Below are 72,089 nucleotides of genomic sequence, written 5' to 3'. Positions count from 1 at the left end.
GAAGAATGTGAGTATTCCCGAGAAAATGTCCTTGTTTCTACTGAGTCAAATAATGAGCCCAAATTCCAGAATTAAGGATCTGCTCAGGCCGAAGAATCAGAGCTGTAGGCTCCATATTGGTCCAGGCACCTGACCTGACCAGGTGTCTCACTGCTAGGGACAAACCAAACGGTTATCAATTGCTACATGCTGGAGCAAGATGAAGATGTATTTCCTCTCCAGCACCTCTTCCCTCCTCCCCCCTCTCCACACACCTCTCTCTCTACTTCCCTCAGTGTGGCAAGCCACAGGAGACTTCCAGGGAATTAAACAGTGTAAATACTTTTCACTTCCTACCACACCTAATTTTTCCTGGATGAAGATGGAATGAGACACTAACATTGGAGACAAGTATTTTAAAATCTAGAAAGGAATTTCAGACACAGACAAGCTGGGAGAAATCCTGACAGTGAAGACGATGAAGGAAATGGAGTTAGAGCACCAGAGCAGTCTGGGGGGTGGGCGCTTTCCTAGGTGAACAGCGACACCCTCCCCGGTCCCTCTGCGGCTGTGGCAGGGCTGGGGCTCTCTCTTCTGTAGCTCAACTGCCTCTTCTTTGTTAGTGCTTATCCTCTTAGCCACTCTGGACCCAGATGGAGTTCTTCTCTCAAGAGAGGTTTTGAGAAAATGTGCTCTTTGCCTGTCCTCTCTGCATACCTCAGTGATAGGTGGAAAAATAAAGACTTGCTTTTCGAGCAGTGATTCTCTGAATACGGACCTTCACTTGGTCCCTGCCAGGCCTCAGACTGATTTCCCCCAAAAGTAGGTCCATTTTTTTGGTTTGTACTAGAGAGTGGGAATGGATGGGTAGATGAATTGAAGTCTTGATCTTCTTTTAATGAGGCAGAAATAAAAGTTTAAGTCATGGTTTTATAGGACTATGTGGTTGGAACTGAAAGAGTTGTAAAAAGTTTCAAAGTTTAGCCTCTTACAGAGTAATTAAGTATAATTAAATATAATTTGTAAACTTGCTGGTTTCCTTTTCACCTTTTATTATTTTTACTTTTACTCTTCAAGAAAGATGAATCAACAGTCATTCTCAGAATGTCGTCTGTATTTTTTCCTATTTTTTTTAAAAGAAGCTTTGTGTGTTCATCTTGCCATCACGTCTAGCCTTACGTGTCTCAGCTTTAGAGGGCACCCCCTGCTCATCTGGCCTTTTCAGTGTAAGGTGAGCAGATGCAACATGCACAATGAGTAATCAGCAAGAGATTAGAACGTGACATTTTGAAGATTTATTTAATTAACATACTGAAACTGTGGAATGTCACCACTCCTATGTCCAGCTGATTTAAACTGTTAGTGGCAGGGCCCTGTCTGGTTGGCTCAATGGTAGGGCGTCGGCCTGGCGTGTAGGAATCCCAGGTTCGATTCCCGGCCAGGGCACACAGGAGAAGCGCCCATCTGCTTCTCCACCCTCCCCCTCTTCTTCCTCTCTCTCTCTCTCTTCCCCTCCCGCAGCCAAGGCTCCATTGGAGTAAAGTTGGCCCAGGCGCTGAGAATGGCTCCATGGCCTCTGCCTCAGGCGCTAGAATGGCTCTGGTTGCAGCACAGCAATGCCCCAGATGGGCAGAGCATCGCCCCGTGGTGGGTGTGCCGGGTGGATCCCAGTCGGGCGCATGCGGGAGTCTGTCTGACTGCCTCCCTGTTTCCAGCTTCGGAAAAATACAAAAACAACAACAACAACAAAAACTATTAATGGCGAGGAAATGGCATCAGGTGTTAACCTCGGTTCTTGAGCTCTGGCTAAGAAAAATTCAGAGCTAAAATCTGAATCTAGGAAGGTTAAATCAACTTTTCAGTTGTAATCAGCAATCAGATTGATTGGGGTTTTTACAGTATTCAAGATTCCACCTGAGGCAAAGATTCACTTATGATCGTAAGAGTCAAATGATTCATAAGATACAATTATGATCAGTTTGTGTCTAGACAGTATAAATTTCCAATGGGGTGAATATGTGCATTCAGTGTTTCTTCTAAATATTTGGAAATAATAATTTATACATAATAATATGGCAATATTAGCCAACTAAAATTTTTTATTAACACCCAACCCGCCATTTTCTAGCATACTTAATAAATGAGAGTATTCTTTTCAAGGTATGCATTTCATTAGGCTTAATTGCCTCTATCAAATAAACATTTTTTTAAACCTTAATATCAGGTAATTATAACTTTTCCCTTATTCTGATTTCATATAGTACTGTTCCTTAATGAGCAATCTATGGGCCACCTGCACCAGAACCATCCAGGAAACCTGTTAAAAATTGCAGGTTCCTGGGCAACGTTCCACATACAATAAACAGTGATTATTAGTCGAGTATCAGAATGTCATTGTTCCTTTTCTATTTAGTAACATGATCCTTAATTAATTGGGGTTAGCAATACACCTATTAGAATACTACATTTCCTGGCCTTCTTTCCCACATGACAATGTTCTGACCAGTCTAATGAAAGCAGAAGTGTTGTGTAGGAATTCCAGGAGAGCCCCTTGAAATGGAAAGAGTGTACTTCTCTTTTCCCAGTTCTCTTGCTGCCAGTCTGGAAACAGACAGAATGGCTGGGGTGCTAGCAGCCATTGCAGATCATAAGGTGACTCTGTGGATAGAAGCCAGGCATGCAGGGTAGTGAAGCAGAAAGAAGGTACCTTGGGTCCCTATGGTGACACCATATCAAATTTGGACTGTCTTCCTCCAGAGGAAATAAGATGCTAATTTCTTCAGGCAACTGTAGTTATTTTAGAATGTTCTTTTCCATGCAGTTGACCTAATCCCACTTGCTGTATCTACTCAGTCAAAATTTCTGTGTGTGTGTGTGTGGGGGGGGGTGTCTTGAAAATCTGCATTTTTAACAACCACCTGAGATAATTCTTGAGCACAATAAAATTTAGGAATCAGTGCCATGGTATAAGGCCCATATATAGTTTTATTTATTGACTTTTACAGAGACAGGAGGGGGCGGGTATGAGAAGTATCAACTCATAGTTGCACCACTTTTCTTGTTCATTGATTGCTTGTTGTATGTGCTTTGACCAGGCAAGTCCAGGGTTTTGAACTGGCGACCTCAGCATCCCAGGTCGACATTTTATCCACTGCGCCACCACAGGCCAGGCTAAGGTCCATTTATAGTTTTACAAGTATTTCTTGGACCAACCAGAGATGTACATTGTATACATGATACCTTTGCTTGTATTGTCCAGGCTTTAAATACCACAATAAACAATAGGATATGATCCATTAAAGTCTACAGAATAATAAATGGGAAGGAAACTCTACTGTTTCACTTCTAATTTTCTGCCTTTAGCTAAAGATGTTTCTGACTGAGGAGAGTCTTAAGAAACACTTGGAAGAAAAATCTGTTTCTTCTGCTTTGAAAATCCTAAGTAAACTACTACCTACCCTATGAGCAGCAAGTGACAGCGTTGTTTGTCTAATGTGGTGGCTGCTCTCTGGAGCCCCTTCCAGAGTTTGTTACCAGAAGAGAATGAGTCCCGTAGTGTTACAGAAGAGTATCAGTCCTTCAGGGCTGCTAGCTTCATGGGGGCTAACATCAGTTCAAAACACAAAGCAATGGCTAACTTATTTAATAAATAAGTCCTAACCCAAGACTTAACAAACTTATTTAATCACCAACAGATTCATACAGTGCCTATTAATAACCTGAGAAATACCTATTGAATACTTGTTGGAAAATCTTAATGATCTGTGTGTGTGTGTGTGTACGCGTGCACGCACGCGGGCGTGCAATATGGACACATAGCATTTTATGAACAAAGTAAATTTCTAAGTTCCTGGGCATTTATGTTCTCCAACATTATGGCAATTAATTATTGATAATTATGTTAATGAAAATGCCAGTACTTTAATGAAATGTTGTTACATTTCTCATTTAGAACTATGGTGCTCAGAAGTCAACAATGATATATGTTGATCCAATATTCTCACTGAGCACATCGGAAATAACTCACCTGCATGCTTCAAGATGCTGATTATCTAACTTTTCTAAAAGGATGTAAAAAGAATGCCCTTTGAGCCTGTTTTTCTAGATTCCCTATAACACAGAATACATCAGTTTACCCAAGTTACCATCTTTTCCTTTGCTCTGCGAGCGCTGGCATACGCTCCTGAGAACTAGTCCAGAAATTCTAGAGTTAGCATCATAAGGCCATGTTTGAAGACAGTGATTGCTAAATTCAGAGTTACAAATAAATGTCAGCAGCATCACTGAAGTTAGAAAAACAAAACAACTTAAACTCTCTAAGCTTTAGTTTCCCTCCCTGTTAAATGGAGATAAAAATAGTACTTTTAAAAAATCAAGTTGCAGTGAAGAATAATTAAAATAAAGCATTTCATGTTTTGAACATAGTGCCTATAAGAAGTAATCAATAAATGTCACCATGACTGGTAATGCTTCCTTTCATTAAATGTTTCAGCTTCATTGTGTGTTCTGACTAGATGATAAAACGTCTGTGAAACTGTACTACATACATTCTGAGGTTTTTAATAAAGAAGAAAAACAATCACTATCCTCAAATTTAGCCATTTTCCAGATCCTGTTTCTAGTATCTCCAAAATGAATACCAGTATGGTAACCTGATACTGCTCATGTTTGACCTATGTTTGCCAGGTCAGTTTGTCGATCACAAGACCAAATCCATAATCAGCCAACTACAGCTACTGTAGTCATTGTAATGAACATGAAGTTCCAAAGACTTTCTTCTTTTAAAATTAAAATTACTGGAGGTGACACTGGTTCATAAAATCATATAGATTTGAAGTATACAATTCTGTGACAGATCATCTATATCTGGCATTGCTTCCTCCACCCAAAGTAAAATCTTCTTCCATCACCATATATTTGACCCTCTTTACTTTTTACTCCCCAACCTTCTGTCCTCTAGTGACCACTGTACTGTTGTCTGTGTCTATTAGCCAAAGACTTTCTTAACCCAGAAGTAACCATAGACAGTCGCTTCTTCTTACAAGCTAGACTTTATCCCCAATCTTGTATCTGGTATTTAAACTAGTTGAGCAAATAAATCTCACACTCAATTCTAGCTAAAAAGACTGAATGCCTGGACTAGTAGCCACGCCACCACTGGCAGGTCCATATCTTCCATTGCTAGAAACCCATCATGCCTACTACCTGGTCTTCTAGGAGGTAATCAATAAATGCAAATAGTAGTATTAGTTGCAGTAGTATTGGTGGTAGAATTGTATTTTCAAGTAATACTTCTTAAAGAAAGTAATAACATTCTTTTATTTATATATTGATAAAAGACTATTTTAAAATTACTAAATATACTAGGAAATCTGTAATAAATTTCAGAGTAAGAGTTTGTTTTTAAATGTTTCATTGTCACCTGACCAGGGGGTTGCACAGTGGATAAAGTATCAATCTGGGACGCTGATGACCCATGTTTGAAACTCTGAGGTTGCTGGCTTGAGTGCGGGCTCATTTGACTGGAGTGTGGGGTTGCTGGCTTGAGCGTGGGATCAGAGACATGACCTATGGTCACTGGCTTGAGCCCAAATGCCATTGGCTTAAAGCCCAATGTCACTGGCTTGAGTCCAAGGTTGCTGGCTTGAGCAAGGGGTCACTCAGTCTGCTGTAGCCTCTTGGGTCAAGGAGCATATGAGAAAGCAATCAATGAACAACTAAGGCACCACGTCTATGAGTTGATGCTTCTCATCATTCTCCCTTCCTGTCTGTCTGTCTCTCTAAAACAATAAGAATGTTGAATTGTCATTTGGAAATTTAGTGAGGCTAGTCTTATATTCATTGGAGCAGCATTTTCCAACAAGTATTGAATAGGTATTTCTTAGGGTATTAATAGGCACAGTATCAACCTTAGGGCATTAATAGGCACAGTATCAACCTGTTAAATAAGTTTGTTAAGTCTTGGGTTAGGACTTATTTATTAAAAAAGACATCTCTGAACTTTCATAAGCTGTTTTGCGCTGAGAATTTCTAAGAAGGGATATGTGGTATTTTTTTTTTATTAAATTTAATGCAGTGACATTGATAAATCAGGGTACATATGTTGAGAGAAAATATCTCTAGATTATTTTGACATTTGATTGTGCTGTTTACCCCTTCCCCAAAGTTAAATTGTCTTCTGTCACCTTCTATCTGGTTTTCTTTGTGCCCCTCCCCTCCCCTAACTCCCTCTCCTTCTTCACCCCCTCCCCCAACCTCCTGCCCCTGTTGCCATCACATTCTTGTTCATGTCTCTGAGTCTCATTTTTATGTCCCTTCTATGTATGGATTCATCTTAGGTTTTTTTTTCTGATTTACTTATTTCACTCCGTATAATGTTGTCAAGGTCCATCCATGTTATTGTAAATGATCCGATGTCATCATTTCTTATGGCTGAGTAGTATTCCATAGTATATATGTACCAAAGCTTTTTAATCCACTTGTCCTCTGACGGACACTTGGGCTGTTTCCAGATCTTCGCTATTGTGAACAATGCTGCCACAAACATGCGGGTGCATTTCTCCTTTTCGAGCCGTTCTATGGTGTCCTTGAGGTATATTCCTAATAGTGGGATAGCTGGGTCAAAAGGCAGTTCGATTTTCAGATTTTTGAGGAATCTCCATACTGTTTTCCACAGTGGCTGCACCAGTCTGCATTCCCACCAGCAGTGCAGGAGGGTTCCCTTTTCTCCACATCCTCGCCAGCACTTATTCTGTGTTGTTTTGTTGATAAGCGCCATTCTGACTGGTGTGAGGTGATATCTCATTGTGGTTTTAATTTGCATTTCTCTAATGATTAGTGATGTTGAGCATTTTTTCATATGCCTATTGGCCATCTGTATGTCCTCTTTGGAGAAGTGTCTATTCATCTCTTTTGCCCATTTTTGGATTGGGTTGTTTGTCTTCCTGGTGTTGAGTTTTACAAGTTCTTTATAAATTTTGGTTATTAACCCCTTATCAAATGTATTGTCAAATATGTTCTCCCATTGTGTAGTTTGTCTTTTTATTCTGTTCTTGTTGTCTTTAGCTGTGCAAAAGCTTTTTAGTTTGATATAGTCCCATTTGTTTATCCTTTTATTTCACTTCCCTGTGGAGATAAATCAGCAAATATATTGCTCCGAGAGATGTCGGAGAGCTTACTGCCTATGTTTTCTTCTAAGATACTTATGGTTTCACGGCCTACATTTAAGTCTTTTATCCATTTTGAGTTTATTTTTGTGAGTGGTGTAAGCTGGTGATCTAGTTTCATTTTTTTGCAGGTAGCTGTCCAATTTTCCCAACACCATTTGTTAAAGAGGCTGTCTTTACTCCATTGTATTTCCTTACCTCCTTTGTCAAATATCAGTTGTCCATAGAACTGTGGGTTTATTTCTGGGTTCTCTGTTCTGTTCCATTGATCTATATGCCTGTTCTTATGCCAGTATCAGGCTGTTTTGAGTACAACGGCCTTGTAGTATAATTTGATATCAGGAAGTGTGATACCTCCCACTTTATTCTTCTTTTTAAGATTGCTGAGGCTATTCGTGTCCTCTTTTGGTTCCATATAAATTTTTGGAATATGTGTTCTATATCTTTGAAGTATGTCATTGGTATTTTAATTGGTATTGCATTGAATTTATAGATTGCTTTGGGTAATATAGACATTTTAATGATGTTTATTCTTCCTAACCATGAGCACAGTATATGCTTCCACTTGTTTGTATCTTCCTTGATTTCTTTTATCAATGCTTTGTAATTTTCCGAGTACAAGTTTTTAGTCTCCTTGGTTAAGTTTACTCCTAGGTACTTTATTTTTTTGGTTGTAATTGTGAAGGAGATTGTTTCCTTAATTTCTCTTTCTGACTGTTCATTGTTGGTGTATAAAAATGCTTCTGATTTCTGAGTATTGATTTTATATCCTGCCACTTTGATGAATTTATTTATCAGGTCCAGTAGTTTTTTGACTGAGACTTTAGGGTTTTCTATATACAATATTATATCATCTGCAAATAATGATAGTTTTACTTCTTCTTTTCCAACTTGAATGCCTTTTATTTCTTCTTCTTGTCTGATTGATGTGGCTAGGACTTCCAGGACTATGTTAAATAAGAGTGGTGAAAGGGGGCACCCCTGCCTTGTTCCTGATCTTAAGGGTATTGCTTTTAATTTTTGCCCATTGAGTATGATGTTGGCTGTGGGTTTCTCATAGATGGCTTTTATCATGTTGAGGTATGTTCCCTGTATTCCCACTTTGCTGAGAGTTTTGATCATGAATGGGTGCTGGATTTTATCAAATGCTTTTTCTGCATCTATTGAAATTATCATATGGTTTTTCTCCTTCTTTTTGTTTATGTGATGAATCACATTGATTGATTTACGAATATTGTACCAGCCTTGCCTCCCCAGAATAAATCCCACTTGATCATGGTGTATGATTTTTTCCATATATTGTTGGATCCGGTTTGCTAATATTTGTTGAGGATTTTAGCATCTATATTCATCAGAGATATTGGGCCTATAATTTTCTTTCTTTGTGTTGTCTTTGCCTGGTTTTGGAATCAGAATTATGCTTGCCTCATAAAAGGAGCTTGGAAGTCTTCCTTCCTCTTGAATTTTTTGAAATAGTTTTGAGAAGGATAGGAGTTAGTTCTTCTTTGAATATTTGGTAGAATTCCGTTGTGAAGCCATCGGGCCCCGGACTTTTCTTTGTTGGGGTTTTTTGATAACTGTTTCGATCTCATTTGGTGTAATCGGTCTGTTTAGGTTTTCTGATTCTCCAGATTGATTTTTGGAGAGATTGTATGTTCAAGGAATTTGTCCTTTCATCTAGGTTGTCTAGTTTTTTGGCATACAGTTCTTCATAGTATTTTCTTACAATATTTTGTATTTCTGTTGTGTCAGTTGTTATTTCTCCTCTCTCATTTCTAATTTTACTTATTTGAGTACTCTCTCTCTCTTTTTCTTGGTGAGTCTACTTAAAGGTTCATCAATCTTGTTTACCTTTTCAAAGAACCAGCTCCTAGTTTCATTGATCCTCTGTATTGTTTCTTTAGCCTCTATGTCATTTATTTCTGCTCTGATCTTTATTATTTCCTCCTTCTACTACATTTGGGCTTTACTTGCTGTTCTTTTGCTAATTCTTTCGATGCAGGGTTAAGTTGTTTATTTGAGCTTTTCTAGCTTCTGAAAGTGTGCCTGTAGTGCTATGAACTTCCCTCTCAGCACTGCTTTCGCTGTGTCCCCATAAATTTTGAGTTGTTTGTATGCTCATTGTCATTCGTTCTAGGAATTTTTTATTCTTCTTTGATCTCATTCTTAATCCATCATTATTTAACACCCTGCATATTAGTTTCCATGTGTTTGAGAATTTTTGAGCTTTTCTGCTGTGATTCATTTCTAGTTTCATGCCGTTGTATTGAGAAAGTGCTTGATATGATTTCAGTCTTCTTAAATTTGTTGAGAGCACTTTTGTGCCCTAACATGTGGTCTATCCTAGAGATGTACCATGAGCGCTTGAAAAAGAATGTATATTCTGCTGCTTTAGGGTGAAGGATCTGAAGATATCTATTAAATCGAGTTGATCTAGTGTTTTCCAATAAGTCTGCTGTTCTTTGTTAATTTTCTTTCTTGAGGATCTATCTAGTGATGTTAGTGGGGTATTGAAATCCCCTACTATTATAGTATTGCTGTTGATCTCCGCCCTTTAAAATCCATCAAAGTCCTGTTTTATATTAGTTGGGTGCTCCTGTATTAGGTGCATAGATATTTATAATAGTTATATCGTCCTGTTGGATTACTCCCTTTATCATTATGTAGTGGCCTTCTTTATCTCTTACTATATTCCTTTGTTTTAAAGTTCCAATTCGTCTGAGTAGAAGTATTGCTACCCCAGCTTTTTTTTTCATTTCCGTTGCATGAAATGGTTTTTTTTTTTTTTTTTTTTTTTTTTTTTTTTTTTTTTTTTTTTTTTTTTTTTTTTTTTTTTTTTTTTTTTTTTTTTTTTTTTTTTTTTTTTTTTTTTTTTTTTTTTTTTTTTTTTTTTTTTTTTTTTTTTTTTTTTTTTTTTTTTTTTTTTTTTTTTTTTTTTTTTTTTTTTTTTTTTTTTTTTTTTTTTTTTTTTTTTTTTTTTTTTTTTTTTTTTTTTTTTTTTTTTTTTTTTTTTTTTTTTTTTTTTTTTTTTTTTTTTTTTTTTTTTTTTTTTTTTTTTTTTTTTTTTTTTTTTTTTTTTTTTTTTTTTTTTTTTTTTTTTTTTTTTTTTTTTTTTTTTTTTTTTTTTTTTTTTTTTTTTTTTTTTTTTTTTTTTTTTTTTTTTTTTTTTTTTTTTTTTTTTTTTTTTTTTTTTTTTTTTTTTTTTTTTTTTTTTTTTTTTTTTTTTTTTTTTTTTTTTTTTTTTTTTTTTTTTTTTTTTTTTTTTTTTTTTTTTTTTTTTTTTTTTTTTTTTTTTTTTTTTTTTTTTTTTTTTTTTTTTTTTTTTTTTTTTTTTTTTTTTTTTTTTTTTTTTTTTTTTTTTTTTTTTTTTTTTTTTTTTTTTTTTTTTTTTTTTTTTTTTTTTTTTTTTTTTTTTTTTTTTTTTTTTTTTTTTTTTTTTTTTTTTTTTTTTTTTTTTTTTTTTTTTTTTTTTTTTTTTTTTTTTTTTTTTTTTTTTTTTTTTTTTTTTTTTTTTTTTTTTTTTTTTTTTTTTTTTTTTTTTTTTTTTTTTTTTTTTTTTTTTTTTTTTTTTTTTTTTTTTTTTTTTTTTTTTTTTTTTTTTTTTTTTTTTTTTTTTTTTTTTTTTTTTTTTTTTTTTTTTTTTTTTTTTTTTTTTTTTTTTTTTTTTTTTTTTTTTTTTTTTTTTTTTTTTTTTTTTTTTTTTTTTTTTTTTTTTTTTTTTTTTTTTTTTTTTTTTTTTTTTTTTTTTTTTTTTTTTTTTTTTTTTTTTTTTTTTTTTTTTTTTTTTTTTTTTTTTTTTTTTTTTTTTTTTTTTTTTTTTTTTTTTTTTTTTTTTTTTTTTTTTTTTTTTTTTTTTTTTTTTTTTTTTTTTTTTTTTTTTTTTTTTTTTTTTTTTTTTTTTTTTTTTTTTTTTTTTTTTTTTTTTTTTTTTTTTTTTTTTTTTTTTTTTTTTTTTTTTTTTTTTTTTTTTTTTTTTTTTTTTTTTTTTTTTTTTTTTTTTTTTTTTTTTTTTTTTTTTTTTTTTTTTTTTTTTTTTTTTTTTTTTTTTTTTTTTTTTTTTTTTTTTTTTTTTTTTTTTTTTTTTTTTTTTTTTTTTTTTTTTTTTTTTTTTTTTTTTTTTTTTTTTTTTTTTTTTTTTTTTTTTTTTTTTTTTTTTTTTTTTTTTTTTTTTTTTTTTTTTTTTTTTTTTTTTTTTTTTTTTTTTTTTTTTTTTTTTTTTTTTTTTTTTTTTTTTTTTTTTTTTTTTTTTTTTTTTTTTTTTTTTTTTTTTTTTTTTTTTTCCATCCTTTACCTTCATCTATGTGTGTCTTTTGTTCTAAGGTGTGTCTCTTGTAGACAACATATGTATGGGTCCTGTTTCTTATCCCACGCAGCTACCCTATGTCTTTTGATTGGATCATTTAATCCATTTACGATTTAAGGTTATTATTGATATGTAGTTGTTTATTGCCATTTTCTTCTTTAAAGGTGTATTCCTTTTTTGCTATATTCTTTTCCAACTTTGATCTGTTTACAACAGGCCCCTTAACATTTCTTGCAGCGTTGGTTTGGTTGTAATGAATTCCTTGAGTTGTTTTTGTCTGGGAAGCTTTTTATTTCTCCTTTGATTTTAAACGATAGCCTTGCTGGATAAAGTAGTCTTGGTTGTAGGTTCTTGTTCTGCATTACTTGAATATTTCTGCCATTCCCTTCTGGCCTCAAGTTGTTTCTGTTGAGAAGTCGATGTCATCCTTATGGGGGCTCCTTTGTAGGTGATAACTTTTTTTTCCTCTTGCAGCTTTTAATATTTTCTCTTTATCGCTTAGCTTTGGTATTTTAATTATGATGTGTCTTGGTGTAGGTTTCTTTAGGTTTCTCTTTAATGGAGTTCTCTGTGCTTCTTGGACTTGTGAGAGTTTCTCTTGCATTAATTTAGGGAAGTTTTCAGTTATGATATGATTGAACAAAGTCTCTATCCCTTGTTCTTTTTCTTTTTCTTCAGGAACCCCTATGATGCGGATGTTATTTCTCTTCATGTTGTCACAGAGCTCTCTAAGTGTTTCCTCTGACTTTTTGAGTCTTTTTTCTCTTTTCTTCTCTGCTTTCATGGCTTCATTCCAGTTGTCCTCCAACTCGCTGATTCGATCCTCAGCTGTATCCATCCTGTTTTTAATTCCTTCCATTGTGGTCTTCATTTCTGATATTGTATTTGTCATCTCTGACTGATTCTTTTTTAATATTTCAATATCCTTTTTTATACTTGCTATTTCTTTATTTTAAACTGCCCCTCCATTGTTGTTCTAAGATCCCTAAGCATCCTTACAATCATTATTTTGAACTCTGCATCTGGAAGTTTGATTATTTCCATATCACTCAGCTCATCTCTCAAAGGTGTCTCTTGTGGTTTCATTTGGGTTGCACTCCTTTGTCTTCTCATAATGGTGTTTTATTTATAGAGTTCGTTGAGTCTAGGCTTGGTGTTGTCTGCCTCCAGTTTTCAGTTGTGTTATTTCTAGGTCTTCTTGGGTTGGTATCGGCTATTATTTGTAATCCAGTTTCAGATTTGGGCAGCTTTGAAGTCTTGATTTGTTTGTTTTCTTAACAGGTGATAGTCTTGTTAACTGATCTCAGCAGGGGGCTTCCTTGAAATTGTAACCAGGAATGCTGTGGGTGTAACCTGAGATGCTGAAGGTCTCTTCCACCAACTAATCTCACTGGGAGCAGGGTTTTTTCTCAGCTTCAGTAGGGGGAGGTGTATCTCAGATCTCCATGGAGACCTGAGTTACTGCCCCTCCTCCCCACTTCTTGTTTTCAGCTGTGTCTTGTTGCGCTGATTGGAGCTGGACAGATGTCCGGAGATCTCTGATCCAGAAGCACTTCAGCTCTGTTTTGTGAAAGGTTCAGTCCCTCCCCCAGCTATGGCCGCCTCCAGCACGAATGAGTCAGCTTTTTTATTTCATTTCTTGCATACCTTAGCCCCTCACAGTCTGTCCCTCTCCTTGTCCTTTCCACTTGGGAGATAAGCTGGTTTTTTCAACCCACCTTGCTCCCTGGTCGCCAGGTAAGTGGCTGTGAGCAGTAGTTTCTGCTCTTTTTCCTCTGTGAAATCCTCTCTGGGCTCTCAGCCTCACCCCCCCCCCCCCGCCGTTCCTATAAGCAGAGGAGATTCAGGCACTCCTTACCAGGATTATTGTGGCTTCCTCTTTGCTCCTTGGTTTTTGAGAGCTGTTCTTGCAGTTCAGTGTTGGTTTTTCATGCTGATTTTTCCTAAATTGATTTGTATTCCAGTTTGGTGTTGAGAGCTGGGCATTTGTGCGTCCGCCTACTCCGCTGCCATCTTCAAAAGCCCCAAAATATTTCTTTTTAAAAGATTATCTGGGATGTCTTCTGAATCAATTGTGTCCTGTTCCCATTAACCTGCGCCGGTCACTCTCCGTCCCTCGGCCTCACTGAGCATCAACTTCCTCGCGGAAAAATGAGGCGGATGGCGACCAGTTCTAATCCTTCCACCGGTGGTTCTAATCGTCCCCGATATGTGGTATTTTTTAAATTAATTTGATTACATGACTATTTATTTCAAGGAGCATTTTTTTCTGGTTCAAACACTGTACTAAACACAGTTTGAGAACTCAAGAATAATACTTTTGTAATATAGGTATCTCTACTTTATAAACCAGAAGACATATAGGGAGTAGCTTAGAGAGGAAAGGGATGAATACCAGGTGGATGCTATACTCGACACTTTACATTTAATATCCACGGTAGTCATTGATGCTGTTCAGCAAAAATACAAGTGCCATGCTTTGGTTACCTAGAATTATACCTCCTAAACCCCTTTGTTGGTGGCACCATGTGAACAGTCCCAGCTAATAAATGCGATGAGAAGGGACATGTGTTAGTTTAGAATCTGGCATGCATTTGTCATGTGAGATGGTCCAGAGCTCTCCTTAGTGATGTCCTATTATGCTGAATTCCTTCGTAAAGAGTTGAGGAATGGGAGTAGAGCCATGACTACTGTAGCCCAAGGGAGAAATAAACGTTTGTTAGATTAAGCTGAGATTTGTGGGATTGTTTATTATTGCAGTATAACCTAGCCTACCCTGACTGCTACAGTATCTTATTAAATCTGGACCAACATACAAGGCAGGAGATATTGTTATAAATGCAATTAATGTGAAAATGAAGACTCTAGATGGCTAAATAATTTGCATCCAAACTTACACTGCAAGCATTTGAACTGTCTTGTTCCAAAGCCCACTGTAGTTCCATCTAGTCCCTCCAAAAGAAAAAGAATGTTTTGATACAACTCATTAAACCTCCTTGGCATATTTCCCATGCCGTTAAACTACTCTGGGGTTAACAAAAGGATAGAGTCTTCTACTGTGCCAGCTAAGTACATATATAGAGACGAAAGAGAAGCCTGGATGTGAAAGTTTCTTTGGGTCTGCAGGAATTTAAGCTTCACCATAATTTCCAATCAAGGAATAAATAAACAGAGCAGCATAAATTGGTCAAAAGCTAATTTTGGAGTCAAATTTCTATCAGTTTCTAAAGACTTTAGCTATAATTTCTCCAAACTCTGACATTATGAAGGTCTTTGCACTCAAATTTTAAAATGGGTACAGTACACTAAGTTTTCTATAAAAGTAGGGAGATGGCCTGACCAGGTGGTGGTGCAGTGGATAGAGCATTGGACCGGGACACAGAGGACCCAGATTAGAAACTCTGAGGTCACTGGCTTGAGTGTGGGCTCATCCGGCTTGAGCATGGGCTCACCAGCTTGAGCACTGGGTCACCGGCTTGAGCGTGGAATCAGACATGACCCCACGGTCTGGCTTGAGCCTAAAGGTCGCTGGCTTGAAGCCCAAGGTCGCTGGTTTGAGTCCAAGGTCACTGGCTTAAGCAAGGTGTCACTCACTTTGCTACAGCCCCCTCCACTCCAGTCAAGGCACATGTGAAAAAGCAATCAATGAATAACTAAGGAGCTGCAATGAAGAATTGATGCTTCTCATCTCTCTTCCTTCCTGTCTGACTGTCCCTATTTGTCCCTCTCTGTCTCTGTCTCTGTCTCTGTCTCTCTCTCTCTCTCTCTCTCACACACACACACACACACACACACACAAAAGGTAGTAGGGAGATGGACTTAATGTCTTTTTATTTCTACATATTAGTACTTCAGGAAATCACATAGGAATTAGTTTCCTTTCATTATATCACTTAAAAATTCAAACATGATGGCCCTGGCCAGTTGGCTCAGTGGTAGAGTGCCAGTCCAGAGTGTGGAAGTTCCAGGTTCGATTTCTGGTCAGGGCACACAGAAGTGACCATCTGCTTCTCCACCCTTCCCCTCTTCTCTCTCTCTCCTTTCCCACAGCCAAGGCTCAAACACTTTGAGCAAGTTGACCCCGGGTGCTGAGGATGGTTCCATGGCCTTGCCTCAGGTGCTAAAATAGCTCAGTTGCCGATCAAGGGCTCAGCAGGCCCCAGATGGGCAGAGCATTGCCTGGTAGGGGTTTGCCGGGTGGATCCTCATTGGGGCACCAGCTGGAGTCTGTCTCTACCTCCCCAATATCTCACTTAATAAAAAAAAAAAAAAGAAATCAAACTTGAGAGTAAAATAAGCTACCTCTAAAATTTTAATCTTTTATTCATTCATTCATTTAATTAATAATTACTAAAGGCATTGTGCTAGACACTGGAAATAAAGCAAGAAATTAAAAGAAATCTCTGCTTTCATGAATCCTATATTTTGTAATTGTTTCCACAGTTTACATTTAAATACATTAGTAACAGAACAAGATATTTTTTCTTTTTAGTCACAAGGGTTTAGTAATTCAGTGGTGCTAAGACACAGGTTGAGATGTAAACGTATCTCATTTTTAAAGAATGAGACTTGGAATAAAACGTAAAAGCTGGCAAAACATAAACAGTCAGTGATTTAAGGGTTGTCCTGCAAATTGTACAGACACATGAATCTTATATTTATCTTCCTATTCGTTTGGATCACCTTCTCCTCCCATAAACTTGCAAATAAACGTATAACAAACCCTAATTTTGGATTTATCCCAAAAAATAACTCTAGTTGGTATAAGTATTTTAGATCTTTTTTTTCTAGGAGCCTTGAGAAATAAACTTAAAGGCCATTCCTTTAATTTTTACATAGAGAGAATACAGTATTACAGCATTTGAAAAATACATCTACAGTGTGTCCGTAAAGTCATGGTGCACTTTTGACTGGTCACAGGAAAGCAACAAAAGGTGATAGAAATGTGAAATCTGCACCAAATAAAAGGAAAACCCTCCCAGTTTCTGTAGGATGATGTGGCAGCATGCGCGCATGCGCAGATGATGACATAACACCGTGTATACAGCGGAGCAGCCCACGGTCATGCCAGTAGAGATGTGGACGGTACAGAGGAAAGTTCAGTGTGTTCTGTGGCTCACTAAATTAGAATCTGTGACCAAAGTGCAACATGAATATCGGCGCATTTATAACGCAGCACTACCACATAGGAATAACATTACTCGGTGGATTAAGCAGTTGAAGGAAACTGGCAGTTTGGTGGAGAAACCTCATTCTGGTAGGCCATCAGTCAGTGATGAGTCTGTAGAGGCTATACGGGATAGCTACCTAAGGAACCCTAAAAAAATCTGTGAGTGAGCCCACATCGAACTGCACTGAATAGGTATGAAACTGGGAGAGTTTTCCTTTTATTTGGTGCAGATTTCACATTTCTATCGTCTTTTGTTGCTTTCCTGTGGCCGGTCAAAAGTGCACCATGACTTTACGGACACACTGTATTTATAGACCATGGATAATAAAAGATTTAGAGGAATCTAACCCAAAGGACATACAATGTTAAGCACTGGAATGATCTTTAAATAACACTGTCTTTTCTAAAGCAGGATTTTATGGCCTTATTCTAATGCCTATTGAGAAGCCTTTGTTTATTTTTATGGTTTTCTTTATATTTGCCAAGAAGTGGGGAGGGAAATATAAAACAATCCTTCAGGTTAATTTACTTGCAAGAACATCTTTTGCAACTCATGAGATAACATCGCCACCTAGTGATGTTTTATAGATCCTACAGCCTATCCTAAAAACGGTTCCGTTTAACTTGCCAGACTGACATATTTAACACAATCTCAATTAGTTTAACTTTAAACATGTATTTAGAATTAATTACTAGGAATTGAGAGGCACCAACATAAATATCTTTTTATGGGAAAATAAACAAGCAGCCACAAATAGTAATCAATATAATAAAACAATGACCAGCCTTGTAGTTCTTGAGGTAGAGAAATGACATGCTAAAAATAAAAAAAGCTGACCTGACCAGGCGCTGGCGCAGTGGATAGAGCACCAACTTGGGACACAGAGGGCCCAAGTTCAAAACCCTCAGGCTGCAGGCTTGAGTGCAGGCTAGTGCAGGCTCACCAGTTTGAGCGTCAGGTCTCTGGCTTGAGTGTGGAATCATAGACATGGCCCCATGATCACTGGCTTGAAGCCCAAGGTCATTGGCATGAATCCATCACTTGAGCAAGGCGTCACTGCTTGGCTAGAGGCCCCATCCAAGGCAAATAGGATAAAGCAATCAATAAATAACTAAGGTACTGTAACGAAGAATGGACATTTCTCATTTCTCTCCCTTTCTGTCTCTCTTTGGCTGAAAAAAATAAAAATAAAAAAGCTAAGTACAATAGATACAGTCTATCAGTCTAGGTTTCTTCCAGTTGCTTTATTTTGATGCATGCAGCCTCTAGAAACAGTGGTGGGATTCACTGACTGAGGGACAGAGAGTGTAGGAGAGAATATTTGTTGTTGAGCTCCTGTGGTTTGGGTTTGATACGGCTTATTCCTGGACACATTTTGATACAGTATAGAATAGTGGTTATGCCTACTAGTTTCTAAGTCAACTTGGGGCTACTTATTTGCTGTATAACCTTGGCTACTTAAATTCTGTGTCTCAGTTTCCTCATTGGTAACGTGGGGCTATATGGGGCTAGTATCTTTGCCAAAGCTACCGTGAAAATTAAATGAATAGGTGAAAATCCCTTAGACTTGTTTCTGGCACATAACAAGTGCTCATTATTGGTTAACATTATTTATCATTTAATCCCCACAATCCCTATTTTAAACTGGGGCTCAGAGAAGTTATTTGCCCAATGTGTAACAATCACAAAATGGTAATAGCAGGATTTGAAGCCCAATCCGCTTGATTCTAGTTTGCTAATTCTTCACTGTTGGAGTATGTTAAAAATAAGAAGACACTCATTAGTGCCTTGAACATTTGGAGACAACAAATTGAAATAACGAGTTATTGAGGAATAAAGCACCTTGAAGTTGGGAATTAGGAGACCTGTCATACTATGTATTATTCTGGGCGCCAAACTCTTCATTTATTAAAGGAGAAGCTACATGAACTATGTTCTTTCCAGTTGTAATAGTCTGTAAGTCTATGAATCTACATAGTTGGTTCCTAAAGCCATTTTTTTTTTGTTCGCTACTTAATACTTAGCTTTTTTTAAAATTTACTTTTTTAAAAATTTTGTTTATTCATTTTTATTAGAGAGAGGGGAGAGAGAGAGAGAGGGAGAGATAGAGAACAGAGGGAGGAGCAGGAAGCATTAACTCCCATATGTGCCTTGACCAGGCAAGCCCAGGGTTTTGAACCAGCGACCTCAGCATTCCAGGTCGACGCTTTATCCACTGCGCCACCACAGGTCAGGCCAATACTTAGCTTTTTGAAAAATGTTTATTTTATTGATTTTAGAGAGAGGAAGGGAGAGAGTGGGAAAGACATTTCCTGTACGTGTCCTGAAGGAGAATGATGCTCCATCAACCCAGCTATTTGCTCAGGGCCTGAGCTCTGTCTTTAAAGAAAACAATATCCATGGTATGTGTGCAGAATGCCACACAACCATATCAGAAGAGTTGGTTTTACACAGCACAGAATCTAGTCTTTCAGCTCTGCCACAGCCAAATCTCTCTTCAAACTGATCAGAGGTAGAGTCAGCCTTTTTAATATTAAAGTACCGCCCTTTATAGTCCAGTACTATTTACAAATCAGCCTTTTAGCCTTATTACTTCAAAGTCCCTATTTTAAAAGGTCCATAGTTACAACATTTGGCTGTTCGGGGTGGAATTAGCAGTTTAATACTTGAAAGCATGCCTGACCTGTGGTGGCGCAGCGGGTAAAGCGTCAACCTGGAAACGCTGAGGTTGCCGGTTCAAAGCCCTGGGCTTGCCTGGTCAAGGCACATATGGGAGTTGATGCTTCCAGCTCCTCCCCCCTTCTCTCTCTCTGTCTCTCTCTCCTCTCTAAAAATAAATTTAAAAAAAATTTAAAAAAATAAAATAAAAATAACATTAAAAAAAAATACTTGAAAGCATAAACCGAGAAAAAGAATCTTTACCACGCACCTATAATTCCTTCAGTAAGAAAAGTAAGTTCAAATCACAGTCTTCATTTTTAAATGTCTTGTCAAAACACGTAGGATCTGCTTTTGGTATTCCTCCATGCCCACCCCGTCTGCCAAAATTTGCTTTCCTCCCTCCAATTGGCTAAGGTGCCTGTCACTCCGAGCACTTTTACTCTCCTCCCGATAGCTTTCTCTGGATTTCAACCACGATGATCCCACCTACTAGCCCTCGCTCCTCCCTGAGGCTGGTCATTGATTGGTCCAGGCACTGCTCCGCGTGGGGCTGTTTATGCCACCGCGCGCGGCGCCCGCTGGGAGCCCAGTTTAGGCGCGAGGACGGCGCGAGCTGCTTCGTGTTGCTCCCCTGTCCCCCGGCGACCCCCCGCCCCCTGCTCCCACCCACACGTCCCCGAAACGGTGGCGGCGGTTTGTGGTCGTTGGTCCCAGGGATTTAGGACCAACATTTGAAGACCCGAAGGGGTGAGGAGGGGATGGGGGCAGCGGGGTCACTGCCAAACCGCTGGTAACTGCCGGGGACCCTGCTTCACGGCCGCAAAAAGCCTTGTCCTGGTCGCTCACGCCAAAGTCGCAGAGAGGACCCACTCCCGGCCCGAGGCGGTGTCTGCGGAGCTGGCCCTCCTTATCCTCCCGCCCCCTCGAGCAGCGGGAGGGCTGGTGCCATAGTGGGCGCGGCTTCCCGGCCCCGGAGAGCATCTGTGTGCCCGACGGCTCCTGCCACTACCCCTCGGGGTGCGCTGTGCTGGCCCCCTGGGCATCTGTGGGCCCGACGGCCCCTGCCACCACCCCTCGGGGCGCGGCTTCCCGGCCCGGAGGGCATCTGTGTACCCGACGGCTCCTGCCACTACCCCTCGGGGTGCGCTGTGCTGGCCCCCTGGGCATCTGTGGGCCCGACGGCCCCTGCCACCACCCCTCGGGGCACGGCTTCCCGGCCGGAGGGCATCTGCGGGCCCGACGGCTCCTGCCACCAGCCCTCGGGGCGCGCTGTGCGGCCGTAGGGGCATCTGCGGGTCCGCCGGCTCCTGCCACCACCCCTCCGGGCGCGTGGCCCCGGCCGTCCGGCCCCCAGCTCGCAGTCTCCTCGCCTCCTCGGGCTGCTGGCAGCTCTTTCCGCCCCACGTCGCCCTGCCCTCTCTCCTCCTATTTCCGCTCTTCCCCGCCGCCTTCCGGCCGCTTCCCACCTTCTGCCCTCCATGTTCCTCTAACCCTCCTCCCCCGCAGACCACCCGAGGTCAGGCCGCTCTCGTACCTCCCCACCCGTCGGCCGTTGTTGAGCCCACACGTCCCTTCCGGAGGCTCTGGGGGGGACAGACGGCGGAGCGTCCTGGCTGCAGGGTGAGATTTGGCAATCACATCCTGGTTTTCTTCCAGTAATAACTGCGGAGGAGCCTCGAACTTTCTTCGGCTTTGGACCCCTTTCCTGTTTCTTCGCTGGCGCTCTCCCATCTGTTGGGTTCTGAACCTTAGAGGCTGCGGGCGGGTGTACGGGACAGGTAACGGTCTGTCTTGAAGGCAGTACCGCCGGTAGTACCGTCGGTTTGCTGATAGCTTGACTTAACTAATTTGTGGAAGAGTTTCTCTGGGGTACTGACAGGACCACTGAACTGCGGTCAGGAGACTTCGGCTTTAATCCCGGCACTGATACTACTTCTGAGGTCCTTATGAAGCCTCTTGGCTTAAATTGGGCACCCAGTTGTAGATGTTGAAGCCTCTTCAAGCTCACACATTCTTGATAAATACTCTATAGCCGTTATATATACTATGTGGTGATTATAATACTGCTAATATGGAGGATCAGCAGGGACTTTTAAAATTGGGCTCACAAATTGGCCCGGCTTGTGTTTCAATATGGCGTTAGAACCAGGAAGCAGGACATGTTGCGGTGTAATACTATATAAATGACAGATCTGCTTGTCGGCAGAATTTTGCCTATTTCAGTAGTGGGAAGATATTTTCATTTTAAGAAGCACTACAACGTGTAGCTGAGGAGTTGGACAAACTTCCATTTGGAGCCTTTCAATATTAAAGCACCTTATGGCCTCTAATGATAGATTCCTTTCCAGGATTCACATTTAAAAGGTTCTATTTTAAAAATTATTTTTTTATGCAATTATGTGCTGTTACAGACATGAAGATGACTGTTTGTGCTGCGGTTATTAAATATTAGCATTGCCTTTGTTTCTGTTTAAGGCACTTCTTTAATTGTTAATTTTGATTTAAGGCAGAATATTGGACTTCGCCGTTATTGCCAGATTATAATAGGTAAAAACACTTGAAATATAAACGTATACTGCTCATAAAAAACTAGGAGATATTTCAAAATGAATATGAAGCGATAAAATATCCCCTAATTTTTGTGAGCAGTATATGTATTCCTGGATATATTATGAGGTAATCATTATTCATAAGACTATCCTAATTTATGGATTAAAACAGCATCATATTTTCATGGCGTCATTTTTGTTGTTAGGAATCTTAGGCATGTCAGTTTAAGGAGGGTTTGTGAATATAGATCAAATACTTGGTGTAAAATATGCTCAGATTTTCATAGTAATGCTGTGTGTTGTTTCCCATTTACTGCCTGATGGTTGGTGAAGCAAGGAAAAAAGGGAAGAAAATATTATCTCTGTGTTAACATTTTAACAGTTTTCAGATGACAGATTATAGATAACCATGTAAGGAATATTAGTGTACTATTTTGTTGTAGTGTACAAAGAATTTTGGTTCTGTGTGTATATCTTTACCCTAAGTTCAAAGAGCATTACACTTTTGTTTTCAAAGCAATATTTAAAAAATTACTAGAGTTGCCAAAAAAATAGTTCAATCTTAAAAATATTTCTAATTTTAAACCTGCTTTCTACAGTATTACTAGAAGTTGTAAAACACGTGGTACTAAAACTTTTTACACATTATAATTTAACTTACAAGAATAAAAATGCGTTCTCATTCCTAAATAAAAATAATTTTAAATGGAATTTAACTGAGCCCTCTAATTCCTTCTTATTTTGAAATGTTAGACCTTATATCATTATACTTTTGACTAATTCTTTCCATTTTCTAGCCATGTTGCTATAGTCCAATCTGTCACCAAAATAAGTTGCTGCTAAAAAATATCCATATACCTGGTGTCCATGATTTCAGTGTACCGTGTTCAACAACAACTGAACCAACAAATCTGCATTTTAATACCTTGTAATTTAAGGAATGCCCTGAAGACTTTACTTTCTATAAGTGTTCCGATGCCTTAAACTTTGGTTTTTTTACTATTCAGTTTTTTTACTATTCAGTTTTTTTTTCTTTTTTTGGTATTTTTCTGAAGCTGGAAACGGGGAGAGACAGTCAGACAGACTCCCGCATGCGCCCAACCGGGATCCACCCGGCACGCCAACCAGGGGCGACACTCGGCCCCTCCGGGGCGTCGCTCTGCAGCAACCAGAGCCACTCTAGCGCCTGGGGCAGAGGCCAAGGAGCCATCCCCAGCGCCCGGGCCATCTTTGCTCCAATGGAGCCTTGGCTGCGGGAGGGGAAGAGAGAGACAGAGAGCAAGGAGGGGGGTGGTAGAGAAGCAAATGCGCGCTTCTCCTGTGTGCCCTGGCCGGGAATCGAACCCGGGTCCCCCGCACGCCAGGCCAATGCTCTACCGCTGAGCCAACCGGCCAGGGCCCTATTCAGTTTTTTAAAATTATAGTTAAACTAACGAAGTGTTCATTTTCATAACTTCATAAATTTTTATAGTAATTCAGGAGATGAAGTTTCAATTTAAGTAATTTGAGCTAACACAAATTTCTTTAAATCTGTTTTTATTTATTTAAAAATTTTTTTTTTTTTTTACAGAGACAGAGTCAGAGAGAGGGATAGATAGGGACAGACAGACAGGAATGAAGAGAGATGAAAAGCATCAATCATCAGTTTTTCGTTGCAACGCCTTAGTTGTTCATTGATTGCTTTCTCATATGTGCCTTGACTGTGGGGCAACAGCACACTGAGTAACCCCTTGCTCGAGCCAGTGATCTTGGGTCCAAGCTGGTGATCCTTGCTCAAACCAGATGAGCCTGTGCTCAAGCTGGTGACCTCGGGGTCTCGAACCTGGGTCCTCCGCATCCCAGTCCGATGCTCTATCCACTGTGCCACTGCCTGGTTAGGCTAACACAAATTTCTTTAGATAAATGATGAATTTCCGTTGATATTTTGCTAAAACTTTACTTACCTTTTTCATTAATAGTTTCTATTTTGAAAGGCAGTGCAAATTTGAAAATTTATATTTTTAACTTAAGATACTTAAAATTAATGAAGATATAGTTAGCATTCATTTAAAGCTAAAGCCTTAATTTAAATTGCTATTTGAATATCTATCATGTGATTGGCTATGCTCTCTTGGCCTTCTACTTTATAACTTAGTAGATTTTTTTTTCTTTTTTTACTTTTTAAAATGATTTGGAGAAGAATTTTTAAAAGTTTAGGAGAAAGGATTTATCTGTGAAAGCTAGAATTACAGATGGTACAATTTTTAATCTACCCTTCCCACTTTTTGTTGTTGTTGTACAAACCATTTATGTCATTCTTTTGCTCAGGTTCCTCCTTCCCTTACTTGGATTCCTTGGGTCAGCGGGGCAAAGATTAAAGCTTGTAGAACACTTTGGAATGTGAATCGACAGCAGTAAATGTCAGAGGACTAATTGAGCCTGGAAGCTTCAGTTGGTCTATCATTTTTGTCATATGTATAGGATTGGGATTTTGGTAATTCTCAGACTGATTCTAGAATACTTTAGAGTGAATATAAAGATATCCGATGCCACTTTTAGATTTACAATTCTTTGGTTCTAGTTCTTGAATTCTGGCTCTTTTAGACATGTATTTTGGTTAAATTAAGTATTGTGTTAAAGTTGATGATCTTAAATTTTCTTTATTGTGAATTAGAGATGTGTATATATTACTTTTTTTTTGAAAGTTTTAAGATAAGGACGCTTTTTGGGAGATCTCTCAGAGGAAGGGAGAGAGATGAGAAGTATCAAATTGTAGTTGCGGCACCTTAGTTCATTGATTGCTTTCTCATAGGTGCCTTGACCAGGGGTGGGGGACTGAGTCAGTGACCTTGGGCTCAAGCCGGCGACCAATGGTGGGATTCAGCCTGTTCACACTGGTTCAGCAGAACGGATACCTAATTTTTTGTTGAGTTCCACGAACCGGTTGTTAAAATGGCACTTGTAATCTGGTTTCTCTCTAATGGGGGCGCCTGGGCACTGGCCCAGTGTAGAAATCACAAATTTACATTCCTTACTCTTTTTTAATGTTCATTTGTGCAACAGCATATTCTAAGTGCCCATAGTAATGTTTATTTTGTCCATAGGTGAAAAAAATTTGACAAACTTGTGCTTGTAATATTTATTCATTTCATAAAACTCATTATACCTTTGATGCAATACTACATTTTAATTCAGTCACATTTGTTACTTCAGTAAACAAACATTTAATATAAAGAGAAAGAGAAAAAGTGCCAAACAACCAGGGGGTGACAAGCTCTCATTGGAAATATCTTATTTAACAGTTTTACTGTTTTTTTTTGTCAGGTATTATTTAATATTCATTAATATTTTAAAACTCGTATAATCTAGGTTTGTGTACCTCTTATTATCTAAGTATTAAATGCATGAAATAATAAACTACCTTTCAGTTTATCGGTTTTTTTATATAATACTTAAAATGGTCATTAGGGTTATTAAATTATTTGAATCCCACCACTGATTTTAGATATGTTGAGGTCAGGATGCCTGTTGAAGGTCTCATTCTCAATACTTCACTTTTATTACACCAGCGGTTCTCAACCTGTGGGTCGCAACCTCGGCGGGTCGAACGACCAAAACACAGGACCGATGACTTTAGGCGACCCCTGTGTTTTGGTCGTTCGACCCCCGCCACTGGGGTCGTGACCCACAGGTTGAGAACCGCTGCATTACACAGTTTGATAAATGAATCTTTGCTTAGTAAAGAAAAATGGGACACTAAGTGTAAAGAAATGAGGTAGATGTCAGGCAGAAGAAGCTATTTGGGGAGATGAGTTACTTTCCTACCTGGTTTTCTTCAGCATTACTTCATTGGATACAATATAATAGCTTGGAAGGAGATTTAAAGGCTGTAAAAAGATTGTGTGATATATATGATATGAATAGTTGTAGCTATATTCATCATCAGTCAGAAAAATTCAGATTTTTATTTATCTATTATTTAGAGAGACAGGCAGTTGTTTATTGCTTCTCATATGTGCCTTGATGGGAGAGGAGGGGGTTGCAGGGTGGAGGTGGGGGGGGGGCTTAAACCGAGCCAGTGACTTTGGAATTATGCTAATGATCCTGTGCTCAAACCAGCAACCAGCGCGCCAGCGGGCAAGCTCAGATTTTTAAAACTATGAAAGACTTGAGAGGTCACCTAGTCTTAGCTGTATTATTTTATAATTTTTGAGTATATTATTTGCATAAAATAAATTTGAGGGCTTTATTTCTTGGGAGACTTTTAAAGGTAAAATTGTGGCAAAAGATGTGTCAAAATCATTTCCTTGGCAGGAGGGGATGTTTAAGATCAAGCAGACCTGGGTTTGAATTCTGTCGATGCCACTTTCTGGCTCTGATCTTGGATAATTTATCTTTCTTCACCTCAGTTTTTTCAAATGTGGAAATAATAAGTTAGCAAGGTTGAGACTCCCTTTTAGCTGTTGTAGAGACCGGAGATAATGTGTAGAAATTCCCTGGCATTTATAATAGATATTTTAAGTAAACTGAACCTTTCATGATAGTATTCTCAGCCTATTTCTATCTGATGTCACAATTATGTTTTGAAATCAATTACCATAAAGATAAATTGATTATCTGAATTCTAAGTTCCAGTTATTTGTGGATATTTAATCATTTAAAATATTCCACTATATGCATAAAAATTAGTATTTGTGTTCAGGGCCATAGAAGAGTCCTTGAAGTTTTTGTTTTTATTTTTTTAAACAATAGTTAACTTGATTTAATAGTCATAAAGACTATGAAATAGGCAGCTTGATTGTGTTTTACTGAGGAAACTGAGGTACAGAGGGGCTATATAACTTACTAGAACTGTATAGATAGTAAAAAGAAAGGATTAGAATCTAAGCGGTTTGGCTCCAGAGCCACTGTGTTGTTGTAAGTATGAGTGAGTATAACTGTAATGACAGTTTCACTTGCTCTAGAGTAGAGAATCTTTGGTGATGTCCTTTCCACTCCCACTCTGTCCACCTTAGTGATGCTGATAGTCTTCCCTAGATACGTGTCTACCATATCATACTCACCCCTTCACCTTTGAACTATGAATGTTTCTCAGAGCAAAACAAACCCATCAAAATGTGCTGCTGCCTGTGCCAACAATGTGGGTGCATGAAATATTAAGATTTACTGTTCTCTAGTATTCATCAGAGCTAACCTTGATTTAGCTTTATGTAAACAGAAAGCCTTTTATGTACATTGCCTCATTGAATCCTAACAGCAGCCTTGTGGTAACTTGTATTGGTATTCCCACTATTCAAACAAAAAGACCGAAGTATAAAGAAACTGAAAAGTTTCCCAAGATTGCATATTTAGAAAATGGCAGAGCTAAGTCTGAAATTGAGGTGCTGTGGCTGAAAATTTCATATATATTTTTTTAATTTTTAATTTTATTTTATTTATTCATTTTAGAAAGGAGAGAGGGGGTGAGAGAGTGGGGAGAGAAAGAAGGGGAGTGGAGGAGCAGGAAGCATCAACTCCCATATGTGCCTTGACCAGGCAAGCCTAGGGTTTCGAACCGGCGATGCTTTATCCACTATGCCACCACAGGTCAGGCAAATTTCATATTTTTTAAAATGCTGTGCTACAGTGACTTTCCATTTGTAATTAGAAAATTTGTATTGAAAGCCAAGATAGCTTTTTTAGCACATTTCCTTTATTGTGGGTTTTAATTTTTATATTTGTTCATAGTAGCACCAAATGAGAGAGGCATAAAATTAAGAAACTTCAGTATTATTTTTAGGATCACTGTGATTTTTCTGACAAACTAAGAATATGATAATTAAGTTTATTTAAAAAAATTAAAAACATTTTTATATTCAGTAGTCAACATAGATCTCAATTCCTCTTCTATAGTTCCTGCCCATCTATTAATGTCAGTTTCTTAGCCTGCTGCTAGTTGGAAATCACAATAGCTCCTATTTCTCCTGAGAGGGCAAGTGGTGGTTGTGATTCCTCTTCTCTCTACTAGCTTCTTCCAGTAGATAGGAACAGGGGTTGAACTGGAGCTCTGTTTACTTATTCCAAGCATTTGTTCAATTTCTGATAACTGGGGAACCCTTGAGGATTGCTTACAACATGAGCAGTATTGGCATAGACTACATTTATGCGACAAATAAAAGGCACAGAACAATGCAGTTAGACTATATGGCAAAATAATTTAAACCTTGGGCTGTATAGATTGACAATGATCATATATTCATCGACAATAGTATTTTTATTTTGTTACTATCCTGCTTTCTTTTTTCTTTTCCAACTCTCTTTCACTTCTGTTTCTCCACTCTGGTTTTTGCCCTTTTGTTATCTGTACTGCTTTCACCTCCCTTTTTTATTTATTGATTTTAGAGAGAGAAATGGGGGGGGGAGACAGGCATCAATTTTGTTGTTCCCCTTATTAATGCATTCATTGTTTGATTCTTGTATGTGCCCTGCCTGAGTATTGAACGTGCGACCTTGGTGTATTGGGATGACGTACCAACTGAGCTACTCAGCCAGGGTCTTGCCTTCATTTCTTGTAGCTTAGGCCTTATAAAGCTACTGCTTAATTGACATTAAAAGAACTTTCCAGCTTCCATTCTAGAGAACTTTGGGGGGCAGGACTACAGTGATCACCAAATGTAGTAGCTACAGCTATCCTTGATTTCTTGCAACCCAAAGAAATACTTCATAGGTTCCTGATGCTCCATTTCATAATCACTGTTTTTATACTTCATTTTAGGAACGGCAACCATGAATGAAGAAAATATAGATGGAACAAATGGGTGCAGTAAAGTCCGAACGGGTACTCAGAATGAAGCAGCATTACTTGCTTTGATGGAAAAGACTGGTTACAACATGGTTCAAGAAAATGGGCAAAGGAAATTTGGTGGTCCTCCTCCAGGTGTGGATTTGTTTATGTTAAAAAACATTGAATTTTGCCTAACCAGGTGGTGGTACAGTGAGTAGAGCATCAGACTGGGCCACAGAGGACCCAGGTTTGAAACCTTGAGGTCGTTGGCTTGAGCACGGATTCATTTGGCTTGAGCATGGGCTTACCAGCTTGTGTGCGGGGTCACTGGCTTGAGTGTGGGATCATAGACATGACCCCATGGTCACTGGCTTGAGCCCAGAGTCACTCCTTGCTCTGCTGGAGCTCTCACCCCCACCCTTGTCAAAGCTCATATAACAGCGGTTCTCAACTTGTGGGTTGTGACTCTGGCGGGGGTCGAACGACCAAAACACAGGGGTTGCTTAAAGCCATCGGAAATACATATTTTATTTAAAAATGTACTGTATAATAAATATGTATTTTCCGATGGCTTTAGGCGACCCCTGTGTTTTGGTTGTTCGACCCCCGCCGGGGTCGCGACCCACAGGTTGAGAACCACTGTCATATAAGAAAGCAATCAATGAACAGCTAAGATGCCGCAACGAAGAATTGATGCTTCTTATCTCTCTCCTTCCCTGCCTGTCTGTCCCTCTCTCTGTCTCTCTCGCTAAAAAAAGGAAATAACATTAAATCTCCAGTGTAGTCATTTACATAGATTTACTGGTATAAATCTCCACAAGTATTCCAAACAATAGCCCTATTCTTTATAACTGCTTTAAGAACTTAGCAGTCATTTTTAATGTTAGGGTAAAGAGGTAGGTTTTATAATTTTATGCATGTTTTACCCTTTCATTTTTCAGTTCTGCTCTTGGTTTAGGAAGCAGTTGAGAAAGAAGTTAGGTAGTTTAGAAAGAATTCAGAATTGGGTCAGTGGGGCAAAGGGTACTCTAGCTATTTAAGGGGAGGTCATTTGGGGAGGAATTTGAAAGAGCAGTGAGTCTTAGAGGAGTGGTGTCTATATTAGATGAAAACAGGGAAATAGGTATAATGTTTTGTTTTTCTACCAATAGCCAGTGCAGTTTCTTTACTCAAAACCCTCTTTCTGACAGACTTTTTTTTTTTTTTTTTTTTTTTTCATTTTTCTGAAGCTGGAAACAGGGAGAGACAGTCAGACAGACTCCCGCATGCACCCGACCGGGATCCACCCGGCACGCCCACCATGGGGCGACGCTCTGCCCACCAGGGGGCGATGCTCTGCCCATCCTGGGCGTCGCCATGTTGTGACCAGAGCCACTCTAGCGCCTGGGGCAGAGGCCACAGAGCCATCCCCAGCGCCCGGGCCATCTTTGCTCCAATGGAGCCTTAGCTGCAGGAGGGGAAGAGAGAGGCAGAGAGGAAAGCGCGGCGGAGGGGTGGAGAAGCAAATGGGCGCTTCTCCTGTGTGCCCTGGCCGGGAATCGAACCCGGGTCCTCCGCACGCTAGGCCGACGCTCTACCGCTGAGCCAACCAGCCAGGGCTCTGGCAGACTTAAAATGAAATCTTGGCCTCTGGCTACACTGATGGTCACATTACTTACCACTTGACTCCTCCCTCAGTGCGCATTAGCCATCAAGCCTTTGTGCTCTCAGTTGTTCTAATCTAACATATAAAGCACTTGTTTTTTCTTCTTCCTGGTATATCCTCAAGGTTTATTTCCTTATTTCATTCAGGTGTCTGCTTAAACTTCATGTTCTCAGAAATGATTTACCTATCAAAAATATCAACTGTTCTGTGGCTATATTTTCATAGCACTCACCACTCATTGTCTACTTTCTGTATTGAACACAAGCTTCACAAGGGAACAGGCTTCTGTTTTCCCTACTGTATCCCCTAGGGCCTAGACTGGTGCATGACACAGACGGCCCACAGTACGTTTGTGCAATGGATGAGTGATTGCATAGTAAATACAGATCTGTTACTAGAATTTATCAGTATTGACTTTGTCTTTCAGGTTGGGAAGGTCCACCTCCACCTAGGGGCTGTGAAGTTTTTGTAGGAAAAATACCACGTGATATGTATGAAGATGAGTTAGTCCCTGTATTTGAAAGAGCTGGGAAGATATATGAATTTCGACTTATGATGGAATTTAGTGGTGAAAATCGAGGCTATGCTTTTGTGATGTACACTACAAAAGAAGAAGCCCAGTTAGCCATCAGAATTCTTAATAATTATGAGATTCGACCAGGAAAGTTTATTGGTGTGTGTGTAAGCTTGGATAATTGCAGATTATTTATTGGAGCTATTCCCAAGGAAAAGAAGAAAGAAGAAATTTTGGATGAAATGAAGAAAGTTACAGAAGGAGTTGTAGATGTCATTGTTTATCCAAGTGCAACCGATAAGACTAAAAATCGCGGTTTTGCATTTGTTGAGTATGAATCTCACAGAGCTGCAGCAATGGCCCGGAGAAAACTAATTCCAGGTAAGCCTATCCTTTTACAGGTGGTTTTTCCACATTCCCTTTATTATAAATATGGGAAAATGACAGTGCCTCATAGGTCGATACTATGAAAACACCTGATGCCATTAAAGAGGAATAAGGATTAAGTAAGGAATTAAATGATTTTGAAAGACAAGAAGTTGTTTTTATAAAATGAGTCATTAATTATAACTTACTGATTACTGAATGATATACTTAATATTGAGGTAACTGTTGTTTGACAAAAATTCAAAAGACATACTGTAATTCTAATTCTTCTATAAAATTCTGTCTTTGAGTTATATTTGTTTGACTTAATTTCATCATAAGTTTCGGTTAGATTTGCCTCAGTATATTTTCATGTGAGTAGGAAATTATAATGCCTAACAAAATGTGTTGATATGTATTTGAGTTTCTGCTTCTTTGAAGAAACAGTTTTAATATTTGGCTTTTGTTTTAATTGTCTTCAGATTAATTTTTTTTTTTTTTACAGGAACGTTCCAACTATGGGGCCATACCATTCAAGTAGATTGGGCTGACCCAGAGAAAGAGGTTGATGAGGAAACCATGCAGAGAGTTAAAGTTCTCTATGTTAGAAATTTAATGATCTCAACTGCAGAGGAAACAATTAAAGCAGAATTCAATAAATTCAAACCTGGTGCAGTTGAAAGAGTAAAAAAACTTAGAGATTATGCTTTTGTTCACTTTTTCAACCGAGAAGATGCGGTGGCTGCTATGTCTGTTATGAATGGAAAGTGCATTGATGGAGCAAGTATTGAGGTAACACTGGCAAAACCAGTAAATAAAGAAAACACCTGGAGACAGCATCTTAATGGTCAGATCAGCCCCAATTCTGAAAACCTGATTGTGTTTGCTAACAAAGAGGAGAACCATCCAAAAACTCTGGGCAAACCACCAGCTCTTCCAGCTCGCCTCAATGGTCAGCATAGCCCAGCCCCCCCTGAAATCGATAGATGCACTTACCCATTTTTTCCTGGAACAAAGCTTACTCCAATTAGTATGTATTCTTTAAAATCAAATCATTTCAATTCTGCAGTAATGCATTTGGATTATTACTGCAACAAAAATAATTGGGCACCACCAGAATATTATTTATATTCAACAACAAGTCAAGATGGGAAAATACTCTTGGTATATAAAATCGTCATTCCTGCTATTGTAAATGGATCCCAGAGTTACTTCATGCCAGACAAACTCTGTACTACGTTAGAGGATGCAAAGGAACTAGCAGCCCAGTTTACATTACTTCATTTGGGTAAGTTTAAAAATACTGTAGATAATACTGTAGAATTTGAACTATTTAGGTTATTCATAAATTCATTTCTTTTGAATTCAACATTAGTGGTGAGTATTTAACAAATTTTATCTCTGTTTTATGAATTTGCGATAAATTTTGTTGAGACTTTTCTTCTATAGAGACTTCCTATATTTAGCTTTTAAAAACGTTATTTACTTTAGAGTTCATGGTCCTGTTTCATTAGTTTATTGTTTTATAGTGACTCATCCTCATTTGAAATAATAATTTCTATATAAGTTACAGGATTTGTTACTTAAGCCAGTTTATGAGTGTCCCTGAATCTTTGGTGAAGCCTACCCAATATCTTTTTTAGGGAGTAGGGGTAAGAAGTTGTTAAAATCAGAGGCATCCCAGATGAGTCATGTGTAGATTCAGCCGTATGCTCACCAATCTGGAAATTTGTCGTTTATTACTCATGAAAGACAAAAAGCATCATTAAGAGAGGTTTATGACTATTCTCTTTAATTTCATATTTTTAAAAAAGTGAATTTCTCTAAAGCATTTGAAGTATAATTAAGAAAAGCTTTGGGCCACATGCTAACTAAATGTTTGGCATTGTGAAGAAAGAGATGTGATATTACTGGTATTTTCCTACGTACTGTTTTTCACTGTTTTGTTAGATGCCCCCTTCCCACCAGTTTGTCTCATTTTTTAATGTAGCTATGTATATATTTGAGTTGGTCATGACTTTGTGCCCCAAATAATATTTATTAGAACAATGATTTCTTTTCTTTCTGACCTGGGCCGGTTCACCCCTCTTTTAGGCAACCTGGTGGTCCCCCGCTCCCGGGAGGTCACCATATTGATGCCGAACTTAGTGCAGACACCCGATCGGCATAGCGCACTACAGCCCAGAACTCCTGGGCTCAAGCGATCCTCCTGCCTCAGCCTCCCGAGTAGCTGGGACTACAGGCGCGCGCCACCACGCCCGGCGACAATGATTTCTTTTCTTTCTTATAAGCCAGACCGAGAGAGAGTGATAGACAGGGACAGACAGACAGGAAGGGAGAGAGATGAGAAGCATCAACTCATAGTTGCGGCACCTTAGTTGTTCATTGATTGTTTTCTCATATGTACCTTGACCAGGGGTGGGGTGGGGGGATCCAGCAGAGCTAGTGACCCCTTACTGAAGCCAGCAACCTTTAGGCTCAAGACAGCAACTATGGGGTCATGTCTATAATCCCACGCTCAAGCCAGCAACCCTGCACTGGAGCTGGTGAGCTCGCGTTCAAGCCAGTGACCTCGGGGTTTTGAACCTGGGTCCTCTGTGTCCCAGGCCGGTGCTTTATCCCCTGTGCTACCACCTGGTCAGGCAGAACAGTGGTTTCTTGAAAATGAGTAGTAAAGAGGAAAGGTCACCTACTAAAGATTATAATTATTTTTTTAATTATAATTGTCAAACTCTTACCTTAAAATTGATTTGTTATATGGTTGCAGACCATACTGTATCTATTTAAAATTGATATCCTCAAATTTGTTAAGAGAACGCAGTCAAAAAGGAAAAACATTGCCAAAAGGGAAAGTAACTTATAATGTATAGACTTGCTTATCCATTATACTGGCTCCCAAAGTGTTAGGAATATTTTGAGGAGATTTTGATTTGGAGATCTTGTCATAATTTTAGGACTAAAGGTAGGGTACCAATGAAACTTTTCAGCAGTGTCCTCAGTTATTACTTTGAAAATATTTTGGTATTGTAGTCATTTAAGTTAATAAATTATTAGGTTTGGTTTTTGCTAATATATAGAAAAGCCTTCCAATTTTTTAAAAGAAGATAATGAAAGTTAAATATAAAATTAAGGATATAGCAAATAATTCAAATGAAGTTTCTTAGAGAAAATGGATCAAACTTTTCTTTTGGAGTGAAATAGAATTAGTTGTTGAACAGGACTTCCCCAGGACACTGCCCGATCCAGCATGGTAATGTTGGAATCTGCTTTATTCCTATCCTCACTCATTTTCCTTATAGATTTAACTTAAATCTCCACGATTCTTAAAACATAGTCTTCTAAATTATTTTATGTCAGATTTTCTGTTTGCCCATCTGGTTATCCCATAAAGAAGATCAGATGTATGAAACCAGAGGTTTTTCATCAGCTTTGAATTTACGATTAAAATATTTTTTACTTGAGTTCTGGGGCAGCACTTAATTTGTAGCTTTTAATTCCCAAAGCAAACCCCTGTTCAGGTATAGTATCCTGAAGGGATAAAATGAACTTCACTGAATGAAATCCTTAGAGCAGTGGTCCCCAACCTTTTTCGGGCCACGGACCGGTTTAATGTCAGAAAATATTTTCATGGACCGGCCTTTAGGGTTGGACGGATAAATGTATCACATGACCGAGACAAGTGTCAAGAGTGAGTCTTAGACGGATGTAACAGAGGGAATCTGGTCATTTTTTTTTTATTATTCATTTTTAGAGAAAAGAGAGGGAGGGAGAGAGAGAGACAGAGAGAGAGAAGGGGGAGGAGCTGGAAGCATCAACTCCTATATGTGCCTTGACCAGGCAACCTCAGCATTTCCAGGTCGACGCTTTATCCACTGCGCCACCACAGGTCAGGCCAATCTGGTCATTTTTAAAAAATAAAATATCGTTCAGACTTAAATATAAATAAAACGGAAATAATGTAAATTATTTATTCTTTCTCTGCGGACCAGTACCAAATGGCCCACGGACCGCTACGGGTTCGCGGCCCAGGGGTTGGGGACCACTGCTTAGAGGACATAAGCAGTTAGCTTTATAGTCATCTATTTCAGATTTTACCAGCCTTATATTAAAACTGATTATAATAAAAAGTGTTGAACAGTTTATGTTAGTTTCTATTCACCATCAGTTAAAAGAGCCAAAGATCTAAATATAAGCCAAAAATTTCATTTAAACACTAGGATGTTTGAATGCAGTACACAAGGCCTTGCGTATAGACAGTAACAGAAATATTCTTACTATAATTGTCTAGAAATATGAGACGGTTGAGTTAGAGACAGCTGAGGAGAAAGAAAGGGAAAATTCAGGGACATAGAAAAATCAAATGAAGATCAGGGGTGTAGGAATTTTTGATTGAAAACTAAATGTCAGACTTTCAGTGAGCATTTCAGTAATGACAGGTGATATAGACAGCTAGAAGATTATTACATGTTGCCACATGGCAGGGTAAGGATAGAGTTACTATCATTGTCGCAAAACTCTGGCTTGCTTTTTCCTTCTGATAATATTGGAGCCTTTGAGCTTTAAAAAGTTGATGAGTTTTTATGTGGAGTGTCCAGTTTGCAAGGTTTCATTGGATGGTTCAAGGTTGAGATCATGGTGGTAGTGGTGTGTTCTTCGAGGGAAAGGGATGTTGTGTTTGTTATTGATATCCTACTAAATATTTACATATTGTATTTCAAGTCTTGGACTTTTCTGATTTCTTGAGATGTTGTTACTGGTTTGTTCCTGGAGTCCCTCAGATGGAGTTCATTAAGTATTAAATAATCTTTTGGCTCTATTTTCTCTAAAGAATTTGAGTATAATTTTCTAGATAGTGAATTTAACTATTCTAAAATCATCTCTTTGTGTGTAGTAATTTTTAAAAAGTTGTTTTATTACATTTCTATTAATTTCAGTTTCTCGATATTTTGAGCTTTATTATCCAGTTTTACCTTGTTTTTGACTTATATGTAATATAGCCATTTATCTTTTTATTTCAGAACTCTTTAAGAATGTGCTTCTAATGTCCACATATTTTTGGCATTACCATTCCTATTTTTCAAGTTTGAAAAATAAAAGAAAAAAAATTAGACTTTATCTAGTTAAATGATTGTCATTGGTGTTATAAGAAAATAGAAGGTTTTTTAAGGTGTAACAGATATCTTACTGAGCACTAGAAATCAGATTACTTCTGGTGACCATTTAATCTTCTTGCAGAACCCCAGTTATTCTTGGTATTTAGTCCCTTAAAATCAATTTTAAAATATTTGGGGGGTTTTTTTGGTTCCCATTTAAAGTGAGCTCTATTTTAAGCAAAATGCACCTAAATAGAAGAAAAGCTGAAAGCTGGTGGTTAATGCCAAAATTGAACCCTCATTTCTTTTTTTACTTCAATGTTAGAGACTGTTTTCGTAATGACGGAGAATAATCTCCCTAAACCTCAACCAATACAATAAGAAATTATGTGTTACCTGGTTATATTTAGTAACTTGTAATAAGTGGGAAACTCAGTGGGTTTAATGTCTGGAATACAGAGTTGGGGGCATAGGAGATAGTTCAATATCAAATATTTGATGAATGGAGACATCTTGGATCATTCAATATCATCTCTAAGACTTTTCCATCTCATAATTTTCTGTCTTTAATAATATATCAGACTATCACTCTGTATAATCCTGTTTTTCTTAAAACTTTGCCTCTGTTTTAAATCTGGGCCTTCCAATATTCCTACTGCTTTCTCCTGGAGGATTCTTCACCGTCTAAGAGTGGAATAAGCAAAGATAAGGAGATAAAGAAAAACTCTGGAGAATTATAGTTTTGAAGAAGAAAGTTGTGGATACAGTACACAAGGCCTGAGGCTTTGTCTACAGACAGGAACAGAACAATCCTTATTGTAATTGTCTAGAAGTAAGAGTGAAGGTTGAGTTAGAGGCAACTGAGGAGAAGGAGAGAGAATTCAGGGACGTGGAAGAGTCAGGGATCAGGAGTCTGGGAATTTTTGATCAGAAAACAAAAGTCACACTTTCAAAGATCCAGTAAGTACTGGAAGGAGGTCAGTCACCTCAGTGTGTGTTGATAATTTACCTTGTTAAATAATTTATTAAAAACTGTAGGCAAGACATTTCTTTTCTTGTTTCTATGTTTGTAATAGTGATGAAGTAGAAGTTTTTAACTTGTATCAACACCTGAAGCTTTAAGGCAGGTGTGAAGAGCTTCAGTCGCAAACCCAGCTTATGCCATTGATTTAATATCAGCTGAGTGTTCTGTTGTTTGGCCATGACTGATCAAGTCTAATTAAAGAATAAATCTTTTTTGAATGACTCTCCTGTGCTAAGTGTACTTTCCTAAGCAATCTGGAGCTTAAGATAAATCAGACAGTATCTTCTGCTCTTAAGGAGTCACAGCCTACTGAAGAGGAGAGGCACGGAGCTCTCACAGGTCATTTTGGGAGCACTAAAGAAAGGCCCCCCTCCCACCTGATCTGTGTCTAAATCCTGCAAAGAGTTTATGGCCAGAGAGGGCACAACATAAGCAGACTCTTAGAAAAACAGCATGGTGGTGAGTTAATGGCCAACAGTTCTCTGTAATGTTTGCTTTGGTCATTTCAGTCAGATTTTAAGAATTAGAAATGGAAAGGAATTGGACTTGAGTTACCGTATTTCCTCATGTATAAGACGCTCTGATGTATAAGACGCACCTTAATTTTGGGGCCTGAAACTTGAAAAAAAAAGTATTACATAAAGTATTGAACTCAAGTTTTATTCATCATAAAATTCATACAACTCCTCATCACTGTCAAAACTCCCATCCATTAGCTTGTCCTCATCTGTGTCTGATGAACCAGACTGCAACAATGAGCGCAAAAACAAGCATGAAAAAGCAGGAAATGCAAATAAAAAAATCTACAACCACGGAATAAGATGCACCTACCCAGTTTTTAGACCCCAAATTTTTTGAAAAATGGTGTGTTTTATACATGGGAAATATGGTAACTGAAATTTCATCATATGTTCTGCTTTTTAAAATTTTGCAAGTATTTTTTTAGTACAACTCTGTTAATACTGCTTTTCCTTTGAGCAAGTGATTTTTTTTTTCTAAAGAATCTGTTCTCATTTGTATGGACCATTTTAAGTGTGAATATTCATTTTTTTAATATCTTCTGCACTTTCTTTATTTCAGTATTCATTTTGTGCCTGACCAGGTGGTGGCACAATGGGATAGAGCATCAGACTGGGATGCAGAGGACCCAGTTTTGAAACCTCGAAGTCACCGCCTTGAGCACAGGCTCATCGGGCTGGAGCACAGGCTCACCAGCTTGAGCGTGGGGTCGCTGGCTTGAGTGTGGTATAAGACAGTGGTCCCCATCCTTCTTTGGGCCACAGACCGGTTTAATGTCAGAGAATATTTTCACAGACTGGCCTTTAGGGTGGGACAGATAAATGTATCACATGACTGAGACAAGCATCAAGAGTGAGTCTTAGACAGATGTAACGGAGGGAATCTGGTCATTTAAAAAAAATAAAACATTGTTCAGACTTAAATATAAATAAAACAGAAATAATGTAAGTTATTTATTCTTTCTCTGCAGACCGGTACCAAACGGCCCTCGGACCGGTACCGGTCCGTGGCCCGGGGGTTGGGGACCACTGGTATAATAGACATGACCCCATGGTCATCTGGCTTGAGCCCACAGTTGCTGGCTTGAGTAAGGGGTCACTTGCTCTGCTGTAGCTACCTGGTCAAGGCACAAATGAGAAAGCAGTCAATGAACAACTAAGGTGCTGCAACAGAGAATTGATGCTTCTCATCTCCTTCCTATCGGTCCCTATCTGTCCCTCTCTCTGTCTCTCTCGCAAAAAGAAAGTATTCATTTGTGACTGACTTGCATTTCTTCTCATATTTGACTTTGTAGTGACATACATTATTAGAATCTTTAACTTTTTCTGGTCTTTGAGTGGTAAAATAGTAGTAGTATATATATTCTAAGTATGATAACCATTATGTTTTCTATTTTCTTGATATTTAAATTAGGTTTTGATTTCCGTTATCACTTACAATTTAATTAAAAGTGACCAAATAGAAGACAGCAGGATAAAGGTATACTACTATGAGAAGTTTTAATGAGAAAAATAAGGTGCTTTTTTTCTTATGAGCTATCATTATTTCCAGATTGATGGGCAGAAATACAAAAAAATTTTTTGATTTTAATAATTTGCCAATAAATTTCTTTGAAACAAAGAAAAACATTCAACTTTTTTTTTAAATTTAAGAAATACATAAATTTAGGAGATTCTGAAGCTAGATACAATATACAGTAATGGTGATATATTTAATGAAACATTTAATTACAAATAATTAGAAGAAAAATAATCATAGATTTAGAAAGGTATTTTTTCCCATTTTAATTACAGATTTAACTTTTATGATAGTATTTCAAACTGGAATATTAAAGAACAAAATATTCTAAATTTGCTTTAAAATTAACTTAAATAAATAAGAAGTAGTACCAACATGAACACATTTTATACTTTAATTTGTTTTCATATGGTCAAGTGGTGAGACAAAAATTCCATTAACTCAACTATGTGTCTTTGACCCTCCCAAAGGGCCCAGTATTCATGAAAAAATATTTTTATTCCTCTTGAAACTTAAATATTTCTTTCTAAAAGACCATCATGTAGTTTTCCTCATAATTTTTATCTTACTAACACTTGTATTAACAGACCATAGTTATTATGGAGTTAGTACTATGAGAGAAGCAGCTTATTTAATACAGTAGTGAGTAATCAAATAGAAATACCAGAACCTAGTCTGAGCCATCAGCAAACTGTGACCTTGGAATGGCAAATGAATCATTTACTCTTCAAGGGTCTCAGGGTCTTGACCGCTAAATTATAAGAGCCTCATTTGGTGATCTCTAAGGACTCTCTTATCCCCAAAATTCATGGTTTTGTTTAAGTTATGGTTAGGAATATTGAAGGACAAAAAATTAACACAAAATTTTTCTATCTACCAAGATACATACTTGAGTTCAAAGAGTTTAAAATTAAGAGGTGCTTTTGCATGAATTAACTCTATCAGTTTAATATCCCTTACTTTATATAATTCAAAGCTTATATCTGACTATTTCACAGCAGAACAACTGGATTTTAAAAAAATGAAGGATTCAGTCAGTCACCTGTTTTATTTGTATGAACAAGTAATTACTTTTTGGTTATTTCCTAATCTGAATTTACTAATTCAAATCAAACTTAAGACTTTATAATACAATTTAATTACTTAAATTTTTTGAAATTAATTTTATTTTTGTAGCAGAATCTAGATTGTATTAAAACATATTATCTAACCAGTATTTTCCATAGTTATATTAACTGTGAAAGCGATCATGTGATTTCATTTACTTTCATCCATTTGTATAATATACGATCATACTTGATCCTCTGTCCTATAACTTCTTAGTATTTCTGGTGATTACTTTCCTAAAATACTTGTTCTGATACAGTAGTTTTAACAGAAGCTATGGCTTTATTATAAAGTTAACATCTGATTTTATCATTTAATATTTAGAGAATAATGGTTTGAAAATTTCCCTTCTTGAAAAAATGCCACAATAAACTTTGTCCTTTATGTTCCATTCTTAGATGTCAATAGCAATTCATAATTTTGCTACATGGTGTCATCTAAATATTTCTTAACCTGGCTTTAACAGGAATTTCAGTGTTAGACTGATTTTCCTTTCCTCTGTGGCTTACTTATTTTGGGGGGTTTAGAATCAGTATAGTCTATGTTAGAAGCTGCTTTTATGCCTTTATTTGTGTTTCCTATTTAATATTTAGTAGACAGTGATTGCTACAGCAGTATAATTTCATGAATGAACTAGCAAATAGAGACAGAAGGTGTTTTAGAAAATTGGTTTTACTGTAATGAATTTATTCAAGTGATCATCTGTACTTTTAACCACTTTAAATTATTCAGAGTCAGTTGCTTCTGGGCTTTTGGTTAAGATTAAATATACAATCTACTCTTTATTAGTTAATTTTGTATATACCATCTATCCTAGAGTAATAATTCTCTAAGACCTGGTAGTACATTACCTCCAAGAATGATGAACTTTCCTTTGGGGATTTGAAACAGAAGAACACAAAATAAAAAACTTAGTCTTCCTAACTAATTAGAGGCTTTAAATCACCAGAATATTATTAACTACTTGTTTTTCCTAGCTCCTTAAATTTGTAGTATTTGGCTAAAAATATATTAGTTACTTGTGTTCCATTATTTCTCATGGCAAGTGACATTTTAGCTATAAAATGGTCTGCATATAGATTTGTATACACGCAGTAGTTCATATTTTATGAAACTATTTGCCTACCTATATACATTCCTGTATTGCTTTGATTCAGTAAATAGAATCTGTATACCACACTTATAATGATTTCTAATATAATTTGAATCTATAACTTTGGTTGAAAACGATATAGGAATGCATTTATTAGAAACATCTGTTTTAAGTGTCTTACCTGATAATTTGGTGAATGTACTCTGAAATACGTCTTTTGTTACATGTTTAAACAGTATAGCTTGATTTTTATGCACACATTAATTCAAGGGATTGACACTTGAATAAAAAAAAAATCTAAGCCAGGATGTATAAATCAGCTTTTTTAATAGATATTTATGTTGACCTTCACTTTTTATTTTGCAGATTTTGATTTTATTTCTATTATTTTTCTAAGGGTGTTATTATTAGAGATATTTTACTTTTTTTTACTCTTTTTTTGTAATTCTGTATGCATTGTTACAAGACTGCAAGCTTATTAACTTAATTTTTTCTTGTTACCTTTGTTTCAGCACTATATATTTCTAGTCTGCTTGTTTACTAGTCATGTTATGAGTAAACAAATAATTTTTCAGTATGTGTCATATGTGTGTAGCTCTTTTTATTTCTTCTACTGCTATATTAATTTTTGGTCCAAATATTGGATTTATGAAATAATTGTATTATTTTGGGCACAGAATTATAAAGTTCCAGAAGAGCTGTTATGAATCTTTGGAAAACAGATTTAAAATTATATTCTGCACTAGAAAGCTATAATTTTTTTTATCAAAAAACAAAAGATAAATAATTCAAGCAGGGAAATGCTTATTTCTGTGAGTTTCACCTGTGTATATTAGGTCTGCATTTGTTTCATTGAGTGATTGAGTCCCTTGAAGGAAACCTTGGAATGAACTATAGTTACAGAAATAGTGATGACAGAGCATTGGAAAGTTATTTCTCTTAAGAAGAAAGACATCTTAGATGGAAAGAGGAGCTTCTAAGCAAATATAGGACTAGTTACCCTATGAAAGCATTCTCTTAGCTTCTGAGGGGGTTTACACGTATATACCATGATTATTTTTGCTTCTTCACTTCTTACAATTTAGTTAGTAGTAGATAAGATTTTTAAGTTCTTGTATTGAAATGAATCAGTATATATGTGACTTCTGTTCTTTGTAATTATCTACTTTTCTTTTTTTTTTTTTTTTTGGTATTTCTCTGAAGCTGGAAACGGGGAGAGACAATCAGACTCCCACATGCGCCCAACCGGGATCCACCCCGCACGCCCGCCAGGGCGCGAGGCTCTGCCCCTCCGGGGCGTCGCTCTGTCGCGACCAGAGCCACTCTAGCGCCCTGGGCGGAGGCCAAGGAGCCATCCCCAGCGCCCGGGCCATCTCTGCTCCAATGGAGCCTCGCTGCGGGAGGGGAAGAGAGAGACAGAGAGGAAGGAGAGGGGGAGGGGTGGAGAAGCAGACAGGCGCCTCTCCTGTGTGCCCTGGCCGGGAATCGAACCCGGGACTCCTGCACCCCAGGCCAACGCTCTACCACTGAGCCAACCAGCCAGGGCCTGTAGCAATTCTTTATACTATAAAATCCAGGTAAGTAAAAGTAAAAGTACAAATATTTTTAAAAATCAAGAGATTTAAAAAAAAACATTAGTGCAAAAATGAAAAGTATCGGCCCTGGCCGGTTTGCTCAGTGGTAGAGCGTCGGCCTGGGGTGCAGGAGTCCCGGGTTCGATTCCCGGCCAGGGCACACAGGAGAGGCGCCTGTCTGCTTCTCCACCCCTCCCCCTCTCCTTCCTCTCTATCTCTCTCTTCCCCTCCCGCAGCCAAGGCTCCATTGGAGCAGAGATGGCCCGGGCGCTGGGGATGGCTCCTTGGCCTCCGCCCCGGGCGCTAGAGTGGCTCTGGTCGCGACAGAGCGACGCCCCGGAGGGGCAGAGCGTCGCCCCCTGGTGGGCAGAGCGTCTCCCCCTGGTGGGCAGAGCGTTGCCCCCTGGTGGGCAGAGCGTCGCCCCCTGGTGGGCATGCCCGGTGGATCCCGGTCGGGCGCATGTGGGAGTCTGTCTGACTGTCTCTCCCCGTTTCCAGCTTCAGAGAAATACCAAAGAAAAAAAAAAAAAGAATTGCTACATTAGTGAACATGACTTGGGGAGGGAGATCAGCTGGCATTTTCTTCAATCTTTGGAGGCCTCTGAAAGTAGATCGGTCATATTAAGTACTCTTTTAATTAAATTGGTAAATGTGGAATAATTTAATATCTGTAAGATTCTGTTTGAAATTTTAGTTAATGATTTTTCAGTTCTTTCAAGCTGATATTCTATATTAAGAGGTATTTTTTTTACGACAAGAGAGTCAGAAAAATTTCTGTAGTCAACTCCCAAATATTTATATCTAGCTATGAGGTGTGGATAAATTGAAACTAAAAAATACAGGCCCTGGCCAGTTGACCCAATATTAGAGCGTTGGCCTGGTGTGTGGAAGTCCCGGGTTCGATTCCCGGCTAGGGTACAAAGGAGAAGCACCCATCTGCTTCTCCACCCTCCCCCTTTCCTTTCTCTATCTCTCTCTTCCCCTCCCACAGCCAAAGCTCTATTGGAGCAAAGTTGGCCCTGGTGCTGAGGATGGCTTAATGGCCTCTACCTCAGGTGCTAGAATGGCTTCGGTTGCAATGGAGCAATGGCCCAGATGGGCAGAGCATCGTCCCCTAGTGAGCATGCCAGATGGATACTGGTTGGGCAGGAGTCTGTTTCTCTGCCTCCCCACTTCTCACTTCAGAAAAATACAAAAAAAAAAATACAAATATAATTGACTTATTTTTATCCTATGATGCTTTTAAAAATAAATATATGATTCTTTAATTCAGGGACTTTACGTACATTCTAAAGCTCTATTATAAAACCCAACTTGAGAAAAGATGGAAGGATGTTCAATTTCCCCTCAGCTCAGTTTTTTACTGGGGAAAAACGGCATTGTCTCATACTGATGGAGTGTACTGACCTGAATTAAACACTAAACTGCTTTCTATCTTTTCTTTATTAGTAATGGATGGGTTATTCACTGTCATCCCTGCCTTATTCCGTGAAAGATATGAGGTGACTTACTAAAAATGTGTTAAATACAAAATGATTCAAATTGTAAATGAAAGAAATAGAGGCAATGGGAAATTATGAGGAGGAAAATAAAGTCAAGTAAAACTAAACAACTTAGCAGAACCATAAAGAAAAGCAAAGGCTTGATCCTGACCTGTGGTGGCGCAGTGGATAAAGTGTCGACCTGAAATGCTGAGATCACCAGTTTGAAACCCTGGGCTTGCCTCGTCAAAGCACATATCGGAGTTGATGCTTCTTACTTCTCCCTTCTCTCTCTCTTTTCTCTCTCCTCCCTCTCTAAAATGTAAAATAAAATCTTAAAAGAAAAAGAAAAGGCTTGATTAACACTTATAAATTAGGATCATGATTACAGGTTAGGAGAAATTGCAAAAGATGAAAGAGTGCCTTCTAAGGTATTGATAACTTTATTTCTAAACATTGATGGTTCGTACATAGTTTTACTCTTTGAATTATGTGCACTGTATGCCCATATTTTATACATCACTGTTTATATAACAGTTTTATAATTAAGTAAATAAGCTAGAAAAAAAATGAAACTCCAACAACCAGCCAAGAGTAAGGACTTTAATTATTTTGTCAAAACCAGATTGAGCCATTCTACTCTAGAGATTCTCAGATTAAAATAACTCAATGCAAAATAGAAAAGTTATGAAGTATCCAGGCTAAATAATTTTATTTTGCTCACACCATATCTGGAAGGGTGTGTTTTCTCTAGGCACCAGAGTTCCATTAAACCTTGACAGCTATGGAGGACTTGGAAACTGTTATATGAAATAGGGCAGTGAACAACTCAAGTATTTGTGGATGTTTAATCTGTAAAAACATTTTTAAAAATTAAATTTATTGAGATGACATTGGTTAATCAAATTACATAGGTTTCATGTGCACCATCCCATAATACATCATCTGTACACTGTGCCACACATTTACCATAAGTCAAGTCTCCTTCCATCACCATTTATCCCCTTTACTCTCTTCCTCCCCCATCCCTACCCTCCCATGATTCCCACACTGTTGTCTCTGTGAGCTTGTTTCTTTGTTTAATCTCTTCATATTACCCAGCTCCCAAATTTTTTCTTGTCTGACAGCTGTCAGTTTGTCTTCTGTATCTACGAGTCTGTTTTGTTTATTTTGTTCATTAGATGCCACATATAAGTGAGATCATATGATATTTGTCTTCCTCTGACTGGCTGATTTCATTTAGCATAATAATCTCCAAGTTCATCCATGCTGTCACAAAAGATAAGATTTTCTTGGCTAAGTAGTATTTCATTGTGTGAATATACCACAGTATTTTTATCCACTCATCTACTCATGGGCATTTGGGCTGCTTCCAAATCTTGGCTATTGTGAATAACACCGCAGTGAACATAGGAGTGCATATATTCTCTCAAATTAGTGTTTTGGGTTTCTTTGGACATATTCCCAGAAATGGAATTGCTGAGTTGTAAGGCAATTTTATTTTTAATTTTTCGAGGTAATTCTGTACTGCTTTCCACAGTGGCTGCACCAATCTGCATTCCCACCAATAATGCAAGAGAGTTCCCTTTTCTTTATATCCTCACCAACACTTTTTGTTTGTTGATCTATTGATGATAGCCTTCCCAACAGGTGGGAGGTGGTATCTCATTGTCGTTTTAATTTGAATTTTTCTGGTGACTAGTGACATAGAGCATCTTCTCATATGTCTATTGGCCATTTTTAAGTCTTCTTTGGAGAAATGTCTATTCAGGTCCTTTGCCCATTTCTTAATTAGATTGTTTGCTTTTTTGATGTTGAGTTTTATAAATTCCTTGTAAATTTTGGGTATTAATCCCTTATCAGATGTATTAGCGAGTACACCCATTCAGTGGGCTGTTTTTTCATTTTGTTGATGGTGTTCTTTGCTGTGCAAAAACTTTAGTTTGCTATAGTTCTATTTTTTTTATTTTTTTATTTCCCTTGCCTCAGAAAAAATATTGCTACTAAAAATGTCCACCTGACTAGGTGGTGACACAGTGGGTAGAGCACTGGCCTGGGATCCTGAGGACCCAAGTTCGAAACCCTGAGGTCACTGGCTTGAGCGTAGGCTTATAAGCTTGAGAGTAGGGTCGTTAGCTTGAGTGTGGGGTTGCCAGCTTGACCGTGGGATTGTGGACATGACTTGTGTCATGGCTTGAGTGCAAAAGTTGCTGGCTTGAGTCCAAGGTCTCTGGCTTGAGCCAGGGGTCACTCGCTCTGCTGAAGGCCCCCCCTCCCCAGTCAAGTCACATATGAGAAAGCAATCAGTGAACAACTAAGGTGCCGCAATGAAGAATAGATACTTCTCATCTCCCTCCTTCTGTCTGTCTAATAGAAAAATGGTGTCCAAGATTTTATTGCCTGTGTTTTCTTACAGAATTTTTATGCTTTCGAGTCTAACATTTAAGTCTTTAATCCATTTATCATGTTTTAAGAAGGTGGTCTAGGCCCTGACCGGTTGTCTCAATGGTAGAGCGTTGTTCCAGTGTGTGGAAGTCCCAGGTTCGATTCTTGGTCAGGGCACACAGAAGAGCGGCCCATCTGCTTTTCTACCCTTCCCCCTCTCCTTCCTCTCTTATCTCTCTTCCCCTTCCACAGCCAAGGCTCCATTGGAGCAAAGTTGGCCTGGGCACTGAGGATGGCTCCTTGGCCTCTGCCTCAGGAGCTAGAATGGCTCCAACCACAATGGAGCAAGGCCACAGATGGACAGAGCATTGCCCCCTGGTGGGCATGCTGGGTGGGTCCCGGTTGGGCACATGCGGGAGTCTGTCTGATTGCCTCCTCGCTTCTAATTTTGGAGAAAAAAAGAAAAAGAAGGTGGTCTGATTTTATTTTTTTGCACATATCTTTTCAATTTTTCCAACACCATTTATTGAATGAATAGACTATCTCTTTATTGTATGTTTTTGCCTCCTTTGTCAAATATTAATTGACTATAAAGGTGTGGGTTTATTTCCAGGCTTTCTATTCTGTTTCATTGATCCATATGCCTGATTTTATACCAGTACCATGCTGTTTTGATTACTGTGGTCTTGTAATATAGTTTGATAATCAGGTAGCATGTTCCTCCAACTTTATTATTCTTTCTCAAGATTGCTGTAGCTATTTGGGGTCTTTTGTGGTTTTATATCAATTTTTGAGTATTTGTTCTAATTCTATGAAATATACCATTGGTATCTTGATAGGAATTGAGTTGAATCTATAGGTTATTTTGAGTGGTATGGACATTTTAATGATGGTTAATTCTTTCTATTCGTGAACATGGTGTATATTCTTCAACTTGTATCTTCTTCAGTGTCTTATAATTTTCCCAGTACAGGTCTTTTACATCCTTGGTTAAATTTATTCCTAGTTATTTTATTCCTTTTGAAGAAATTGTACATGGGATTTTTTCCTTAGATTTTCTTTCTGATAGTTCATTACTGGTGTATAAAAGTGCAACTGATTTCTAGATATTTATTTTGTATCCTGCTACTGTATTGATAAACACTGAAGTACAGGGTGTCATGAGAATGTATAATTAGATCATCTGACTTAATTTGAGATGAGGAAGTTAGGAACAAGTGTACTGCATTTTAGAAAGAATTTCAGGAGAAGATTTAGAACTTTAAATTTAGTACAGCACATAGGCAGCATAGAATAACGAGCATGACATTTGGACCCAGAATCTCTGCTTCATTACTTACTTGGAAAAGATACTCTAACCTTCTTATACTTCAATTTTCTGGTCTGTAAAATGGGAATGTTAACAGTATTTATTTTATAGGGTCATTATATGTATTTGACTTAAAATTATGTACAAGGCCTACAACAGTGCCTTTTTATTTTAAATTGTGCCATGTAAGTATTGAAGAAGAATATTCAGAAAATGAAGTGAAGACATTAGAGTTTCTAATATTAATAATAAGTATTACTACTAATAATTAAGATTCTTTGAGCACTAATTATATAATAGGTTCTATACTAAATACCTTTATATAATACATTATTCTGATAATATCTGAGGTAGATATTATTTTAATGTCTATACTTTTTTTTAACAAAGAAGGAAGCTAAGGCTTTAATAGGTTAATTTGCCCAGGGACCTCAGCTAAGAGGCTGTGCTCTTAACTACTGTTCTATTGAATAACTTCCAACGAAAAACTGACCTTTGTCTAACGTTAAACATTTGATAACAGACTGTGAACTTGTGGGGCATTATTGGCAAGTTATTCTCTTAAAGTTAAAATATAATGAAATGGGCTTTTGTTTCATGTTTTACCTCCTTTTCAGAGACAGTTTTATCCTCACAAGCCCTATAAGCTTATAAACCAGACCATTTCAGTATAATGTGGACTGAGGATATTTGACCAAATCCTAAATTAATTATAAGTCACAAAGATCTTGTGAACATATCCTGTTAACAAGGTAGCTTTGGATAAGCATTGCCACTAGAAGGTGGTAGATGATGTGTCTAGCTATCAGATGCTAGACAGAATTTCGAAAAGCAAAGTTTGTTTTATCTTTAATTGTCCCTTGTTGCTCGATGTTCTCATTTTGCTCTTTGGTTATATTCAAAACATCTCAATACATAATTGAACCTACTATATAATTTATCACTCCAATTATGTCTAACTATTTTTTTTCATTGTTATTTTCTTGCTCAAGAACCTACAATGGCTTGCTGTTGTAACATAATCATGTCCTCTGAACTCCACATTCTCTTGTTCATGCTGTAATAATTGGCCCCATCTTACCTAACCATAGATAAATATCTTTTGCTTTGCTTATCTGAAGAGTTTGTCCTATTTATTAGTACCTCCAGGCTCTCCTAGTGTTGCTTACTCTTCTTGGAATAGTCTTCTACTTTCGTCTATTTAATTTCTTATATTAAGCATTTCTGGGACATAGTAACCAAGAATGACCCTTTCCTTACAATACTACTCAACAATTTAGCAATTTTTATGTTACTGTGTGTTTATTGTTATAAAATTTTTGATCCATCAGGTTTATAAAGTCAATATATTGAATTTATACATGTTTATGTTGTCATTATGTCCTTTCTGTGCAGGTCAGTACTGTTTCTTGTAGTAGGAAGCATGTATTGCTTTCCAAATAATCGAAAGTGATCTACATACTGTAAGTTTCAAAGAGAATTATTCTCAAGAAAGATCAGTTTTGGCTGTTCTTTGAGCAGAAAGAGGAACAAGTTTGAAAATATCTGAGATATGGAGTTGGTACAAACAGAACAATTATGAGTGGTGTTTAGTGGATGACGTATTTATATTTCACTGAAGTAGAAATATGTATATAATTTAATGCTGTTGAAACAAGTGTTTGAAAATAGTGAAACTCTTGAAATATAGACTGAGTCATATGGATTACTTTATATTGAATATGTATTATATCGATATATGTGTATATGTCAGATTTAGATAGTGGAAGAATAGGAAATTATGGCTGTATAGAATATAATGGATCATATAAATACAGTTTTATAATTTTATTGACCATTGTGATAGCTTCTTAAATTCATTACATAAGCCACAGTTATATTTAGTGCCATGCAAAACACTTAAAGACATCACAAATGGAAAATAATTGGCAATAGCTAAATATGTTATTTCTAAACTTAGTTTACAGCTGCATTGGATTTCTTACTCATTCTTCTACACAGGTATAGACTGAGAAGATGGTGTTCTTCCTTTCAGATTAGTTTCATAAAGGCAAAAAGCCCTGCAAATTCAGGATGCTAGGATATTGGACTTCTATGCGTTGTTATTTTCTGTTTTCAAAAGAAGAAGTAGTGGTATGATGTATCTTAGAGTCTGCAAGTTTTCCATCTTTCATACCAGTTACTTTAAAATTTATATGGAATTGTTCTTCAAATTGAAAACTAGTACAGTCTTCAAAGATATAGATTATGCTTATATAATACATACAATTAGTTTTAAAGTAACTTTTAAAGCTTTTCATCAGATCTTTGTAGACAAGTCATGTATCTATAACAGGGGTCCCCAAACTACGGCCCGCGGGCCGCATGCGGCCCCCTGAGGCCATTTATCCGGCCCTGCTGCACTTTTGGAAGGGGCACCGCTTTCATTGGTGGAAAGTGAGAGTACTGTATGTAGCGGTGCTGCAAAGTGTGGCGTCGCTCACGTACAGTACTACTTCCGGTGACGTGGGAGGCATGCGTCATGGCTCTGGAAGTGCATCACATCACTTGTTACAGCTAGCAGTGACAAATATGGAACCGGACATTGACCATCTCATTAGCCAAAAGCAGGCCCATAGTTCCCATTGAAATACTGGTCAGTTTGTTGATTTAAATTTATTTGTTCTTTATTTTAAATATTGTATTTGTTCCCGTTTTGTTTTTTTACTTTAAAATAAGATATGTGCAGTGTGCATAGAGATTTGTTCATAGTTTTTTTTATAGTCCGGCCCTCCAACGGTCTGAGGGACAGACAGTGAACTGGCCCCCTGTGTAAAAAGTTTGGGGACCCCTGATCTATAGTGTTATGTCTTAATGAAATAATGAAAATTAGTATCCTAATTAATGGGATTTTGACCTCGTTTATTTCTTTTGGATCTTATTATTATAAAACAGAAGACTAAAAATAACACATTTAATGATTCCAGGTTTATAGAAATGAAGATTCTGTCTCTGATCTTTGAAGTTTAGAGGATTCGTATTCTTGACTTTTTTTTTTTTTTTTTTTTTGCATTTTTATGAAGCTGGAAATGGGGAGGCAGTCAGACAGACTCCCGCATGCGCCCGACCGGGATCCACCCGGCATGCCCACCAGGGGGCAATGCTCTGCCCCTCTGGGGCGTTGCTCTGTTGCATCCAGAGCCATCCTAGTGCCTGAGGCAGAGGCCCCAGAGCCATCCTCAGCGCCTGGGCCATCTTTGCTCCAATGGAGCCTTGGCTGCGGGAGGGGAAGAGAGAGACAGAGAGGAAGGAGAGGGGGAGGGGTGGAGAAGCAGATAGGCGCTTCTCCTGTGTGCCCTGGCCGAGAATCGAACCTGGGACTCCCGCATGCCAGGCCGATGCTCTACCACTGAGCCAACCGGCCAGGGCCATTCTTGACTTTTTGACATACCTTTTCTTTAGTCTCTTTCTTGTGTCTTGATTACTGAATAATCCTTTTTGAAATAATTTCTCAGAATATGTTTATTAACAATTTGTGATTTTTTAAAAGGAATGATACTAATAAATGGCAAATTAAACTGAGCTAAAGCAACAGTAATAACCTGTATTTGATTTTAAATTGAAATTCTGCTGGCCTGGCCAGTTTGCTCAGCAGTAGAGCATCAGCCTGGTATGTAGAAGTCCCAGGTTCTATTCTGGGTCAGGGCACACACACAAGAAAAGTGACCATCTGCTTCTCCACCCCTCTTTCTTCCCCCCCCCCCTCTTTCTCTCTCTCTCTGTTTCTTTCTCTCTCTCTCTCTCTCTCTTTACCCCTTCTGCAGCCATGGCTCATTTGAGCAAGTTGGCCTTGTGTGCTGAGGATGGCACCATGGCCTTGCCTCACGCACTAAAATAGTTTGGTAGCCGAGCAACAGAACCAGTGGCCTTAGATGGGCAGAGCATCACGTATAGAGGGCTTGCTGGTTGGATCCCAGTCAAAGCGCACGCAGGAGTCTGTCTCTCTGCCTCCCTACCTCTCAATAATAAAAAGAAGACAAATTCTGCTGATAGTTTTTACTTTTGCTTTGAGGATCATCATCTATTCTGTTTATTAACAGAAATGTAATTGTCTTAGAGCGATAATTTAAATCCCAGCATTTTTTGTTAAACTTGATATTTTTCAAATTAAAGATGAACAAAAACTAGTTATAAAATTTGAAGTAGTGGTATATGAAGAAGGCATTATGGAGGGTAGACTGGTTCCATATTTAATAGTAGTTCTACTTATCATCTCTACTGAAAATCAACATTATAATTTTTTAGTTACTCTGAATTTTTGTTCTATTTTATAGGAACTTTTTTATAATCAGTGGTTTTACTTTTTTATCTAATTACAAATGATCAACTGATCATTTATGTATATCACTATGATAGCTATGGTAATTCCTTTTTTATCCTTAAGTTATTATATTACATCCAAACAGAAGAGTGCACAAATCATGACTATAATTTTGTGTATTACTACAGAGGGACCACATCTGTGTAACTGCCTAGTGAAAACATAAAATATCTACGCCCCAGAAGGTTCTTTTGTACCTCCCATCCAGATACTACCCTTTCTCTGTGTTTCAAAATTTATACTACCTGTTAAATACTTTTGTCTGGCTTCTTGCAACACTATGAGATTGGTCCATGTAGTTGTACACAACAGTATTGTTCATTCACTTTGCTTGGCGTTAAGTGTTACATTGAAATGATATAATTTATTTGTTGTTTCTATTGTTGATAGAGATCTGAGGTGCTTTCAGTTTGGGCTGTTAGAGTAATGATGCTGTGAAGTTTCTTGTACATTTTTTTTTGGTGCTTGTTTGCATGCATTTCTTTTGGATATGCTTTTTAAAAAAAATTTAGAGAAAGAAAGGGGGAGAGAGAGAAACATCAATTGTCCCACTTATTTATATATTCATTGAATCTTGTATGTGCCCTGACCAGGGATGAAACCTTCAATCTTGGCATGTTGGGACAGTGCTCTAACCAACTTAGAAGTAACATGTGACAAGTCATATTTTTAAAACTTGGTAGACTGCAAGTTTTCCAAAGTGACTTTACTAGCAATAATATATGGGTTTCAGTTGTTCCACAATCCTTGCCAACACTTGGGTGTTATCAATATTTTAACTTTTTTTTGAAAGGGAGAGAGGTGAGAAGCATCAGTGTTGGCGGCACCATAGGTGTTCATTGATTGCTTTCTCATATGTGCCTTGACCTGGTAGCTGCAGTTGAGCCAGTGACCCCGTGCTCAAGCCAGTGACCTTTGGGCTCAAACCAGGGACCGTGGGGTCATGTCTACAATTCCACACTCAAGCCAGCGACCTTGGGGTTTTGAACCTGGGTCTTCAGTGTCCCAGGCTGATGCTCTATCCAGTGCGCCACTGCCTGGTCAGGCTCCTTTTTGTTTTTTTTAATGACCAATTAAAGTAAATAATAGTTCATGCCTACTTAAAGAGAACTTGTTTACAGTTGTTCATTGCAGTATATTAATTTGCTAGAGTTGCTGTGGCAAAGTGACACAATTTGGGTGACTTAAGCAACAGAAATATATTTTTTCACACGTATGGAGACTAGAAGCCAGAAATCAAGGTGTTGTCAGGGCCATATTCTTTCTGAAGTTGATAGGGGACAATTTCCTTGCCTTCTTTAGCTTCTAATAATGCCAGTAGTTCTTGAGTTCATTGGCTTGTAGAAGTATTAATCCAATCTCTGCCTCTATTTTAACATGCTCATCTTCTCCCTGTGAGTCTCTGAGTTTTCATCGCATACTCTGTTTTTCTACACACATAAGGATACCAATCATATTAGATTAAAAGTCCACCCTCCCCTAGCATGACCTAATCTTGACTAATGACATTTGTAATGACCCCATTTCCAAATAGGGTCACATTCTGAGGTACTAGGGGTTAGGACTTCCAACATATCTTTTTGGGCGCATATATATATATATATGTAAATACATTTGTGTGTATATGTATATATGTGTGTGTATGTATATGTATAATATATATGTATGTATAAACACATATCTCAGGTCAAGTTATTTAAATTTAATCTTTCATGATTTTTTTTGTCTGCTTAGTCTCTTATTGAGATGGTTATGAAAGTCACCCACTATGATTATAGATTTATATATATTTTTTGCTTTGTCAGTGTTTGCTTTATATATTTTGAGGTTAATATAATATATTAGGTGTATAGAAATTAGAGTTGTTATATTTTTCTGGGGAAGTATACCTTTTATTATTGTACTGTGTTATTCTATCTCTGTCATGCGTTCCTGCCTTAAAGTGTACTTCCTCTGATGTTAATATATAAGCTTTCATTTGGTTCAAGTTGCATATTATATATTTTTCCATTAAAAATATATATTTTTTACTTATTGATTTAGCAAGAGAGGAAGGGAGAGAAAGAGAGACAGGAACATTGATCTGTTCCTGTACATGCCCTGACCCAGCATCAAAACTGCAGCCTTCGTATTCTAGGACCACACTAACCAATCAAGCTATCCGGCCAGGGCGTTTTCCCATTTTTTAACTTTACTTTTCCTGTAGCTTAGCCTTAAGATGAGCCCAGTTTATAGTTAGTTTGTGTTGTTTTTGTTGGAAGTCTGTCCTTTGAATGCTTTGTCAGCTTGCATTTAGTATTATTGATATGTTTGAAATTAAGTCTCTCATCTTGCCATTTGCTTTTTATTCCTTGTTAAATTTTCCTGTTCTATTTATTTTCTCCTTTATTGTCTTCTTTTGATAAATTACTTCTTTGCCCTTTTTTCTCTCCTTTTAGCTGTATTAGTCATAGTCTTTACTATTCTGTTAATGATTGCACTGTAGACTTCAGTATGCATTCTTAACTTATTGAAGCCTAATACTAATTGTGCTTCTTTCCTCACATTTCAGACAATGTAAGGACCTTAGTGCACTTCAGCTTCCTATTTCTTCTTCCAGTTTATTTAGTGTCTTGGTATTTCCATGTTTTCAACCTATATCTTATAATCCCACTTATCTGATCATAGTTTTTGGTTAATATACATTTGTATTCATTTACCATTTACATATTTATAATTATCTTTGCTTTTTACTCTTGCTATACCTTCAAGCTTCCACTATGATTGTTTCTTTATTCTGCCCAAAGCACATTCATTTGTATTGCCTTTGGATATGCTTGTGATAAATTACCTCAGTTTAATTTGCCTGAATATGCCTTCATTTCATCTGCCTTTTGAAACTGCATTTTTACTAGGTAAGTACTTATTTACCTATTTTGTTATTTTGGTGAACAGATATTTTCCATTAGCCCTGTAATTCTACTCACTGTCTTCTGGTTTCCATTGTTTCTGTTGAGTAGTCAGCTGTAGTTTACTTACTATTTCTTTTTATTTATTTTTTTTGTATTTTTCTGAAGTTGGAAAAGGGGAGGCAGTCAGACAGACTCCTGCATGCACTTGACGGGGATCCACCCGGCACGCCCACCAGGGGGCGATGCTCTGCCCATCTGGGGCATTGCTCTGTTGCAACCAGAGCTATTCTAATGCCTGAGGCAGAGGCCATAGAGCCACCCCCAGTGCCTGGGCCAACTTTGCTCCAATGGAGCCCTGGCTGCGGGAGGAGAAGAGAGAGACAGAGAGGAAGGAGAGGGGGAGGGGTGGAGAAGCACCCCTGTGCTTCTCCTGTGTGCCCTGGCCGGGAATCGAACCCGGGACTCCTACACGCCAGGCCGACGCTCTACCGCTGAGCCAACTGGCCAGGGCCTTACTTACTATTTCTTTGAATATAAACCTTTGCCCTCTGCTATTTGTAATATTTTCTTTTTATCTGTGATTTTCAGAAGTGTTACCATGATGGACTTATATATGCTTTTCTTAGTGTTTATCTTAATTGGGACTTTCACTATTTCTAAAATCTGTGAATCAATGTTTTTCATCTGTTTTAGAAAGTCCTAAGTTATTCAGTTTTCAAATATTGCTTTTGTTCAGTTATCTCGTTTCTATATGATACTCCAATTACACAGATATTAGACCTTTTTGCTATGTATATATCATATCTATAGTATTTTTCTATACTTATTTTTTTATATGTTTAGTCAGCATATTTTCTTCAGACTTGTCTTTTGGTTCATGAATTATTTTTTCTTTCTCTTTTATTATTATATATATATATATTTTTTTATTAATTCAGAGGTGGGAAGGCAGAGACAGACTTCCGCATGTGCCCCTGACTGGTATTCACCCAGCATGTCCCCTACCAGGCGATGGTCTGCTTGCCTGGGTTGCTTCTCTATTACTCAGCAACTGAACTATTTTAGCGCCTGAGGCAAGACCGTGTAGCCATCCTTAGCACCCAGGGATGCCTTTGCTCGATCCATTCAAGCCATGGCCTCAGGAAAGGAAGATAGAGTGGTAAGAGGGAGAGGGATGGAGAAGCAGATGGTCACTTCTTCTGTGTTCCCTGACCAGAAATTGTACCCAGAACTTCCATGCACCGGTCCACAATCTGGGCCAATGCTCTACCACCAAGCCAAACGGCCAGGGTCTTATTTTTTCATCTGTGTCTAATATGCTGATCAAACCATTCATTTGGGTTTATTTCCCTTTCTACTATTTCATTTGACTCCTTTTTAATGAGTTCCAGTTTTCCTCCAAAACTTTGTCTTGTCTTTAATATTCTTGAACATATTAGACATAGTTATTTTAATAGGAAGTTCTGGAAACTAACTTTTTGTAGTCTGTCACTATTCACTGTTGTTACATTGTTGGGTTTTGGTCACATTGTTTTATCTCTTTGTATGACTGGTTATTTTTTTACTGAATGACAGATAATGTGTATAAAAAAAGTAGAAATAATTTGAAAGCTAGCATGCTTATTTTTATTCAAAGAAGATTTATTTTTGCTTTAGAAAGGTGGCCCAAGTGACTGTAAATCCTTGATTGCCTTAAATTTAGGCAGGAATTGAGAAAATTTGAAGTTGAGTTTATTTTCCATTAAAGTAGGTCTATTAGCTCATTTTTATTCAGAGTTCCAAGCAAATTTCATCATTAAATCCTCATTTTTTTTTTTGTCCTCCTATCCTCAGATTTTTTCAGCCTGTTTTCATCTTTCCTTGCCTCTAAGATGCCTCTTCAGAATTTGCAGTCCTTCTGTGGAAAGTACTCCTACAAAAGATATGCATACCTCTCAGATGCATATCTTTACTTCTTTGTCTAGGATATTGACCCCATAATTCCTCACTGCCTTGGTCATACTCAATGCTTTCAGATATTTCTGCTTTTAAAATAATTGCCTACATTTTCAAGTTCTCACTGGGACTGTTGATTAGTTACCTATTTGATCATGTAAAAATAAAAAAAATATTGTGACTTTTTTCTACTGAGTTATAATATTCAACATAGCTATTTAAAAATCTACAGTTATAGGTGGATCATTAAACATTTTTTGTTTATACACTTAAGCACAGTTTCTCAGCATAGAGCTGGATATACACTTCCAGCTGAAAGCTTTAAGGCAGGTAAAGAGTTGAGTGACTAAAATGGATTACTGTCCAGAGTTGTACTATATATGGTCAAATTAGGTTTCTAGTAGATAAAGTTTACCTGTTAATAAGCAAAATGTTTTTTTAAGCTTAGGGCTATTTTGGCTATCCATCTCTTTTTAAGACAGAAGAAAAAGATACTGATATTTTTCAAATTCACTTAGATTCTTTGGCTATCTGCTTATCAGAAGCTGGGTAATTTCATTTGCTTTTAAAATCCTTTTCTTTTTTAAATTTTACTTAAGTAGCCCTTCTTAGAAAAACTAAGATGGATTTAATTTGTATAGAAAGATATAATTTTTTTCTGATAATATATTAACTCATGATTTTCATTCAAATAGCAAAATACTGTTGTCTTTGTTCACCTTTGCAGAACTTCAGAAATGATAACTATTTGTCACTTCTCTAAATTTATTTTTCTATTTACTGATCATAAAGTTTTTTAACTAAAGTTAACAAGGATTCCATGCACTCACAAGATAGGGATAACATCACTCAAAAGACTCAATCCTTTTCTGTCTTCACTGCTTACAGACAGGGAACACAATCTCTTCAGCCTGGACCTATATAGAAGAATTTGGAGAAAATAAACAGGTAAGAAAAAGTCTCTTAGGAATATTTAGTGATATATTTAGTTTTCAGAAAGCACATTACAAATTATTATCCTTATAGTTTTAAGGAGAAATGATTAAAATCATCTGATACAACCTTGCAAAATATTTTGATTATTATAGTTTTATTATGATTTATTAAATAAGTGAAGTTTTAAAAAGTTAAACTGGTTTTTGTATTTCAGGTCTTCTCAAAACTTTTAACATGCTGGTATACATTGTAAACCACTAAGATATTAACCTGTTTTAAAGTAGATGTAGTAGGAATAGGTATATTATATATATAGGTTATCTAGCATTTATTTGAAAATAGAATTCTATTCTTTTTTCCAAATTTATCAATATGAAATTGTTGATACGGTTTAGAATGAAAGTTATATTTATGAGGATTCACTGTTTAGTTTTCTCAACATGGTACTGAAGATAATAAGTTTTAGGAGGAAGTTAAAGATAGTAAATAATCTTTACTCAAACTATAAACTATCTAAATTTTTTTACAGTAGAGGCAAAAATAATTTTGGTCCTGTGAGTAACAGACTAATTCTGTGTTCTTGAAAAAGTTACTTTATTTTTCTATGCCTCAATTAACTTACTGTTAAAGAGGAAAATAATAGTACCTGTCTTGTAAGGATTAAATAGTTATTTTTAGCACTTAATAAGTGCTCATAAATATTAGCTTTTATTAATATACCTCATACTGCAGATTCAAAGAAATATATTTGTTATGCTTGAGACTATTTTTATAAATCTTAATCTTAGCATAAAAATTTAAATATGTGATACTATTCTCAGACCTACCTTTTTCTATAAGTTTTTGTATTTGAAATTTTGAATCATGAGGACTAATTTGACTGATAGAAATGAAACTTGGAAAAAGTTATCTTTTTTAAGGCTTTTATCTTCACTTTTGCCAGATTATTTCTTTTCTATTTTTTTAAAGATTTTACTTATTGATTTTAGAGAGAGGAGAGAGAAAGGCTGTGGTGATGGTGGTGGTGGTGGTGGTGGTGGGGGGAGTGGGAAGCTTCAACTTGTAGTAGTAGCTGTTTCTTAGTTTGTGCCTTGACTGGGCAAGCCCAGGTTTCAAACCAGTGACCTCAGTGTTCCGGGTCAATGCTTTTTCCACTATGCCACCACAGGTCAGGCCCAGATGTATTTCTAGTGAGCTACAATAATGAAGCCTATATTGTTTTAGCTTAGATGATAATTTTCCCTCTTATAGGCTGTTGTTCTATTACTGTCTTTTCTAGTCGTTTAGGAACTGTCATTAAAAGAAATTTGACATAATGAATCTCTTGCGGGGAGGCAGAGAGACAGACTCCTGCATGCGCCCCACCAGGATCCACCTGTCATGCCCACTAGGGGGCGATGCTCTGCCCATCTGGGGCCGTTACTCTGTTTCAACTGGAGCCAATTTAGCACATGAGGCGAGGCTATTGTGCCATCCTCAGTACCTGCAACCACTTGTTCCAGTGGAGTCTTGGCTGCAGGAGGGGAAGAGAGAGACAGAGAGGAAGGAGAGGGGGAAGAGTGGAGAAGCAGATGGTTGCTTCTCTTGTTGCCCTGACTGGGAATCAAACCTGGGACATCCACATGCTGGGCCAGTGCTCTACCACTGAGCCAACTGGTAGATTGGCTCAGGATTAACATAATTAATCTCTTAATATAAAGGGGACAAACTTGGAAGTTCTAGATATGGTTTGTTTAGTCTCCTCAGCTTTTTGACAGGAAAGCAGGCTTAATTTCAGTTAAAAAAGCTAGACATCTATTGTTTTCCATTTGGTTCTCTTCAGTTCTTTTTGTTGTTGTCACAGCTTAGCCTCTGAAGGCATTTGAGGTTGTAATCACTCTGTTTCACATATTTCAAGAATTTTTCTGGCTTGCTCTTAAAGTTTTTTATTACATATTATTTTCATTAAATGTTCTTCCCGAAATGATTTATAAAGTTCTTCGGTGAAATAACTGTTTCTAAGGTCAGACAAGTTTGGAAAACCTGTGCTGTGCACTTCCCTTCAGAAACCCTAATGCATGTGACAGGTTGATCATTGTAGTAGCAATCTGTTTAACTGTTAAACTCATCTTTCCTAAAGTTTTCCCAAGATTACTTTGGCTAAGAGATTCTTGTTTTGATGTACTTTAGTTGTATGGGATGTAGGCTAGGAAACACTTGGGCTTGTGTATAACTTTATTGAGATATAATTTGAAATACAGTAAATTGCACATATTTAAAGTCCACACTGTGGTCAGTTTTGATTTATGTATTCATCTGTGAAATGACACCACAATCAAGAAAACAAGCATTTCTGTCACCCCTAATGTAATGCATTCCCTTCCTCTCTTTCCCAGGCAACCACTGATATGATTGCTATCACTATAGATTAGTTTGCAGTTTTACCCTCCTGTTTTTGAAGCTTTAAATTATAATCTTCAGATAATTTAAAATGAAACAACTGTAATTTTTTTCTTTTTTTTTTCTGTGCACGCACACGCGCGGGCTAGAGAGAGCGAGAGAAACAGGAAGGCAGAGAGATAAGAAACATCATTTTTTCGTTGCTGCTCCTTAGTTGTTCATTGATTGCTTTCTCATATGAGCCTTGACCAGGGGGCTCCAGCCAGCCAGTGACCCCTTGCTCAAGCCAGTGACCTTGGGCTCAAACCAGCGACCTTGGGGTCATGTCTATGGTACCACAATCAAGCCAGCGACCCTACAGTCAAGCTGGCGACCTTGGGTTTTGAATCTAGGTCCTCAGCATCCCAGTCTGATGCTGGGATTGAGACTGTTTGACACTGCACCACTACCTCATCAGGCACAGCTATCATTTCTTTTTGAGAACAGACAAGATCAGGTGTGTTCAGGGTGGTAAGGCCCTATATATGTAATTTCTTAAAAATAAAAATACAGACATCTGGCAGATTTTATGTTTGATAATTGTTATACACTATCAGAATTTTACAACACAAATTTAAAACCAAAATTACTTTTTCACAATTATATCAGACAATATATTGTAAATTTTAAAAATAATTTACTTAAAAATTTACAAAAGCAGATTTTTTCCTGAAATTGAATCTGAAAAATATATTTAATAAAAATAGAGAATAAACCAACTAGAACTTAATAAGAAAGCAGTTACAGATGATAACTTTCTTATCCAGCCATTCATTACTAAGATAAGCATACTCAAAGCCTCCTGTAAATCATCTTAAAACCGAAAGGCTGACAGCTTCTCTGTGGGCCTAGTCTCAGGGAAGAAAACATTGGTCACTTCAGATCTACCTACTTCTTGCCCTTTGCTGCCAGTTGCCTGATAGGAAAAATTAGATAAAAGGGGTTGGGGGAAGACCTTTTTAAGTTTTGTGAAAATAAAATTGTAATAGGAAAAGAAAATGAGATAAAAACCAGCAAATTTGATAATACGAATGTATTTTAGCCAAACATACTACTTTAAAATTTCTAGTTAATGATTTTTAAATATTTCATAGGTTTTAAGTTTCTTAATAACTAGCAATTCTGAAAATTATTTTACTTTGCCCTTTTAATTTTCTGTACTAGGATAGAAAGTACAGAGTAATGACAAGTGTTATTTATATTTTAATATAGATGATTTTTTTATCTTAATGTTTGAACCCAACTGTATTTTTCTTTCTGGGTATATATCAGTATTTGGAGAAAATTTTCTTGATTTATCATCTATGAATAAAGTTATCAGTGTCAATTTCTAATTTTGTATATATTTTGGTTTAGTCTTAAAAATGTGAGAACACACAACTGATTAATTTTTAAATTAAAGGCTTATAGTATGATACTATCAGAAAACACCCATTTTACGACCTAAGCACGCTCTGCTATATTTAGAAATTTGTCTGCCTATCTTTGTGGCTTTTCCTCTGAAGATAACTCTTCTATCCACATTTCATGAATAGGCTACATTAGCCCTTGAATGGATAAAAACCCAAAGTGAAAGTGAGTTCTCCGAAGAACATTTCCTCATGTACAGAAGTATAACTATTTAAAGATCTCTTCTAAATCTTGTCTGTGACTACGTTGTTCAAAGTGGAAAGAGCTGGTTGTCATAGACCCATGGCTAAAAAGGAGTTGACTGTCTTGGTGTGAAAATCTTTAGGAGAACCAGAACTTTGTGTAAAGAAATTATTTGAATTATAGAAACATTAACTTCCTCTTTATACTTAATACCTTCAGGCAAAGTGGATCTTTAAGAGAAGAATTCCATGATACCTGGGGTTATCCTACTCTGGTATCAAAGTAATTTATTATCTGATTTAAAAATACTGGAAATATTTTGAACTGAATGCTTCTAATGTGTTTATGTCTTTTTGGAACAAACTGCTTTTATTAATCTTATGGTACCATTAATAAAAATACAAAGATTATAAAATTATTCTTATTTGAGTTTTATAATGCTAGAAATTATACCTATACTTAGTTGATTTTTATTTTCTCCATTTTTTTTCTTAACTAGGTCCCTTCTGATGTTGCTTGAGCTTATTCATCTGCAGTTGATCTCATTCCTGTTGGCTAAATATTAAGTCCCATGACAACATTAAGTTAATGCTCATTTGTTTTAGGCCTCATTTACAGTCCCAGGATAATATAGGAAAAGGCCTTACCTGTACATTAGATGACCTTGTTCCTTTTGTTCATTCTTAGAAACACCATAACTTTTCTAAATCATTTTATAGTTATTGTCATACCCATGGCTTATTCTACACTGAAGAACATAGTTGAGTTTTTGGAAAGTATGGGATTTACAAATTTGGTCTTTAATAGTCACATGTCTATAAACATTATAATTAATGAAGCAGGAAATTATTGCTGCATAAGATGAATGTTTATTGTGGAACAGTAATATTTTCAAATGTAATTGTTTTTTAAAAATTTGGTTAAATTTTTGGATTTTTCTATATTATAAGTTGATAATGGTTTCTTGAAGTTTATTTTATAAAGATGATTCATTTTACAGTTTTATGGTACCAACCAGGTACTAATATTAAATTGGTGTGTTGAGTTATATAAATGTTTACATTAGTATTTAAATAATGAAATACTGTGCAGTTAGTTTTTGTACTCCAGGAGTGAAGTTTCTGCTGGTTTGATACATAATACAGTTTCCAAAAACGAAGCAAATATGAATTTGCTGTTTTAGCTTTTCTTCATGAACTACCCTTTAGTGTCAGAAGCAAATTTAAAAGGAGAGCTTTATTGTGGAACAAGAGAAATCGGAGCTTTTCTCTTTTTGTGATAAAAATAAAAAAGACAAAACAATAGATATCCAAGAATGCATTTTAGTAAGATCTGTGAAGCATTGTCAGTGAAAGAAATATATTACTGACTTATAAAACTGTCAGGATTTGCTATGCTATGAATATTGACACAGTCTTTACCAGCAATATAGTATTATCAGGATTTTGAGTGTTAGAACATTATGTTAAACTGTGATTATATTTTTAATGCTTTGTCACTTTGAATTAAATTTGTATCCATAAAGATGTGCAGCATAATTGTTCATGTATTTATTTACAGACTGCAGTTTCTGCCGCAGCTCAATAAATAGTCTTTCCCCTGTTAGTGCTACCCTCTCTTCTGGGACTCCCAGCGTGCTTCCTTATACTTCAAGGCCTTATTCTTATCCAAGCTATCCCTGGTCACCAACAATATCACTTGCTAATGGCAGTCATGCTGGACAGCGACTGTATATCTCCAATCAGGCCTCATTCTTCTGAAGGAAATACTGAAAACATGAATATAAAAGTTTCTTTGTAAAGCATGCTAAAATACTGTTTTATTTTAGAATTGGGTTTCTATATTTGGTTTTAAAATGATAAATATATATTTATTTCAATATAGTAAAATAAACAGCCATAATTCAGAATAACCCAGAGTTTGTAGAATGTGTAAAAATTATAAGTTTGAAAAGTTACTCAGTGGTTTCTCATGATAAAGGTATAACAAACTACTATTTTTAAACTTTTGGGACTTTAAATACTTCTCATTTCTGAGTGAACAATAGAACCCAGTAGTTTATGTTAAATTTTTGCATAATAACTTTGCTATGTAGCATTTCACAATATTAAAGCACTTGTAAACAGTGGTTACACTAGATTTGATTACCAAGGATCACTATCTGTATTAGAAATTAAAACAGTTACATAACCAGAAGCATCTAACTATTATGTAGAAAGAACTGAAGGGCAAAAAGATTAAGATGAAAATTTTACTCAGTACTAAAGAAAAAAAGCAATTTACCATTGTGGTCCTTGAAAATATCTATAAATATTTTCGTTAATAATTATTTGTTATAGAAATAAATTACAATTTTGCTGTTAATGTATTTGTTTTTATAGTTATGCTTTGTGTTTTTGATATTCACTATGTAGTTTGAGTAATGTGTTATGGTTTTTACATGTTGAAATCATGTGTTGTTTAATTTTTGTACTTGAATTGAAATTCTTTGACATTAAATATGTGATGTTTAATGGATGTGTTTTATTTTTTTATTGTTATTCACCAAAAAATTAGCTCTCATAATAAGTTTGACCTTTTCTTGAGAACAGGTCCCTTACTGGGTATACAGTCATAGGCTTGGTGTTTTCATGGGACCAAAACAAATGATATTACAGAAGATTGTTAGGTTTATGAAATATAGGAATAAAAAACATTTTTTAATCTCTGAACCATGCTTTTACATCTGTAAAATGGTGATATGCACTTCATAATGTTAAAGGTCAAACACCTGCCACATACAACGGACTCAAGTAGTAGCTGCTACTATATTGGAATAATCACACAGGGTGGGGAAAAAGTAGGTTTATACTTGTGGGTAAGGAAAATAACACAGTAACAACAGAATAAACTGTTTCATGTACTCAGCTGTAAATCTACTTTTGCCTCACACTGTACAAAGAATGTATTCACTTCATTGTGCCAGTTTTTCATCTCTTCTGTTCCCCTTCAACCAGAAATACAGAAATTACTACATTCATGTCAAACACTGTCCCTTTCTATGATGTTATGGGTGAGCAGTTAATTTTTGTCGCCCTAGACATGAAATTTTATTTGGCTTATAAACATAGCTACTTGTTATTTGCTGCTTTAATTCTTGCAGTCTAAGATAAGAGGGCTTCCTTAGTCAGTTGGTCACAAGCTATAACTTTGTCTCTTCTCTTTGACAATGTTGGAGTTGAAAAGATTTCTGTAAGTAGGACTCATATTCTGGGAGCCATAATAAAAAAGGTTGGTAGGTCCAATTTAAAAAGAAAAGTCAAAGTCAAGAAAGTACCGAAGGATATGTCAAAAGAGAAATGATAAGTGAGGAAAATAATTGGAAATCATTTCACAAAGTACTAATCTCTAATACGTCCATATATCAATGAGAAAAAAAGTCATTCACTTGAGAAATATGGATAAAATATATGAATAGGCAGATGACAGGTGGTCCTTAAATGTATAAAAAGAGGAGGAAGGGTGGAGAAGCAGATGGTTGCCTCTGTGTTCCTGGCTGGGAATCGAACCTGGGACCTCCACATGCCGGGCCCATGCTCTACCACTGAGCCAACCAACCAGGGCCCTCACATACCCTTTGGTCAACCTACAATGTTATATCCAGGGGGGAAAATCTTTCAAAAATGAAACCAAATGAGTTTTCAAAGCTTCTTTAGCCTCTTCTTATTCTTCTGTTTCCCATGCCTCCCCTTTTCACAGACTTTTTACAATTTGCATATGCAAAGGGACCTGGATATGTCACCTTCTACATTTACTCTCCACAGCATACAACCTGGAATTACTTTCAGATCAGTCACCTCCTAGAACAACCGGTGGTTACTTAAATCTTGACTTGCATAATGAGCACCCACTGCTCTGATTCTCCAAACTAAGGAAGTGTAAGCTCCAAAGGCAAATCCAGTCTCTATTTAAGAAGCTGGCTAATATATTGTAAGATTTTAATTGGAAGTGTCCTAAGACTCAAAAGCACGTTACTTTGTCAACTGGACCTGTGGTTTTGTTGCCCACTGTATTGTACTTTATCTGCCTTTCCGCTGAGTCTTTCTGTCGTTGCACTGTGGCAGTCTTTCTGCCCAATTTCTGTGATTGATCATGTTCTAGCATTCAGCTTTTGATTATCGTGTTTTTTGTCTCCCTTTTGATCACTGATTCACATGTACTCGTCTTTGTATAGATGATAAATTCTGAAGACTTATTAAGGGAGAGAGTATGCTTGCTAGGCCGGGAAGCAAGAGCGCCCAAGCATTTGCTCCCCTCTGGTCTGGCAAGCCACTTTCCTGCAGACATTTCTCTGGTTTCCTTGAGCCTTCAGTTACATGTAACGAATGCATTTATTTTGAGATACCAAGCATTAAAATCATTCCGCAAAGGACTCAAGGCATCATTAGAGTTACTCTTAGTCTAAACATATCAATTTTGCCCCTCATTCTGTTTCTATCTTTAGTTTTATTTACTTTCAGTAATGTGATGTTTATGAGGAGGGGATTTTCAAGCTCATTAAAATTTGATTTTGTATTTACTTTTTCTGCTTTGATGAGAACCATTAACTTCTGGGAAGGGGACTCTGCTTCCATTTCACAGACTCACATCCAATGCCTAGTTTCATTCATCTCTCTTTGTTCCACAGTTTAGAGATTGGCAGCATAATGGAGTGTATATATATTTTTTATATTGGCAGCACAAGACTAGAGGTGACTTACAGCACTTTATTCAAATTAACCAACACCCTGTGAAGGCAGGAACCCTCAGGACCAGATTTTCACTATGAATTTTATATTAGACAACCTTGGATTAAGCATTAGCTGCCAGCTGGTAAATAACAGCTATGTTTGTGGATATTAGTTTATAACTAACCAGCATTTAATTGAATAAGACTTTATAGATTATTTAGCTTATAGGGAGAAAGCACAATGCATGCCCTTATTTTTTTAGTATGTTATATTTACATATTTGTTGCTCTGTTTATCTCTGAGCATTCTGATGTGCTCAGTGCCTTGTAGTGTCTGATAAACAGTAAGTACTAAATAAATATTTGTTGAATTACATGAACATGCAAGCCCCTAGGAACTTGAGGCAAAAGGGTTTTCAGAACTGTTTCGTGGTAGTTTCCACCTACTTTTCCCCCCAGTTTGTTAAGGAGCAATTTTAAAGTGAAATGCTGTGCTCAGCTTTCTCCAGCTCTCCTGTTGGGTCATTTAAGAATTCTGTTCTTTTATTGTTCTACTGATGGTAGGTATTCTTTCCCTTGCTTTTCCTTTAGCATCATACCTCACTAGGTTTGAGAAATTTTAGGAACAGAAGGTTGTTCAATCTAGTGAAAGCATGCAATTTTGTTTGGCAGTACTATTTACAGTTTGTTTTTTTCTACAGTGATTTTGGTGAATAGTCAGAAAACTGAAGTACAATGATTTATATAATTTCCATCTTCACCAAGCTATATATAACCTATATATAGCATATATCATATACGTGATATATGTTAGTCTGAGTGGCAAAAAACAAACATAAAACCCTGCTTTCTCTTTTACTTTTTCATAGAGTGGTTCTTAGATTCTAACACATATGTAGTGATACTCAATGTAAATAATTTATTTATCCGGTCAGGCCTGGAAATACAGAAGATGAATAAGGAAGGGTCCTTGTTCTTGAAGCATTTATAATTAGGCCTTGCATTTCAAAATTGCTTTACTTTTTACCTGTTAATATAATTTGTTTTATTTAAAAATTTAAAATTTATTGGGATGACAGGGCTTGCTAAGCCATCAGGTTTCAAGTGTACTAAATATAACAAAACATCTACACATCGCATCGTGCACCCTCAGCCCCAAGCACAGCCTCTTTCTGTCCTCACAGACCTGGAGATTATTGTGCTATGTGCAATAAGCCAGTCAGAGGAAAACAAATGCCATGTTATCTCACTGATACATAGAATCTAATGAACACAATAAATTGATGAAAGAAATAGAAATAGGCATGGACACAGGGAATCGATGGACAGATGTCAGAGCAGAGGGGGTTGAGGGGACTGGAGGAAAGAAGGTGAAGGGATTATCCCCCAAAAACTTATATATTGATACATAACCCATAGACACAGACAGCAGGAGGGAAAAGGGGAGCAAAATTAATTCCATTTGGACTACTGTATTTTCAAAAAAGGAGTCTTTTATAATGAAATTAAAAGACGTAAGCCCACTGGTTTAACATTGGACAATGCTCAGAGCATGGGATCCAGAATTATCCCAATGAGGTTCACATTTGAATTTCACTACAAGGCAGTAAGAACTTACAGAATATCTCCTTGGCTTCCAGTTTCATTATAAAGAACACCCTGATAGTCTGACTGCAAACACCTAAAAATACAGGGTGAAATATTTTAAAACTTATCTTTTCAAATGCGTCAATGAGCTGATTAGCAGGAAAGCAGTTCCTAAAGATAAAGACCAGCTAAAGTAGGAGTGCAGAGAGGTAAGCACTGCAGTTAAATCACCTTAAAGTTTTGTTCTGATGGTCTTGAAGGGCTCAACACTTGCCCAAGACAGGAATCTAGTTGTGTGAAAGAGTAATACTCCTGCCTGACCAGGTGAGGGTGCAGTGGATAGAGCATTGGACTGGGATGCAGAGGACCCAGGTTTGAAACCTCGAGGTCACTGGCTTGAGCGTGGAATCACAGACATGACCCCATGGTCGCTGGCTTGAGCCCAAGGTTGCTGGCTTGAGCAAGGGGTCACTTGCTCTGCTGTAGCCCTTCCCCGTCCCCTGCCCCCCATCAAGGCACATAGGAGAAAGCAATCAGTGAGCAACAAAGGTGCCACAACAAAGACTTGATGCTTCTCATCTCTCTCCCTTCCTCTGTCCCTATCTGTCCCTCTCTCTGACTCTGTCCCTCTTACAAAAATAAAAGAGTAATGTTCTTTTTTGCCAAGTTCTTGTCTAGGAGATATCAAAACTGAATGCTGCTTTTTATCACAACAGTTTTGATAGTCAATGCTGATAACATCTGGAGCAACATAACCAGCCACTTTTCTGCACCAGCTTTCTGACCTCTTCCTGGCGTGGTCACTGAAGACCGACTAAAGACCTTTGCATTTCTTGCTCTCCCAGCTGGAATGTAGAATTGCAGATTGTTGCTTGGTGATTCTACTTGTCATTGTGACTAACGTTTTCCTTGACTTCCCCATATATAATACCTGTCAGTCAGCCACTCTCCCTCTGATCACCTTTTCTGATTTTCTCTACAGTGCTATGAAACTGTTCTCTTTATTCATTGGCTTGCTTCTTTTCTTTTTCTTTTTTAAGTGGGAGAGAGGAGAGAAAAGGACAGAGGGACATACAGGAAGGGAGAGAGATGAGAAGCATCAGGTCTTCATTGCGGCACCTTACTTGTTCATTGATTGCTTTCTCTTTTGTGCCTTGACCAGGAGTTCCAGCTGAGCCAATGACCCCTTGCTTAAACCAGCAACCTTGGGCTCAAACCAGTGACCTGGAGTTCAAGCCAGTGACCACAGGATCATGTCTATGATCCCAGACTCAAGCCAGCGACCCCACACTCAAACTGGTCCCCTCACTCAAACTGGTGAGCCCGCAGTCAAGCCTGTGACCTTAGATTCTTGGGGTTTCGAACCTGTGTCCTCAGTGTTCCTGGCCGGCACTATCCACTGCGCCACCACCTGGTCAGTCAGGCAATTTGCTTGCTTATTTTGTTTGTCTCAAATAAAATGTGAACTTCAAAAGAGTTGTGATTTTTCTCTGTGCTATTCTTTACCATACCCTGGCATCTAGAAATGAATAGAGCATAATCTCAGCATCTTAAGAACAGAAAAAATATATTGGTTTGAGAGTAATTTATATAATAATGTGAACAGAGGGTTTCACCATTATTGCATTGTATTCATAAATCAAATCATGTAGTTTATTTTTTTCATAGCCTTATCATACATGATAAATACTTTTAAAGTACAGTAAAAGAAAAATTGGGTAACAAAAAGGGTATTTTGAATGCCTATTTTCCCTTTCTATATTTTTGAAGCTAAGTATTTAAGGGATCACTCTGGATTACTCATGTATAAATTAGGTGATTAAAATAAAAAACATAAATTTTTTTCATGGCAAAACAGTAATGTACTGATTTACTGTTATTTACCTTCCCTTTGTCTTTAGAGGGCTATAAATCATCATATCCAAACTCCCACACAAATCTAATGGTCTTAGAAACACAGGATTGAAACATACTTTTAAAGAATATTTTAGGGCTCTATGTGGAAGGGGGCAAGGGAGATGTTGAGGGGAATATGGGGGAGGGGGAATGCATTTGGGGCAACACTAGACTCTATGTAAACAAATTAAAATCAATAAAAAAAGAATATTTTAGTTAAGGAAACAGAAGAAGGTAAATTTTCCAAATAAACTTTGATTTATTTGTGCAAAGGCTGACATGAAGGATTGGAAAAATTAATTCGTTGAGAAGAAAAGTAAGTTCAGTTTTAGGAATGTTGAATTTGAGGCCTCAGAGGGATTCTTAAACAAAGCCATTCAGTGGACAATTGGAACTACAGAATTCAAACTTGCTTGGAAATTCAGAGATGGAAGGAAACTTGGGGGTGAATCAGGAGAAGTGGAATGTCAGATCTGGTCACTGAGGGTTCAGATTCACTCACAATTCCTCCACTCCATCGCCTATTCAGATGAAGGACCCGTATTTCCTCCTTGCTAAGGCCAACTTTGAGACCTTCATTCTGGAAAACACATAAGGTTCTAAGCTATTACGTAATTAAGAAAAGAGATTGCCCTTCTCATGAAAACACATGAAATGCAAAACTTCCGTATTCTGACCCCCTACTTGTGACTGCCTCACTGCCACCGCACCCTCAGGAAGTGCACAGGAAAGCGGAAACACCAGGAACTAGAAGTATCTGAAAGCACATCTGTCCTGCCTGCAGGCCACAGGCCACATGGTTTGAGCCAGTGTGTGCATCCACTGAGACAAAATGCAGAATCAAAGTCACACCACTGCAGGGCCTACAAGGCATCTCGCTCATGTCCCTTATTTCAGTGGTCCCCAACCTTTTTTGGGCCACGGACTGGTTTAATGTCAGAAAATATTTTCACGGACCGGCCTTTAGGGTGGGACGGATAAATGAATCATGTGACCGAGACAAGTATCAAGAGTGAGTCTTAGACGGATGTAACAGAGGGAATCTGGTCATTTTAAAAAAATAAAACATTGTTTAGACTTAAATATAAATAAAACAGAAATAATGTAAGTTATTTATTCTTTCTCTGTGGACCGGCACCAAATGGCCCATGGACCGGAGGTTGGGGACCACTGCCTTATATTATGGTGGAAGACACTGAGATCTAGAGAGGGCAAGTGGCTTGTTCAAGGTCACAGAGCTAGTTAATGACACATAGGTCTGCAATACCAGAGCAGAGGTCTATTTTATCTTGGGCTTTTTGTTATTTTGTACCGAAAAAAAAAAAAAGTGAATGTATGCCCACAAAGCGTGAAATTACATGTAATGCTTACTCTTATTTTTGAGGCATTAATTACATCATTAACATGAAGGCCAATGTACAAATATGGTAGATTTGGGCAGTAGCTTAAGCTTTTCATGTAGTCCTTCCTATCAGAAAGAGAAATAAAGGCTATATGTTTTTAGTGAAAATTTATAGATTTGATCATTTCAGAGAAAAATGGGATATTCTAAAAGTTCTAGTGGAA

The 72,089-nt window shown here is 37.2% G+C and overlaps 1 protein-coding gene and 2 non-coding genes across 3 annotated transcripts; 2 read left to right on the top strand and 1 right to left on the bottom strand.

Annotated features, from left to right (window-relative positions):
- Nucleotides 1–28,561: 28,561 nt before the first annotated feature.
- On the top strand, nt 28,562–64,092 carry RBM46 (RNA binding motif protein 46). Its single transcript, XM_066280344.1, has 4 exons — nt 28,562–28,724; nt 30,644–31,111; nt 31,602–32,384; nt 63,893–64,092. The coding sequence occupies exons 1-4, from the start codon at nt 28,574–28,576 to the stop codon at nt 64,090–64,092; spliced, it is 1,602 nt and encodes a 533-aa protein (XP_066136441.1). The 5' UTR covers nt 28,562–28,573.
- Nucleotides 42,921–42,996, bottom strand: TRNAP-GGG (transfer RNA proline (anticodon GGG)). Its single transcript has one exon. It is a non-coding gene; the product is annotated as a tRNA-Pro (tRNA).
- TRNAP-GGG (transfer RNA proline (anticodon GGG)) lies at nt 43,109–43,184 on the top strand. The gene has a single exon. It is a non-coding gene; the product is annotated as a tRNA-Pro (tRNA).
- Nucleotides 64,093–72,089: the final 7,997 nt, after the last annotated feature.

This window comes from Saccopteryx bilineata, chromosome 1 (genome assembly GCF_036850765.1).
Source record: "Saccopteryx bilineata isolate mSacBil1 chromosome 1, mSacBil1_pri_phased_curated, whole genome shotgun sequence".
Lineage (NCBI taxonomy): Eukaryota > Metazoa > Chordata > Mammalia > Chiroptera > Emballonuridae > Saccopteryx > Saccopteryx bilineata.
Note: the sequence above shows the minus strand (reverse complement) of the source record. Positions and strands in the feature narration are given on the sequence as shown.

Excerpts from the sequence above, each read along its gene's own strand:
- RBM46 (XM_066280344.1), top strand. The coding sequence starts at position 28,574 with ATGAATGAAGAAAATATAGATGGAACAAATGGGTGCAGTAAAGTCCGA. Across the intron at positions 28,725-30,643 it reads ATTTGGTGGTCCTCCTCCAG|GTTGGGAAGGTCCACCTCCA; the intron begins GTGTGGATTTGT and ends TTTGTCTTTCAG. Across the intron at positions 32,385-63,892 it reads GTTTACATTACTTCATTTGG|ACTGCAGTTTCTGCCGCAGC; the intron begins GTAAGTTTAAAA and ends ATTTATTTACAG.